Genomic DNA, 69,608 nt, shown 5'->3' with positions numbered 1-69,608 from the left:
ACTTCCCTAAACAGGGCTGCCTTCAGATGTCTTCCTGGGGAAAATTGCAGCAGCTGTTACCCTTTTTGCATGAAGAATGTCTGTGTGTGTGTTTTAAGTAGAACTTAAAAGATTTGATAGCGTCTTTATGCAAACTAATGGTGCCCATGGCTTCTTCTGCATGCGACTTAAGTGGTAGCTTTGGATTGGAAGCAGGTCTGAAAGGGCACTCTCGTCAAAATGACATTTGCTGCCGTCTTTGGGGAGAGTGGCTGACTGCAAACCCGCAGCTTTAACAGCAATATATTAATAATGGACTGTTGCCATAAACTTCCCTCCCAAATCTGCAACTTTCATTATGGGTGGAGATTGTGGAATTGGAACCGGCAATGCAATTCTTACTTTCTAAAATCTAAATTCATTCCCCCGCCCTCACAAACACAAAATAAGATCTGAAGCACAGAGAGTAAGAACGTCCGTCCCCGCTTTTCTTCTTTTTCATTTTTGGTTGGGCACCTCGATCTCAAACGCCGCCGCTCTTTTAGTGTATTTTCTCCGTTGTGTCCTAGGGGAGGCAGAAAAAGAAACCCGCGAAAAGGAACTTGGAAGTTCTGCCTCATCATTAAACTGCCATTCTGCACTTTTGCTATGTCTACAAACGATTCCAGCTGTTAAGAACGAAGGCTCGCCCTCTCTCTCCCTCTCTCTTTCTGCGCACGCGCGATTTCCATCGGGAAAAGAGATCGTGTGAAGCCTGCGCGTGGGTGGTGGGAGAGGTGGTGGTGCTGAAGTCGCGGGGTTGCTCTGTCATCCGCTCCGCTCCTCTTTTCTTTCCCATTCAGTTTTGGTATTGGGAGAACCAGAGACAGACTGGCCTAAATCAGGGGTGTCACATTGTTATTTCAAAGTACCTTAAAGTTTGAGCCGGGGTTATGCCATTCCCATACTGTGTTTTTGCCTCAGATCTGATGTTGGCTATTGTATCTATGTGTGTATGTATGTTGGATGTAGATACAATAGCCAACATGATCAGAACTGAGGCGAAAACACAGTATGGGAATTGCAGGGGGATCTTATGATTATTACTAGTATCTATATTATTATGATTATTATATTTGTATACTGTACTGCCCTTCATCTGGGACCAGCCTCCATTGTAGGCATGAATCCACAGCCTTAGCCCTGCCAGGTTTGGGGGTAGCAGGTTGTCTCCCACCCTAATTCAGTATTTTCCTGAAACCCCAACTTCTTGTAGGGACTCACACCTATCACTCCTTCCTTTCCATTTGCTTTGGTGCCCAGCATGTCTACACACCCCACTTTACTAATAGAGGGAGTGATGCTCCTGTGAATTAATGCTTTCGTCAGCCTTAAATTGCATCTCCCAGTTTCATAACATTATAATTACATCAAATTATATTACTCACATTGCACTTTAAGATTTCAGAGTCCCTAATAAATACTTCTGCTTTTTAAGAGATAAAATTAGCTTTGCTAATCTTGACATGTTTTATTTGCACCCTTGAGGGCAATTTCTCTCTTTCTCGCTTTATGTGTGGCATATTGTGGAAGGTCTTTTAAATATAAATCAGTTTCCTTTCTCATAGTGTAGTGCACCTTCTTGGTCCCTTCCAATGGGAATTGCACAGATACCGCTTTCAGTGAATTGTGTCAAAAGGCTGCAGACCTCACAGAACATACACAGAAGTAGATTTAACTCATCTACAATTATCCAGAACTATGAGCACCCATGTCGAATTAAAATAATACTGTACTCAGCCACTCAATAACTGCTTTGGTATCAAAGCAGTTGACGGGTGGCGCTGTGGGTTAAACCACAGAGCCTAGGACTTGCCGATCAGAAGGTTGGCAGTTCGAATCCCTGTGATGGGGTGAGCTCCTGTTGCTCAGTCCCAGTTCCTGCCAACCTAGCAGTTCGAAAGCATGCCATTGCAAATAGATAAATAGGTACTGCTCCAGTGGGAAGGTAAACGGCATTTCTGTGCGCTGCTCTGGTTCGCCAGAAGCGGCTTAGTCATGCTGGCCACATGACCCGGAAGCTGTACGCCGGCTCCCTCGGCCAATAAAGCAAGATGAGCGCCGCAACCCCAGAGTTTTCTGCGATTGGACCTAATGGTCAGGGGTCCCTTTACCTTTATAATATGCTTATCTGTTTTAAAAATAAGGGCGCAATCGGAAAAGAAGCAGAAGATGTGAGTTGAAGTCCCAGCAGGAGGAAATAACATGCCCCTGCTCACCATTGGCATGCAGGCCAAAGAGAATCCAGAGCTAGTGTGAAGTGGTGCCATTGTAGGGGTTGTGGTTGTATTCCAGACTATGAGATACTTCCAGAGTATGAGATACGGTGTAAGTGTTCTTCTGTCCTGTGCTGCCCATGTCTGACCTATAACTCCACCTCGTTTTCCCATTTTACCAGTGCACTTTTGACAGTGCAGCACTCCAGTGTTAGGGACACGAGTGACGCTGTGGTCTAAACCACTGAGCCTCTTGGGCTTGCCAATCAGAAGGTCGGCAGTTCAAATCCCCATGTTGGGGTGAGCTCCAATTGCTCTGTCCCAGCTCCTGCCAACCTAGCAGTTTGAAAGCACACCAGTGCAAGTAGACAAATAGGTACTGCTGCAGCAGGAAGCTAAACGGTGTTTCCATGCGCTCTGGCTTCCATCTCGGTGTTCCGTTGCGCCAAAAGCAGTTTAGTCATGCTGGCCACATGACCCAGAAAACTGTCTGGAAAAACGCTGGCTCCCTCAGCCTGAGAGCGAGATGAGCGCCGCAACCTCATATTCGCCTTTGACTGGACTTAACCGTCCAGGGGTTCTTTACCTTTACCTTTTACTCCAGTGTTGCATTTGAGCTGTTGCACTGGTGTATCTGCCAGTGTGAAAGCACAGGAGGGGCTTCCACCATAGCCCATAATCCACAGCCCCACAGCCCATATACTGTATCTTCGTTACAGGATTGTGTTCATAATTTATTTTGTACCTTTCTTGCATCTAGGCCAGGGGTAGGCAAACTAAGGCCCGGGGGACAGATGCGGCCCAATCGCCTTCTCATTCCGGCCTGTGGATGGTCCAGGAATCAGTGTGTTTTTACATGAGTAGAATGTGTGCTTTTATTTAAAATGTATCTCTGGGTTATTTGTGGGGCATAGGAATTCGTTCATTTTTTCTCTCCAAACTATAGTTTGGCCCACCACATGGTCTGAGGGATGGTGGACTGGCTCACGGCTGAAAAGGTTTGCTGAACCCTGATCTAGGCATTAATTGAGTCCATATTATCCATATTCAAATATGGGGGTATTGGTTTTGTTTTTTTAGTAATATGAAATGTACTTTGTGTTTTTATGTTGTGTTTTTATGTTGTAAACTGCCCTGTAACATTCGAACAAAGGGTGGTACAACAACAACAACAACAACAATTCAAAATTACAGTGGATGCACAGGTTGTGAACGTGATCCATGCAGGATGCACGTTCGCAAAATGCAGCATTCACAACCCGCAGCGGTGCATCTGCGCACGCATGGGTTGCAATTCGGCGCTTCTGCAAATGCGTAACCACCGAAACTGGGAAGTAACCCATTCCGGTACTTCTGGGTTTCGGCGGTCCATAACCCCAAAAAAATGCAATATGAAGTGCCTGTAACCTGAGGTATGCCTGTATTTAGAAATACAATGTCCACTGTTTTCTAGTATGTTAAGTCACCCCCTGCAATGCCCACCATACAATAAAAACTTAGATGTTTTTTCTTGATGACATAATAGTAATCAGCAACTGATAATAGCCCATATACTGAAAGCTGCCACTCTGTTCACAATTCTAATAAGACATACATAAGGACAGTAATTCAAACAGAAAAATGTCTCTTTCCTGTGCTGCAAACCATACTGACAATATTCACAAATTCCAAAGAAAATTACGATTAGGGAATTGATAAGTAAGAGTTCCTGGTGTCGTTTGCAGAAACAGCCTTAAAAATAAACAGTGGTGGTACAGAAAGGTTTCTAATTAATGGCTCAGTGGGCCATAAAGCTGTGTTTCCTTTTCTCCCAAATTGCCATTCCTCCTTCTCCTGGATCGTATCACTGTGCAAACTTAGCAAGCCCCAAATCATTGTGAGGAGGAATAGCATTTCCAAGTTTTAAAACTATTTTTAAAACCTGTCCAGGTTCTACCCTCCTCCCTTGCAGCTGTATAAACTTCCCTAGCCAAAAATAACATGATGTTTGATTAATTGAGATGTCCGCGTGTAATAAAATCAAGGGGTATTCCTGTATCTGGGCTATATAAAACCTAGTTCTTATCTTCCATCTAGTCCTTTCTTCTCAGAAACCTTTCAACTTTATTCATCGCTGACCCTCCACCAAGATGACACCAGCAATGTGGGACTGTGTTGGGTTTAATTAGTAGTAGAACAGCAGCCAGCAACTAAAGAACCCAACAGCAACAATGCTTAAGGTGTAGGAATAAATGGGTCTGAGTATTCTTAGCCTACCTCCAAGTAAATTCGTACTGGTACTCTACTGAAAATGTCTCCATATACTCCAACTTTTCTCCAAAATAGGGACTGACTATCTATTTATCATCTATCTATCTATCATCTATCTATCTATCTATCTATCTATCTATCTATCTATCTATCATCTATCATCTATCTATCTATCTATCTATCTATCTATCTATCTATCTATCTATCTATCATCTATCTATCTATCTATCTATCTATCATCTATCTATCTATCTATCATCTATCTATCTATCTATCTATCTATCTATCTATCTATCTATCTATCATCTATCTATCTATCAATCATCTATCTATATATCATCTATCTATCATCTATCTATCTATCATCTATCTATCTATCTATCTATCTATCTATCTATCTATCTATCATCTATCTATCATCTATCTATCTATCTATCTATCTATCTATCTATCTATCTATCTATCTATCATCTATCTATATCTATCTATATCATCTATCCAAATTAAACTTAAAAAACTTCTCTAGAGAAGGCTGCTGTCAGATGTCTAAAGGTTGTATAGTTACTTATCTCCTTGGTTCGGGGGTTGCATAACTCTAGACACCCCAACATTTCTCAGATGAAAATAGGGGAAAGAGAGACATTCCAGGATCAAATAAGAAACTGGGGTGGTGTCTGTCAATCCAGGAGTGTCCCTGAAAAATAAGGACACTTGGAGGGTCTGGTCTCCTACTCATATATTTTGGTTTATTAATTTAACAGAAATATCTTTTGGTCATGTCACAACTTTTTAGCACTCCTCATTTCAGGAAAGTTGAAAAATTCAACATGTCTTAATTAATTATGTCTCCATGCATATATACAGGATGCACAAAAATAATGAATTATAATAGGAAAATGGCAAGGTGGACCTGACTCTCATAGGATACTGAACCTGTGGCCCATATTGGTTTGCATCTCTTGTCCAATTAGCACAAGGATTTACCTTTGCTCAGTGGGACTTCTCCCCCCCCCCCATGCATCCCCTAATCTGTCCTGGGGTTTACTCCAAACCCCTGGAGCAGATATGGTGAGAGTGCAAGTTCTGTGTGTATGGAAAGTTATGTTGTGCAAAGACAAATCTTTGTGCTAATGGAGCAAGGGCATTGTTGGACTACAACTCTTGGCACCCTAACCACTGCCCATGCTGGCTGGGGCTGGTGGGACTTGGAGTAGAACATCTAGAGGGCCACCAGCTCCCCCAGCCTGTCATAAATAAGTGGCAAGGTTTGCACAGGAACAGCCCTCGTCCTGACTCATCTGCGGTCTTGCTGCTTATAAACACGTCTGCAGTTTATTAGCACAATCCAAAGAATATTCAACCAGCCTTAATTGCACCTTGTTCACAGACCCAAGATGTGCCTATGGAGGCTTCCCTACCAATGTAAAAGGCAGCTTCAGATAAATGGCTTCCCTGATGAGGTTTTCCTTCCAGAAGCATGGGAAGAAAGGGTTAACCCTCTCTTCACTTCCTGCAATCCCAGTAGTGATCAGTCCCCCCAGTGGCTGATATGTGCATTTTTAAAAAGTGCACATGAAATGCAAAGGTGCATTTAGTGTCTCTTCTAGTTTGGTCATCATTACTATGTTGTGTGTAAGTATTTCCAAAGAGGCTGCTCAGGAGGCCATTGCAAAGAGCAAGCTCAGAACCTTAAATGCTAAATTATTCCACCGCACTCATTATACATTCCACACTGGGTGTTAGTCTACGTTTTAATACCTGAGATTACTCAACATTACCTATCTTTTCTGATTACTGTACTCATATATTCCTACCTCATTATGCAGCAAAGACTCAGCAATTTCATTGAAACGTGTTTCCATACAATGTGCTAAGAATCATGGCGATATCGTGATCTCAGAACTGAACTGAGATCTCCCCCAAATAACAATTACGAGCCCAATATTAAGCACACTTACGTGGAGGTTCAGCCAGTCCAAACCATACGCTTTCTGCTTTCAGCCCCTCCCTCTCTTCCTCCAATACTCCATTTTACTTCAAATGGGAGGGGGTTTCAGGGTGGTCCGAGCCTCCTCTTACTTTCAGATAATATGTGGTGAGCTAGTCCCACCCCTTGCCGCAGCCATGCCCAGCACTTTTGACACATTTGGAAATGGGCTGTATGCATGTGCAGCTTCTTCTCACATATGCTGAATGCATGGATAGTGGCAACGTGCCTTCCAGATGCAGTGGCTCATGCAACAAACAACTCTCCCCTCCAATCTGAACCCCCTAAGTTTGCTTAGGACCACAGGTCTTGGCAGTAAATCAAACCCCAAAGGGTTACAGTCCTATGCTTGCTTGAGAATGGCTTCCATTTAACTGAATGAGACTACAGGACTAAGCTCTTGCTTGGGAGTAAGTTTCATTGAAGCTAATGAGACCTGTCTCCAAATAAAAATGGTTTGTGCTGGTAAGCTCTTTCAAGCCGATTAGTTTGCCGCGTTCATTTGCAAAGATTCCCCCCTTACGAAAAAGCAAAACACTTGCAAGGGTCCCTTCCAACTCTACAATTCTCTGATTCTGTTCTGAGGCTGAAATAGAAGTAACGAATTATGCATGTTTTTAGAGCCTTTCGTTACAAGTTTCTACAGCTTCCCTAGAAAATAACAGTTGTTGGGAAAGGATAGAATCTCTAAAGTGAAAACCAGTAATGTATGTCAGAGAAATGTAGGCTAGGATACAGTACCCTGACACCCCATTTTCTATCTGTGAAGAGTTCTTCCTATCTATCTATCTATCTATCTATCTATCTATCTATCTATCTATCATCTATCTATCTATCTATCTATCTATATCTCTATCTATCATCTATCTATCTATCTATCTATCTATCTATCTATCTATCTATCTATCAATACACACACACACACAATCCTGACCTGCAGTTTGAAATGGTACTGTACAGCTGAGGAAAAGTTTTAGCACATGATCTTGAGAAAGGACCTCAGCTGTGAGTGATCAAATTAACACTCTATTCACACCTTCAGAACATGTTTGAACATGTAAAGAGGAGAGGTCATAAAAAACATAAGAACATGGCTGCTGGATCTTCAAAGGCCTATCTAGTCTAGCATTCTGGTCCCATGGTGGCCAACCAGATGCCCATAGGATACCCGCAAACGGCATCACAGCAACTGCACTCCCCCACTTATGTTCTTGTCTAAACTGGAAATAATATTGTGACATCCGGACTAGCAGGCATTGACAAAAGGTGCAGGATCTTGTATAGTCACTCCACACCCCCCCAGCGTTCAGTGGAAGGTGTGATGGAGCTATTTCTGTGTACATCACTATGATTCCACGTACATAATCCGGAACCCTGATTGAGCCAAGTTCTCAGATCAAATGAATTACTCAAATACAACAACTACCTGTAACTAAAAATGTAGTAAAGCTACATGAAAAACACACACTCCTCTCACAAACAAGCCTATTAAACCAGCATAAAGTTAACACCAAATCAAAGCAGGAGATTCAGTAAAAGTGGTTGGGTCAACCCAATCAGATGGGCGGCATATAAATAATAATTAATTATAATATTATTATTATCAGGGAAGTCCTTGTCTAAACAGGTGTGTAACGAAGAGCCAGCAAAATGCCAATATCAGTGGGGCTTCTCATATTTCAGCAGGGAAAGCGTTCCACAATACTGGCTCTCACCAGTGAAAAAGCCCACCTCTGCGTTATCACAAGCAGATCAGGTCTTGACAAAACTAACCAGGTCCTATCTGAAGAAGTGTGCATGCACACGAAATCTCATACCAAGAAATAACTTAGTTGGTCTTTAAGGTGCTACTGGAAGGATTTTTTTTTGTTTTGACTATGGCAGACCAACACGGCTACCTATCTGTAACAGGTCCCATTTGTTCTTAATGCACTTACCGGGCAGTGGAAATTCTTGTTGCAAGTTGGTTGCCATTACTAGCTACTTTCATCCTCGGATCGGCTAATTTGATTTGCTGCCATTGGCTGCTGGTGGTGTAAATCAGGATGATGATGATATGATATGATAATGATGGAATGGTATGCATGGGGAGGATTGGTCATAAGTCTCTATAGATTCCTTCCTTAATCTGAGTTATAGCCTGTGGGATTGAGTGCTTTGGTTTGGTTTTTTTGACCCTGGTAAATTTTGTTTCCTCCCATCTCCTACCAGGATCCTGGAGGAGGGTCAGTTCACAATACTGTTTGGGAGCTACCACGCAGGAATTAATGTATATTCTATTCCCAGGAGTGTATGTGCATGCAGAAAGAGAAAGGATGAGAGCACACAATAATCTGACACACCAGAGAGCTATTTCATTGAGAGCATTAAACCTCCAATAATGGAGTCCACAAACCTATCTGAGGGGCAGCTATTATAAATCTGCTCTTACTTTACGGATCAGTTAGGAGACTGAGGAGTCAATCAATCATTCTTCAATGGCAAACGGTCAGGTTACTAACACCCTGCTTTGGAGGTTATTACAGAATGGATGAATACAGGAAACAGAAGATGCAAACGAGGCTTCAGTATTTTGTACTAATGAGGGGATTCTCAATTATTCTTAGCATTCAGCTTAAACGTGTTACAAGTTTGCAAGCATGTCCCTGTTTTCTATTTGTAAAAGGTTGGAGAGCAACAACCTCTCCATTTTAATGTGTTTTGCAGTGCCTTTGTCAGGGCTTTCACAACATCGGGAGTATAATTAATTATCACCAGTTAATACGAGATATGAACTGCCAATTAGCACATGTGCCTGATCATAGACGAGAAATGCGTAGGAGGAACCTCAGGCATTTTTGGCATGTTTCACTCGTGCTTCCTTCTTATCTATCTTAGAATATACCCTACAGATATAAATTACATGAAACCACATCAGTACTTACGAGGCAGTGAGCTCTGGCTGATTGATAATGGGATTATTACTCCTGTACTTAAAACATGACACTTGAATTCATGTAATCACTTCATCCCCACAGACTGAAATAATTCTCATTCTCACCATGAGGATGAGCCAGCTTTCTCTATGGGCTCATGCCAGTTCCTAGAAGTGATAAAACATAATTATGTCATAGGATATTCACGCAGAGCACCGAACTGCAGCAGTAAATCAAGGACTGCATTCACAATTGCAGGTTTGACTTGAAATCCTGTGTACTGAAAGTTAACTCAGTTCTCCAAGTGTCAATCCTTATGTAGCCAAAGGGACACACCATCCATGCACCAGAAGGAGGTATCAACAGGATTGGGGAACCACAAGATGTGCAGATATACAGGGAGAAATTCCCTAGGGGAGGAAAGAATTCCGAAACCGTCCAATGAGAACTGAGCATGCTCAGCAGAGATGGAATGCTGACTGACAGTTGGGGATGGGAGATGGGGAAAGGGTATCTTGTATGTAACAAAAATTTGATAAGAAGCTGAAGAAAGAAATACACACAGGTAGCTCAAATCCCAACAAAAACATTTCATTCTGCAACACGCTGTGGAAGGTCCCACTTCTATTTTATGTACTGTATTTTTTGCTCTATAAGACTCACTTTTTCCCTCCTAAAAAGTAAGGGGAAATGTGTGTGCGTCTTATGGAGCGAATGCAGGCTGCGCAGCTGTCCCAGAAGCCAGAACAGCAAGAGGGATTGCTGCTTTCACTGCGCAGCAATCCCTCTTGCTGTTCTGGCTTCTGAGATTCAGAATATTTTTTTTCTTGTTTTCCTCCTCCATAAACTAGGTGTGTCTTGTGGTCTGGTGTGTCTTATAGAGCGAAAAATACGGTAATTACACCTGCTGTGTTGTAGCTTTGGGTCTGCCTTAGAGGTTGGTATTTTTCTGCTTCAATTTTAATCTTATTTGTATCTGTTTCTTCTACATAGCTAGCCCTCCAAAAGCCTCAGAAATAAAGGGAGAATTAAATTAAGAGATTGTATTAAAGGTAAAGGTAAAGGTACCCCTGCCCGTACGGGCCAGTCGTGTCCGACTCTAGGGTTGTGCGCCCATTTCACTTAAGAGGCCGGGGGCCAGCGCTGTCCGGAGACACTTCCGGGTCACGTGGCCAGCGTGACGAAGCTGCTCTGGCGAGCCAGCACCAGCGCAGCACACGGAAACGCTGTTTACCTTCCCGCTATAAAGCGGCACCTATTTATCTACTTGCACTTAGGGGTGCTTTCAAACTGCTAGGTGGGCAGGAGCTGGGACCGAAAGACAGGAGCTCACCCCGCTGCGGGGATTCGAACTGCCGACCATGTGATCGGCAAGCCCTAGGCGCTGAGGTTTTACCCACAGCACCGCCTGCTGTATTAACTGGTGGGTAAATGAATACCCTACCTACAAGTAAGTTTCAGTGCATTGTTTGCAGCCGTAGTTACATACCTAACCTAAAACGGTATAAAGACTCACTTACACAATGTTCTTTTGATTTTACAAGACTCAGACCAGGTCCCATGGTTTAAAACGGAGGATGATAGAGCTCAAGACTTTATGTGTTCACTCCATAATCAGAAAATGGACAATATAGATTGTGACTAATACAGTGGTACCTCAGTTTAAGAACAGTCCTGTTTATGAACGATTTGGTTTATGAACTCCGCAAAACCGGAAGTAGTGTCCCGGTTTGTGAACTTTACCTCGGTCTAAGAACAGAATCCAAACAATGGAAGGGCACCGACGGCGGGAGGCCTCATTAGGGAAAGTGCACCTCGGTTTAAGAACAGTTTTGGTTTAAGAATGGACTTCCGGAACGGATTAAGTTCGTAAACCGAGGTACCACTGTATAGTGTAAAAAAGCAGTGGGAGCGCATTGGCAAGCTTTAACGGGTTACAGGGGGGGAAATGTTCAGAAAACATCAGTATCTTATTTAGGTTGAAATTTCCAGCTATTACCCAAACAGAGAAGACACACTTGGACACCTACAGTATTTAATATGTGATGTGAGTGTTCCATGTGAAGAGCCACTCTGTGCATGCGCAGAGGCTTCATCTGAATGCTTCTTCCCCTTCAAAAGAGATGGGGAATATTGTGGGAATCAGTGTAAGCCCACACAGACACACTTTACACATTATGTACAGACTACACCACATGCTACAAGACTTTTATGGTGTGTGTGTGTGTGTGTGTGTGTAATGAACAAGTCAAATTCCTCAACCAACAAAGCTCAATTCTATAAGTTTATCAAATTCTGTAAATCAGAATAAATTATGCAGATGGCATACACAATACAAATGCTGTTTGACAAGAATTTTAATCGTTGCAAAATGACACAATAGGAGAAGGGGAAGGGGAATTAATGGGAGAGTGGGTGGCAGTGGAAAAAGGGGCAGGGAAGTTGGCGTGGGGGTTATAAGGATAGGTATTCCTATCGCTGGCTACTGGATACATTTTCAAGTCATTTTAGTCTCTGAGTCTTTAACACATGAAGGCTTTCTCTTTCAAAATGTATCTACGTGACCATGAGATCTAGGAAACAGCTACTTAATACAATAGCAACTAAACTGATTTTCTGAAGCATCTGATGGATGCACAGTGGTCCAGTGGAAATAAAGGTTATGCTTGAGCCTTGATTCAAAGTGCCATTTATAATCCTGATTCTAACTCCAGATTGGACTTGGGCAAGACCCTCTCATCTTTATTTTCTAAATGCAAATGTTATGAGCATATCTCACAGGACTGGGGGGGCGGGGAGAGAATGAAGGGTGTTAAGTGTTGTGAATTCTGTAAATGTGCCAAATCCTGTAATTCTCTGCTTAATCACAGCAGTGCAGAAAACTAATGTCTCTGCCAGATCACATCTTCCTACAGAAAAACACTTCCAACATGGTTGTAGTTTTAGATGTTACAAGAAAGGCCATCTACACACCTTAGGCTGGTATATGAAAGCTGCTGTTACATATGCCTAGTTAATAATATTACAGTATTTATTGAATTGCAGTAAAATTATGTAAATTGCATTTACAGACGTCATCTCCGGTTCAATTGGTGCATATATGGGAAGTTTATGGGATGGTGAAATGCAGCTATAAGGAACCAGCTGGGAGACAAATATGATGACTCACTGCTGGTCTGAGATAGACTGGGGCTGATAAATTAAATTTTGATGACCGATAGTGAGAAAAGCAGCTTTTGAATGCCACTACAGTATTATTCAGCAAGGAGGCAAATGCACCAACAGTGTGGTCAAAGGGAGCCCTGGGAAGAAGAGGAAACCCTATAGACTTGTGCCTCTCTGGTAAAATTTGGGTTTTAATATTTGCACAAGTAATTAAAAATGCAACTACTTCGGATAGAAATGAGGGAAGGGGAGAAGAAAAGAGAGGTTTTATATTATATAGCAAATGTAGATTTCTCATGAGACTTGGCTGGAACACCGCCTACTCATGGATGATTAATGATAGCTTGCAATCCCATTCTGAGTTTGAAACTCATGAGTAATGAAAACATCAAAGTCCTAGGTTAGTGGTTTTAAAGCTCTTCATTTGAGGATGGGGGGAAATAGAATTTTCTGTTTCAGTTGGGCTTATTTATCAGCAGTTGTATTTCAATTCAATGCCCTCTTACCCACTTTCTGCCCTAATTCAGGCACTCCTATAAAGCATCAACATGCCTGGTATTTGGAAATGTATAAAACGAGGACAGTGTTTTGGGTATGGAGACAGGAAACGTTCCTTAACAACAACTGTCTTCTTAACCATGAAACTTATTTGGTGGTCTTGGGAAAACAGCTATTTCCCAGTCCAACCCACTTCACAGAGCTAAGTGGCCAGAAAATTTGTATATTATCAGAATGGGAGATCGCTTCAGGAAACCTACATACAATAGGCATCTTGTTTTATTTATATTAATTTTTATTTATTAAATTTACTTAATGTGCCACCCATTTTATTTTTAATTCAAAGTGCCTGCTACAATCTGATTTCCAACCCTTCTGCTTCTAAGCATATAAAAGGTAAAGGGACCCCTGACCATTAGGTCCAGTCGCAAACGATTCTGGGGTTGCAGCACTCATCTCGCTTTATTGGCCGAGGGAGCCGGCATATAGCTTCCAGGTCATGTGGCCAGCATGACTAAGCCGCTTCTGGCGAACCAGAGCAGCACACAGAAACGCCTTTTACCTTCCCGCCAGAGCAGTACCTATTTATCTACTTGCACTTTGACGTGCTTTCGAACTAGTAGGTTGGCAGGAGCAGGGACCTAGCAATGGGAGCTCACCCCGTCGTGGGGATTCGAACCGTTGACCTTCTGATTGGCAAGCCCTAGGCTCTGTGGTTTAGACCTCAGCACCACCATAGAAAAGGGATAAAAACCTGAATGTGGCAAAAACAGATGTTGCCTAAACTGCGATGACCTTATCACCAACTGAGCCCAGATTCCGTGCTAAGAAAAGTAGAATTCTGTAACCTATATAAATTATGCAAGGTAAGAATACTGTATCAATATAACAAACTATTCAATGTTTAACAACTTGGGACCTATGAGATTGCTTTACCCCACATGTGCCCACTTGATCGCTTCGATTGGTGGAATGGAACTAGCACTGTAATAGGTGCCACATAATACCTGGCCGGTTTGCATTTGTAAGAATTTAGTTATTTGGTGTGGCAGCGCCTAAACTTTGGAACTTCCTGCCTATTGAGATCAAGCAGGTGCCTTCCCTTTACTCTTTCCAGCCCCTGCTTAAAACCTTATTGTTTAGAAAAGCCTGCCCAGATGCTGAGAAAGTCAAAGTAATTTTAATTGGCTTTAGAATTTTAAATTTCGTATGTTTTAAAGTATGGTTGTGTATTTTTCTTGCTTTTACTGTTTTATTTTCTGTAAACTGCTTTGAGTTTTGTCTTTTTACAATCAAGAGGTGTACAAATTTTACGAAATGAGTGAAGTGTGTGTGGTGTCTTAGGCTGGCAAGGCAAAAGATGCAATTGAAATGGAAGAAGTTATAAAATTATTTTAGGGCATAATCCCGAGCTCTGAACGGCGGGGCTGAGCAGTTTAGGATCTGGTAGATCTCTGGAGATACAGTGGCACTAATCCCCATCCTGGTTCAGCTGAAACCAGTAAATGTTATGCTGGTCTACTCTCAGAAAAAGGGAAGTAGTGGGGGCATTGCACTGGATCCTAACCCCATGGTCAATCTCTGGATCTGACATACTTCATGCCAGTTTAATACAAAGCAGCATAATTTAGGCTGGTGCCCTGTATGGTTCTGCCACACCCCCCATTTAACAGATTGCCATAGTGATAAACTATTTTCCTGGCCCACCTGCCACCTTGCAGCCAGAGACTTGAATTGCTGCCTCAATGGTCCTTCAGCACCCAACTCCCGCTTTGCATACTGTATTAATTTGTTTTAATTTGCCTGCTTCCTATGACTCTATGGGACTTGTCTTTAGATGGCCTTACTTCACTTACACCAAGGGTGCAAAGCCAGACGTGTTGAGGGTTTTTTTTGGGGGGGGAAGGGTTTCATGGGCACTGCCAGGGGGGGCAGTGCCCCTCCTTAAATCCTCAAAAATTATTGAAAAGCATTAAAAAGGTTCTCCCCCCACAACAAAAGCCCACTGCTTGTAATGTCCTCTTTTGGGGGGGATTTTTACCTGTGATCTCCCCCCAAAAACTCAGCAACGTTTTGCTTCCCCCCAACAAAAATCCTGGGAGTGGGGTTCACCCTTGTTTACACTGGTGGGCAAGGCCATGAGCTTATTCCCCAGCAGAAGGAGGGGAACACCCCCAACTCAGCTGGCCCGGCTTTCCACATGTTGCAGCCAGTCCTGCCGTGACAGCGCCCCTAGCTCCACCGAACACAGGAGCATGGTGAGAAAGGCAGAAGTGAGGCAGGTCTGCTTGAATGAACTCCTAGAGGATTGCCTAATGCTCTTTGCCTTTGTTCAGGTGAAGGCATCCATAGGAAATAACCACAGGGATCATCCGTCTAAGCCACTGCCTCCTCTAAGCCACCGCCTGGAGGCAGGAAAGTGGAGCTCAGCATCTTGACAGATGACTCTCTGTAGCCACTCCTTGCAAGTTTCCGGTTATGGAGATTTCCTTTGAAAGAGCCTGCTATTTTCATAGGGACAGCAGAACACAAGGAGAGATTGAGAGGTGGGATTAAGGAGAGAGAACCTGCTCCCACTTCCTGGTTTTCTGTGAAAATGAAATGGACCATATGGGACCTGGAGCCTGCAGGTTGTTTCTCCCTCTAATCCAAAACATGTTTAAAGCAATTGAGTGGAAGAACAGGAATTCTCCAGTGAGAAGAAGCTGGCTGGGCTGTTTCAGAAGACTCAAGGCATTTCCACAAGCGATGCTTGTGAATGGCCTTTGGAGGCCATTTCTGCAGCTGACATTTCAATTCTTTTTTCCTGCTGAATTTGTAATTCAGATGAAATATATGCACTGGGCAGAATCTGTGCATTTGATTACAGCTACCTTCCATTTTCTGTCCTGCCTCATTGGTTTTATTATCTATTACATTTCTTTACTCTTCCCTAAAGTGAAGACCGAAAGGTTGGCTACAAATCAATAAAATGACATTCATAATGATATTCGCAAGTGGTGCATTCTAGATTAAAAAGCATCTGTGCAACCTGATCCTGTGTTTACACAAATGTAAGCCCCCTTCCTTCCAAGTGTGCTTCACACAATTTTGTGTGTATGATTGTGCCTGTCACTTGCAAAAACATCACTTGTGAACACTGTGACATGCAAAACAAAGCCTGAGAGATAATACATATTCAATTAGATGTACATACTTTAGTTTTTGTAGCCTTTTCATTTGATTTACAAACCCATCGGAAAATGCAACCAATCCATTTTATTAATTGAAACATCATGAAAAGTCATAATGTGCTTCTATTGGAGGGTGTGTGCGTGTAATTCTTCAAGATATTGCAAATAAGTAATTGGCAACAGTTTACTGTTTCCCCCAGAAAGGGTAAACCTGGATTAAATGGAGTAAAAATATGGGCTGGCTTTTTTATGCTCATGCCATGTGAATGCAGCCCCTCCACCCACCCAAACTGCATGCATGAGGAGGACCAACCCACAATAAACTCCTGTCTGGAAGCACCAATGGGTAGCTTAACCGGAAAACCTGGACCCATGTGGGGGGCGGTGGCAGAACCAAGTTGTCTGCGATGCGAATGGTCAGTTAAGTATTTTTATTTATTTACTTGATGGCGGGGGGGGGGCAGCTGCACAGCCATGCCCATGCAGTTGGACCTGCTGAATTTTGCAGTGGCTGCAGTTCTACTACACAGTGATGAAGTCACTCTCGCTGGGAAACATGCTGGGAAATATTTCCAGAAGGGTAAGAGTTGTGTCTAATCCGGTGCATCAAAAAGTGTCGTGTCTTGTGGCTCCTTAAGAGATTCACGTTTATTCTGCATAGGGCTCAAAGTTATTTTAAAAGGCTCTGAGTATCCAGAGGTATATATCGGGGTGTTTCTGGGTGAAACTGGCCCTTGCTGGGGGTGCAAAAATCACCTATCAGACTATGCAGTGTGTGACATCTGTGTGTTGTGGTGATGTGATGCCGCTGTCACAGCAAGATCAAATGCAAGAGAAGCTACCAATCTTCCCCACACCATGACTCAAGGGTGTGGTTTTTTTGGGGGGGGGGGCGTGCCAATACATATTGCGAAGGACACAAGGGACCCTGGGTACATCTCTGTGGGTATCAAGGCTGCCTGTTAGCCCCTGTTAGACATGTAGACCCTGCAACCCAACACTGGCATTCTGCATATGCTCAAAGGTGCCGGTGTCACTATTACCCCACAGCTGGAAAAAGTGGTGCTGAGTCTGAACACAGATAAATCCCAGGTCTGAAGTTATTATTCACATCGCCATTTGAACCAGGCATCTATAGATCATCCCAGACTTCTTTAACTCACTGGAGCTTGGCCTGTGGTAATAATTTGTATAACACCATTCACTGTGTGTTTTTGTTTTGTTTTGAGGCTGTAGCGCAGTACAGTGGTACCTCGGGTTACATACGCTTCAGGTTACATACGCTTCAGGTTACAGACTCCGCTAACCCAGAAATAGTGCTTCAGGTTAAGAACTTTGCTTCATGATGAGAACAAAAATCGTGCTCCAGCGGCGCGGAGGCAGCAGGAGGCCCCATTAGCTAAAGTGGTGCTTCAGGTTAAGGACAGTTTCAGGTTAAGAACGGACCTCCGGAACGAATTAAGTACTTAACCCGAGGTACCACTGTACTTGAGAAGGTCGTCGGTTCATCCCCAACATCTCCAGAAGGGGCTAGGAGGAGTCTCTCTCTTAAACCCGGCAGAATGAGAGCAGACCACAGGGAGCTGCTATGATCTGGTGGCAGAACTCAGCCTAAGACAGCTCCCGTCTCCCCAGGGTGGGCTTGCGGCGCCCCTGTGACGAGGAGCCATTTCCCGACGGCTGCTTCCACGGGCGTGGCGACCGGAAAAGCCCTTCCCCGCGGAGCCGAGCACGTGGCGGCGCCTCCAGGGCGCCTCGCCACGTGCGGGGGGGCGGGACTAGTCCTCTCGCGGCTCCGCCCCGCCCCAGTTCCTCGCTCCCTCGCAAGGGCCCGGGGCGGCTGGATGCTGCAGGAGAAGCGGGAGACCGCGGGGCGGTATCTGGTATCCTATAGACTCATTTCAGCGGCGCGCCCGGTTAGCAAGGGAGCGCTCCTGCAGAGCAGTCGCACATACACACAGAGCAACCCCCTTGGCCAGAGCCCCGCTGAATTCGGCGAAACTTGTACCGTTGTAAACGTGCGCGGGATCGCATTCCGCTTTACCTCTCAGGAGTTTGCTCCGCGCGCCGATTGCGCTTTTGCCTTTGCCCCCGATCCTAAGGCGCGTCTACTGCCCACCCTTCTTACTGTGCACGGCGAGCCTTACTTACTCCCAGGTAAGCGTGCCCTGCTCAACCTTGACTTGGGAGTAGGAAACGCGCACATAAAGCGTGCACACCTCTGACTATATAAGCCCAGGCTGCGCAGCAGGCTCGCCGCGCGGGGGATCGACTTGCAAACGAAATCGGCACAGAACCGGGCTGGCTGGAGAGGTTTTCCTCGCTCGCTCTTCCCCTCCTCTCCGGAAGGACGCCCCGCGCTAGTGGATGACCCAGTACCTAAGCCCGGGATCCCCGCCTTAAAACAAAACACGCTTTGACCCAGCGCCGTGCGCGCTGCACCCCCCTTATCTCCTTCCCCACCCCCGGTTTTAATCCCTGCGCCCAGGAGCCCCTGGATCCGCGCGCGGCTGGGAAGTTCTCCGCCGCTTTCAAGCTGCAACGCCGCCGAGCCTGGCGTGCCGCAGACCAGCAAAAAGCCCGAGCGAGGGAGCGACTGGCTGGCTGGGTTTTCGCGCGAGGCGCTTCGGTGGCACTGAGCTGCCTGGGATGGAAAGGGAGCGCCGCCGCCGCCGCCGCTCTAATGCAGCAGGTAGCGTTGCGCGCTAGGACCTGGGCGGAATCCGTGTCCGCCCGCAAACTGGACTACCTTAAACCCAGCCCAATGCCTCTTCCTGCGCCACTTTTCCCTGCGCGCTTGGATGGAAGAGGCACAGTCGAGAGCCGCAGCTCGGCACTGGAGGACAGCGGCAGCGCGGCACCGGGAGCCCTGCGGAAGCGGCACCTGTTCCCAGGCGAGGCAGCCGAGAGAGAGCAGCCGTGGGACACGTTGTTCGGCGCGGATCGCCAGCCCAGCTGAGCCCAGAGAGGCACCCGCGGTGCCTCCTCCGGAGAATTCGGGATAATAGGATCTGGACGGCAAAAGTTTTCTTTTATTTGGATTTTTTTAATTATAAAAAAAATCTCTTCCCCCCCCCTTCCGGGCGGTGGAGAGGGGGATTCGTCTCAGCCAGCCAACGTGAGATCTCCCACCCACCCTGCTCTTCTTTTTCTTCTTCTTCTCCCGCTTTTCTCCTTGCAGGAGTCCATGCTGATGTATGCAGCCAGTTATAGAGTAAAAACAGCGCATGCCTTCCTGGAGTCAGAATCCATAAAAAATCCTGGCGTCGCCCGTGCATCTTAAATATATCTGCCTATATAACAATAATCGGTGCGTGCAGCTCCCACTAGAAAAAAGCCTCTGGCGGCGAAGTTGCTATGGTCGTGCTGCTCCTAAGCCCCATGGAGAAACTACGGATTTTTAGCCTCATTACGGTCGGATGGGCAGAAGACCCCACCGCTTGCTAAGAGCTGGAGGAATATAGATGATCCCTCGCCCTGGACCCCTCCAGACCCGTCTGATGTGTTTATAAATATGTCCGTGTGCGGCGCTTTCTTAAGACTAACAGCGGCTTGACCTTGAACCTGGGACAAGTCGAAGCAGCAGATCACTTTCAAAAAATATATATATCCTACTTATTATTATTGATGGATTAAAGCAAAGGACATTCTTCCCCTCCATGTAACTACAAGTGGGAGGGGAGAGTGGAGTGGGAGCACGTCCTCCCCCCCACCCACCCACAAAAAAGGGGGGGAAGAAAAAGATCTCTGCCTTGGGTTTTTGAGCACCGGCACTACAGTTTTGCTTCAAAAACGAGCTCGCCTTCCTCCCCCCTTCCTCCTCCCTCCCCCTCGCTCCTGATGGCTCCCTTAGGTGAAGTTGGGAACTATTTCGGCGTCCAGGATGCGGTACCCTTTGGGAACGTCCCCGTCTTGCCGGCTGATAGCCCCGTGTTGTTAAGCGACCACCTGGGCCAGGCGGAAGCGGGTGGGCTGCCCCGGGGCCCTGCGGTGACGGACCTGGATCACTTAAAAGGGATCCTGAGGCGGAGGCAGCTCTACTGCAGGACTGGATTTCATTTAGAGATTTTCCCCAATGGTACGATCCAAGGAACCAGGCAAGACCACAGCAGATTTGGTAGGTATGGGCGATTTAACCTTCTGGTGGCCGTGGGGCTGACAAGGACAGAAGTTGGGTCTTTTCTTTTTTTAAAAAAAATCAACCACAACCAAATAAAATAATAATATTAATTTTTTTGGTCGGGAGGAAATGGGATGGAAAGTCGATGATGAGGATTATTGTTGTTGTTGAAACAGCTCGGAAGAGGAAATGCCTCCGGGATTTGCAGATGGCATGCAAACGGGACACCCCTGCAAGCGTGCAAGTAAGAGTTTTTTCACCAAAGAGCCACAAGTCTGGGGAATAATAATAATAATAATAATAATAGTAATAATAAATAATATTTTTAAAAGAAATGTCGCTCCTCTAGGTTTGTGGCTAAGGGGCAATAGAGGTGAGCAGAAGGTGTCCTGTTATAAATAAGGTTAATAGAGCCCGTTCTCCCGATGAGTCAGTAATGTGCTTCCCAGTCGCTTTTTTTTCTTAACAGCGAAGGATCGCGGCTTCCCAGGGCGAAGGGAGCGCCTCGTACTCTTCCCCCACCTCAAGACCCCCCCCCGCCAAAGGATCCCGCCCCTTTATCCTACCCCCATCACCGTGAGGGATCCCTCTACAGTGAGCGGCTCTTGCTGAGAGAGCTCTCTGCGAATAGCCCCCGCTGCTGTGGGTGCCTGCATCATAAGCCCAGATCTCTCGGTCATTAACGAAGGCATTCCCTCGCCTCTGTCCCTCTGCTGTGCGCCCACATGCTTGAGCGCAGGTACCCAATGGGAGCTCCCAATGGGAGCTTCCTTTCAGAGTTATGGGGGGGGGAGGTGTGTGTTAGAATCGCAGAACCCTAGAGTTGGAAGGGGCCCCGGGGGGCATCTAGTCCAACCCCCTGCAATGCAGGAATCTTTTGCCCAACGTGGGTCTCGAACCCACGACCCTGAGATTTAAGAGTCTCGTGTTCTGCCGATTTCATTCCCAAGGGCTCCTATTTGTGACTCAGCAGTATAGAGGGGCGTCGGAGGACTTCACGTGGTACTTCCGATGCTGTGGCCACATTCAAGTGGGCCTTCTCAGAGTAGCTTCAAAATGCCACTGAGTTCTTACAACGGGCTGGCGCTGGCCTGATTTATTTTTATTTTTTAAACTTGGAATTTTTTGAAGGGGGTTTGGGTGGTAAAATAATGCCACTGGGGGGGGGGGGTAAAGCCGGCTCCAGCGGCTGTTGGAGGGAGTTAACTTGTGAGTGAATCCACCTGACAGCACTTAAAACCAGGTCGTAAAAACAAAGAAAAAAACAAAAGAAAAAGAAAAAGTCCCGTGGTGCTTCTCCCCCCTTCCTTCCCCACCGCCATGCTTTAATGCCAGATGTTGAACAAGCTCTAAACTGTGTTCCTTTTATTGCTTTCGAGAGCTGGGGAGATAATGCCGGGGCTCGCGAGGAAGGGATGCGCTTCAAAGGGGTCATTGGAGATTCGAACTGGTCGTTACATGCAAAGTCATCCGGTGTCACCCTTCGTTCTCCAGAGGCTAAGGGGGGTCCCAAGCGGGTGCTAGCTAGTCCTACTCAGGTTGCAATGAATGGCCCTCATATGCATGAAGTTCAGTAGGTCTACTCTCGGTAGGGCTAGTATTGCCTGCAGCCCTGAAACAGCATCTTTCCCCCCCAGTTCTCTGCGTTGCAACATATGCAGCACACGTTCCCTTTTCAGGCCTGGGCGCAGTTTCTCATGCACCTGAAAATGAGAATAGTTCTTGAATGCAGTTGAAGGGAAAGGAAGGCGAAAGTCTGCGAAGAATCCCAGCGCTAGGCATGTAAACTTGAGGCTTACGGGCGCAAAGCAGCAGAGATCTCCTCGGCAGCTCTCAAATGGGGAAAGAAAGTTGAGGGATTATGCAGAAGTTGGCTTTGCGCTTCTGTAGATATGCGTCTCTGCAGACGCACGCCCCTTTTGCTCCGGGGTGGTTCTGCACGCCAGCAGCAGCAGAGGCGAGATCTGGTGCAGGGATGTGCATGCGCGCTCAAGGACGGGGCTGCAGTCTTTACGGTACGCTGGCTGGTGCGAGATCAAAAAGCAGGAAGCTCTGGTGCGTTAAGAGGCGAGATTTGCACGCTGTGCTGGAGCCCAGCGGCAGCCCGCGGGCTCACGCCGCTAGCAGGTGTACGGCGGCCGAGCTGGCGCTCCTGCTACCGCGCGCATTGGCCTTGGCAGCAGCAGGAGGGCACTGCAGGGTCCTACACCCCGCCGCTTCCTCTCCTCCCAGCCGCTCGCCTGAGCTGGGCCATCGCACCAGCTGCTGCTGCTGCTCTGCAGAGCTGCAGAAGCCCCGCGTTAGGGGGAGGCGGCTCATTTTACATGCGAAAAGGTGGATTTCCCGATACGGTGCGCCGAGAAGAGATGCAGTGCAGTAACAACTATGTCCTTGTAGTTAATTAAGATTCCTTAATATTCTCATTATCTGTTGGAAGATTGTTGCTCTCTAAATAAAGGTGATTCTAAATAATAATAATAATAATAATAATAATAATAATATCACCACCACCACAGGCAGCTACTGATTTAAGGGGTGGAGAATGGAGGGGTCATTGTCTAGGTCTGCAGTCAGTAACCTGGGTGCCTTCCAGGTATTTTGGGCTACAATTCTCATCAGCCTCGGCTCCCATCAGCCCCCAGTCGGTAGTACAAAATACCTGGAGGGCACCAGGTTGGCAAACGCTGGTCTAGGGTGGCCAAGTGCAAAAAAGAACAGAGTGCCTGTACTTGGTAATAGTTTGTGGGTTTTTAAAATTATTATTAATAAAAAAGGCATTTTGGTAGGGTGCAGCTTATTGTGCTGGGATGGTGAAATGGCTCCTGCTTCACCTGTGCAACAGAAGTTCAGAGGAATATGTCCTCATTTGTGTCTGGTTGCCCCATATAGAACTGTTCTGCCACTTACTTGGAAAGGCTATGTGTAGTGGACAACTCAAAAACCTCCGTGATCTCATGGCACTTAATGTGGTGGGATCCTTACACCATCTGTTCAGCTGCAGCTCTCCCTGCGAGGGGATGACTATTGGATCTAGGACCGAATGGAAAGGGGAGGCAAGATAGTTTAGATATTGTGAGAATTCTGTTCTGTAGCTAAAGTTGCAAACCTCCCGTACGTGCCCTGTACTTGGGCACTGATTTCGCTGGGAGCTAACTTCTGGGTAACTCTGCATAGGCTCAAGCTGCTGGGCCCCACAACCGGCTTTTATGTCAAGCTGTTCCAAGGGACTCTTGGTTTCAGGCATGCATTATTCCGTTAACAGAATGCTGAATGCAGTGAGGATAAAAACTTCTGCTTACCTCCATAGGGACATCAAGAGGTCAGGCCACACAATCATGGATGGCCATGATGGCTGTGTTCTGTCTCCACTATGCAAGACAGTTTGCCCCTGTATACCAACCAGTTCAGCACAAGTAGGGAGAGTGCTGCAGCCCCTGCTTGTGGGTTTTATGTAGGCATCTACTGGCCACCTTGAAAGCAGGATGCTAGACCAAGTTTGCGATTGGCCTGATCCAGGTTCCTAAACTACAACATTTCCCCGTATGTCACATGCAGAAAGCAAATAAGACGCAAATGGATCAAACAACCCAGCCAAATCCACATTCCATAAAATAAATTAGCCTTTGGAATCTTCCGAACAGGTTTCATTGCAGACCTTGAGAAACCAAGGTCAGAGAAGTCCTTTCCATAATAAGCTTGGCCAACCCATTGAAGGACTGAACACCTGGGGCCCTTGTACTATCCTGGAACCATTTCAGCTGGTTTAAGTTCTGTACAGAATGCAAAATGCCTGCTTACAGTATATATAAAAGGTGGAGAGAGCGCTCCAAAAAGGATTGGCTTTTCATGATGGTAGTGGGTTCATTGGGAGCAGGCAGGGCAGAAAGGTGACCCCAAAATATACTGCAGCCTACCCGATCCTAAAAAAATTTGACTTGACATTAGTCCAAGTCTAGTACATTTCAGTGTACTTCCTATTGGATTACTTTTTATCTTGAGAAGTAATTCCTGTTGAACTACTTGTATCTTGGCATCAACATAAGATGGTAAAACTCTAAAGTAATTATGTTCTAGTTTGCCCTAGAGAATGCTGGGAATTACAGTTATGTTGTGTGCCAAGAGAAGTATGGGCACATCTTGGCTCCCTCACCATTGCAGCATCTTTACAATTCCCAGGTTTGGTTTTTTTATTATTATTCAAGTTGTCAGTTATTTTTAAACCAAAATTTGTAATGCATGTGTCCATGTGTCCTTGCATTCCTATGCGTTTCCAGAACCAGCTCCAGGGACTTGTATTTCGGGAGTTGCCCAAAGGCCCCAGCTAATATAGCTGCCCAACACCAGTGCATTTCCGCAACTCAAGGCTACTCAGAAAGTAAGCTCCATTGAGCTAAAGGTCACTGACTCCCAAGTCAGCAGCTGCAGGATTGCAACCCTCGTTTCCAATCCGAATTTAGCTGGGTAGCTTTTGGTTCCAGAATAAGAGGAGGCTTCTCCATGCATTTGAGTATTTGTGGGTGGGCGGGGTTTTAAAAGTCATGCTCGGAAATAGGACCCAGGGACCCAGTTTCCTGCTTTGGCTATGCACCCCGCCCCCCACTTCTCAGAAGAAATCTTAGACGGGAAGCCTATTTTAGACACGTGCCAGGGACATGTCATAAATCAAGCTGCACCAGCTCAGGGACCCGTGATACTTTTACCATTTTAACGTCTTCCTTTAAATGCAAGCTCTTTTACGAGATCCAGTGTGGAACGCGATCCCCGCGGGATCAAAGCGGATGCTATCTCTCGGGGGAATGTCGGAATTTATTGGGGATTTTTTTTGGTGGTATTTTTTTTTTTTTTGCGTGTGCCTTTGGTGTAGGTAGGCCATTGACGGTGCAATACTGGTAAACTTAAGGAATTTTGTACCGGGGATGGGGGAAGGTAGCGTAGCTCTTGCGTAAGCACAACCACTGCATGAGAGGGAGAAAAATCCCACCCTTCCAGAGAGAGAGAGAGCTCTGCTAAGGAGTCACGCTAGTCAACCCTCGTCCGGGCTCCGGCCAGATCAGCTCCCAGCAGAGAAGCAACCGGCAGCACCGGACGATCGCGCCCCCGCCCTCCGGCTAGGTGGTTTCGCACGCACTCGCGCTCCGCTCAGCAGTAGCAGCAGCGTTAGTTTTCGCCCGGGGGGAGCGTGGGCGGGGCTTTCGCACGTGCTTATGCGCGTCACGGGCCCTCTATAAACGATCGCTTTCCCATTATTTTTCAAAAGAACGGTGCATAGATCCCCGGCGGAGCGCGGGCGTCTCCGCTCCCCAGGTGTCGTCACGCGCCGGCAGCTGCGTGTCCTCGAGCGACATGCTGCTGCTGCAGCAGAGGGTCCTTGCAGCGCCCGCTTGCAGTGCACCTGACGAGTCTCGGGGCTGCAATCCCGAGGCACGCTGAGCTGCGGAGCAAGCCCTGCTTTCCAGTTCATTTATATATCTATCCATTGCATAGGATCCGGCTGCTGCAGCGTCATACTCTCCCCCCCGCCCCCCTTTACTTCCCGGGCTGCTGTAAAAAATCCTGTTCTGCTGCTGCTGCAGAGAATGACTCGGATAAGCAAGAGGAGCGGGACCTGCAGTACTAAAGCAGCTTCTTCGGGCGCATCCTGCAGAGAAAGGAGAGCGGACCCCCCCCCCTTTCCTTTGTCCAGCACCTCCTGTTCCCCCACTTGGCCGAGGCCTCTGGAAAACGCAAGGGGTAAAATGTAGCAGCCTTAGGACCCGGGAGGGTAAAGGCAGGCAAGCCCCTCCCTCTGGGGAATGACCCCGCTTCATTGCACAATGTCATTGCAATCTTTAAAACCGATTTCTGCCTTCTCCTTTCTCACCGCCCCCCAACGCCCTTCTGCTTAGTGGGTAGGAGTGAAAATGCAGCTTGCACTCTTCTTGTGTTGGTGCTCCCCCCCAGTAGTTGGGGCAACCCAGGCAGAGGGGTGGGGTACAAATAATAAGACTGCTGTTAAACTTTTAGCCTGCTCTACCTTGCAAGGTGTTTGGGAGTAGCTGGCACAATTCCTTTTCTAAGGACTTGTGAAGTCAGTTAAACGGTGAGGCCCAAGGTCACCCAGTCAGCTTTGTAGCTGAGGGAAGAGTATTTGAATCCAGGTCTCCTAGTCCAGGAATACCAGTCACTGCACAATGCCATCAGAGGCTTTCTTTGATTAGCACTCGGTTCTTTACACCAGGGTTGGAGAAACCTGCAGCCCTCCAGATGGTGTAGGACTACAACTCCCATCAGCCCCTGTCAGCATGGGCAGTGGCCAGGGATTATGGCGGCAGTAGTCCAGCAACATTTGAAGGGCTACAAGTCCCCTACCCCTGCTGTACATGGTTTTCAGTATTCAACATTTATAGAGCGCTTGCTTTTCAGAGCTCTTCTTTAGCACAGCCAACCTTACAAGGTAGGTCATTGATTCCCAGTTTTACAGGTGGCGTGTCCACTTATAAAATTGGCAAGCTGGAACATGTGCAGAAGAGGGTGGCCAAGATGATAAAGGGTCTAGAAACCAAGCCCTGTGAGGAACGGTTGAGGGAGATGGTTGTGTTTAGCTGGGAGAAGAGGGGACTCAGAGGAGATACGATATCCATCCTCAAAGGTCTGAAGGCTGTCACATGGAGGACGAAGCAAGCTTGTTTTCTGCTCTGGAGGGTAGGACCCAAACCAAACCAAAGTTACAAGAAATGAGATTCCGACTAAACATCAGCAAGAACTTTCTGACGGAGATGTTTGACAGTGGAATAGACTCCAAGGAGGGGTGGTGGACTTTCCTTCCTTGGAGGTTTATAAGCAGAGGTCATGCATGATCCAGTTCAGATTCCTACATGGCTGAAGGTTGGACTAGATAACTGTGGGGGTACCCTCCAACTCTACAATCTATAGTTCAGTCTAACATTTTAGCCTCTAAGCTTTAAACTCATTGTGGCAAAATGCTGCTAAGCCAGACCGTTTCCTCTCCCAAGTTTTTTTAGTGTAGCCTTACACCAAGGAACTTCGAATGGAACTTAGTATGTCTGAAAGGACAAAGGGAAATGTCTACTCTACCTATTTTGCTTTAACAAACTAGATGAACAGATGTTTCTGGAATCCGATCAGCTCTGGCCAATATGGCCTGTGGCAAGGGATGATGGGAGTTGTATTCCAATAGGCTCCTGAGGGCCACAGGTCCCTCCACCCCTGCTCTAGAGGGACCCTGTATGCAGATGGAGCAGACTCAGTAAGGAGCTGGTTTAGCCCTTAAGCGCAGTGCTTTGCTTCCACTCAACTGATGGCTGCCGTTCTGCTGCCTCCTCTGGGGAAAGCACTGCATACAAGGGCACTGATGCAGCAAAAGCAGAATCTACCCTCCGCCTCTGGTGCTGAGTCCGTACTAGGTGCTGGGTGCATGTCCAATATGCGAAGTGTTGGAAGTTCCACAGGGTGACCTTGGGCAAGGCATATCCTCTTACACCAGGCTTCCTCAAACTCGGTCCTCTGGATGTTTTGAGACTACAATTTCCATCAACCTTGACCACTGGTCCTGCTAGCTAGGGATCATGGGAGTTGTAAGCCAAAAACATCTGGAGGGCCGAGTTTGAGGAAGCCTGTCTTTACACTAACCTACCTCCTAGAGTTGTTGTGAGGATAAAAGGGGTGGTGAGCAGCGTGTAATGTCGCCTTGATCTCTCTGGAGGAATGCGGCCATATCTGCCCCATTCAAACTGTCCCTGTATATATATTTATATATGCACACACTTCTGCTTGCTCTGAGGATAACCAAAACTTGGCACTTGTGTGTGCTTTCTGTAGCGCTACAATTTTCTTTAATAAAAGGCGCCAGCTAACTTTCATAGCCTCGTGCTGTTCTGGAATAGGAGCCAGCCCTTTGGAAAGAGGGGGCGATTGGCAATTATATATCCTAAAAGCTTCAGGGAGAGTTTGCCTTACCTGCTCCCCCAGGTAAAAATCCCTGGACGGGAGATGCAAAAGCCCTCACCTGCACAATGTCCTTTTCCTGCAGTCTGTGACCTTCCATGCGTAGCTTGTGACTCCAGCTCCGTTTGCACGTAGGTGATGATGCAGCAGCGACAGCCTCCTTGCAAAGGCTGGGGGGGGGGGAAGCTGAGTCCTGCTGCTGCAGATGAATTGCAGTAGCTGTTTCATAGATGGTGGGCAGGCACTCTTCATTTAAGTCTTTAGAAAGTGCCTCCTGTGGCTGGTAAGGCAAAATAGGACCACAGCCATCGCTGGCAGGATATTTTTGTTCTAGCAAGCTGGGGATGCCCAGTTATGATTTTTCTAAATTTGGGCAGCATAGGTTGGCCGTTGAACAAATACTTTTTTGAGTCTGTGCACAAACTAATAAATTTTATTATGGCATAAGATTTGGTGGACTAATGCCCACTGCGTCATATGCATGTGTTAAGAGCTTGTGTTTTATTCTGTTTTTATTGTGTGCACCACTTTGATGATTTTATGTTGTGAAGCGGTCCATAAATTTTAATTGCCACCACCACCATCAGTAGGGGTGGAAGGGGCCCATGACTTGTAACTTCAGTCCTTTTTACTCCTTTCTGAACTGAGCTTGCTAGAGTACTCATTAGTTTGTGATTTCTGTAATTTGAAGTTAGAATGCTTTTGAATTTCAGCTTATCTGGGCTTATGGCAAGGTGTCAACAGGGCCGATGATCTTCTAATTTTGCTTATTAAGTGCATGTGCATATGCAAAGTGAGGCCTAATGGATTTAATAGTATATATCCAGGATGCAAATTCTGTCCCTTTGTTCTACATCAACTCAGGCTTCTTGCTGCTTTTACTATTTTTTATTCTATTCAATTTTTTCTATTTATGCTATTTCTATAGCAATAGGATTTTGTTTTTTTAAAAAATAATGGCAACAGATGACCTTTCAACCTGATCAGAACCCAGGGCCCAATATTCCCTTGCACTTATTGCACCCCCTAGAAAATCAGCATGAGGCTCAAAGTTAACTTACAACAGCATTCTAACATTCAAAGGTGTGTGCGGATGTTAATTGGACAATGGAGGCTTGTATTGAGGTGTTATAACTCATCCCATTCTCCAAACCTATGTCAACTAACAAAATAAAAACAGCATACCAATGTATTATATTGAAACCAAAAATACTATTCATGTGCATTGGGTTGGAAATGATTTCCCCTGCTTTCAGTCGGGCTTATTCCTTATAAGCGTGTTTCGGACTGCAACCTAACTCAGACTTGCATCCCAGCTTCATGTTAAGCCCATTGAACTCAGTGGGACTGCCATTTGCTTCCTAATAAGTTACTTTGCAGCCTTTAAAAATACCAAAAGCAACTCCTCTCCAATGTCTGCTGGCTTCACTTTGAGCCCGTTGCCAAAGCCAGCCCAAACAGGAAGAGCTTCTAAGAGATACTTTAGCGCATCTCTAAAGGACCAGCCACCAAGAACACCTTGGTTTGAAGCAGGCTCGATAGTATTGCTAAGAAGGCTCCCTTGAACTAAGGACTTGCAGTGGGATGCAGATTGCAATGTCTATCTGCCAAGAAATCCCTCTATGCTCGTGGCTAACCTCCCCCATGCATGGATGTGTGTGTTGTGGTCACATGTGTTTTCTCTCTCTGCTTGGCTTGTAGAAGAATCAGTCTGGATGGCACAGTAGCTATAGCTCCAAGGCAGCAGGTTGGATCCAGCAAAGTTATATCCAATTAAGCAAGTCAATGTTAGTTACGTAATTTCAGTGAGCTTCTTTTAGTGCAAATGGAGCCAGTGATAACGGCTCTATACCAGTGTTGGTTGGTTTCTCTCTCCATCGGGCTTTTCACTTCCATCACAGGTGATGTGGGTGGCGCTGTGGTCTAAACCACCGAGCCTCTTGGGCTTGCCGATCTGAAGGTCGGCGGTTCGAATCCCCACCATGGGGTGAGCTCCCATTGCTCTGTCCCAGCTCCTGCCAACCTAGCAGTTCGAAAGCATGCCAGTGCAAGGAGATAAATAGGTACCACTGTGGCAGGAAGGTAAATGGCGTCTCCGTGCGCTCTGGTTTCCGTCATGGTGTTCTGTTGCTCCAAAAGCAGTTTAGTCATGCTGGCCACATGACCCGGAAAGCTGTCTATGGACAAACGCCGGCTCACTCAGCCTGAAAGCGAGATGAGCGCCACACCCCATAGTCGCCTTTGACTGGACTTAACCGTCCAGGGGTCCTTCACCTTTACCTTTTACTCCAGTGTTGCATTTGAACAGTTGCACTGGTGTATCTACCAGTGTGAAAGCACAGGAGGGGCTTCCACCATAACCATATTTGTAAATATCTTCTCAAGGCCATTAGTCCGAGCAAATGCCCTGAAAGTAGGTCTCCAGCCCCTTATGCCACCCCAAGACTACAAAAAACAAAACTTGAAGGTTCATTCCCCCCCCCCCCCCAACTAGTCACTGCAGGAACTGTCAAGAGAGAAATAGGTAATATTGACAAAAAATAGTTCCCCCCCCAAATAATACAAAATTAGGAATTTGGCAAAAGGAAACACTCCCCACCCCAACAGTGCATGGTTAAACTATGGAATTTTCTTCTCCTGTAATGATGGCCACTGACTTTCATGTCTTCAAAAGGGGATTAGACATATTTGTGGGGCATAAGGCCAGGGCATTTTCCCCCCAGTTGGAACTCAGTTCTGGCACCTCTCAGGTGGGTGCCATTGCTATTTTAAGAGAACGAGGGAGGTGTTTGTGGTGAATCCTCACAAAGCTACAGTTACCAGAATCCTTCACAAACTGCAGTTTCCAGGCTTCTTTGGGGGAAGCCATGACCGTTAAAGTCATATCTTAGTGCTTTAAATGCATGATGTGGGTGCGAGTTGCTAGAGCAGAGAGGGCTCATGCCTTCATGCCCCACTGTAGGCTTCCCAGAAGTATTTTATTGACTAGATAAGCCTTTAATCTGGTCCAGCAGAGGTCTTCTTAGGTGCATTTTGCAAGCTTTTTAATTCTCAGTATGTATCCAGTCCCATAAACATTGCTGCCTCTTATACTCAGCCTAAATAAAATATGTTGCTTTTTTATTCAGTGCATTCATACACCACCTTTCCAAGGAGCTCGAGGTGTAGTACATGGTTCTCCCCCCTCTCCCTTTAATCCCCACAACGACCCTATGAGGTAGGTTAGGCTGGGAGGCAATACCTGGACAAAGGTCACATCCAGCGAGTTTCATGGCTGAGTGGGGATTTGAACTCTGGTTTCCCAGGTCCTACATACATTTTTGTGCAGCTCTGCACATAACATCTCTCAGTAAGTTATTCGTTTCCTATTCCTCGCTGGAGCTCATCTGAGACTGAGCCGGCTGAGATGTTTTGTTAGTTCTGTCCTGAGCCGCCGGCAGCTCTTGCAGCTCACAGTGGGCCTTGTGGCTCCAGGAGGTATGGAAACACCCGGGAATGGCTGCTGAGTCAGCACTTAGCATCACTAAGTGGATTTGATAGTTTTGGTACTTGGGTACTCCCTTAGGAGCTTGCTCCAGGTGAGTGGGCAAGTGGCAAACTGCAATTCTGCCCTTGTTTCCCCCTAAACACTGGTAATCTGCAGCCATAGAAGGTGTGCACACAACAAATTTAAAGCATGTGATGTTCCCCTAAGAAATATTGGGAACTGTAGTTTACCCCTCAGAGTGCTGCAGTTCCCAGCACCCTTAACAAATCACAGTTCCCAGGATTATTTTGGGCTGCTTTTAAGTGTGATTTAACTGTTTTGTGTGTGTGTGTGTGTGTGTGTGTGTGTGTGTGTGAATGTAACCATTGTCGTGTCACCTGCAGAAGCATTTTCTTTCTTTGCTGAGTGTGCAGCTGTTTCACTGGGATTTAAACTACAGCTGTTCCTTTCCCTCCTCCCCTCCCTTCTGATCAGGGGCTGTTCCATATTGCCTTGTATTGAGTGACAGCCCATGGAAGACGCCGCCTGTGAAAAAGGAATTTTGTCTCTGATTGAAGGGGCTCTGCTTGAGAATTGTTTTCTTGGCTCCCTTTGAAATATCCCGGGGAAATTGAAGCCCGTTAAACTCCAGATTGCAACTGGTCAGATGCAAACCCTTGAAGGGGTCCAGCAGTGAATGGCCAGTGTGAGTACTGGTGTATCTTGCGTGTCTGGTTAGATAACATTGGCAGCCTAATGACCCATTCCTGAATCTCTTGCCACCTGATGTATGGGAAATGACAGTTCAGCAACCTGATTGCAATATTTCTTGCAGCAGCATACAAGGCCTAAAGATTGTACAACAATCCAGTGCAGTGTTGCAAACCATGATATGGCTGTATGCACCCCAGTATCTGAGCAAAATGAGAGATTTCGGGGTGCCAGCACATACTATGGCTGGAGTTTTCCTAGAATGAAGGTCACCAGAGACTGTGGTGTCTTTTATTTACATCTATTTACGTAGAGCCTAGGACTTGCTGATCAGAAGGTTGGCGGTTCGAATCCTTGTGACGGGGTGAGCTCCCGTTGCTCGGTCCCCGCTCCTGCCAACCTAGCAGTTTGAAAGCACCTCAAAGTGCAAGTAGATAAATAGGTACCGGTCTGGTGGAACGGTAAACGGCATTTCCGTGTGCTGCTCTGGTTCGCCAGAAGTGGCTTAGTCATGCTGGCCACATGACCCAGGAGCTGTATGCCGGCTCTCTTGGCCAATAAAGTGAGATGAGCACCACAACCCCAGTCGGACACAACTGGACCTAATGGTCAGGGGTCCCCTTTACCTATTTATGTAGAAAAGTACATACCACCCTCTCATAAAATATCAGAGCAGGGTACAGTGGTACCTCGGGTTACATACGCTTCAGGTTACATATGCTTCAGGTTACATACTCCGCTAACCCAGAAATAGTACCTGGGGTTAAGAACTTTGCTTCAGGATGAAAACAGAAATCGTGCTCTGGCAGTGCGGCGGCAGCAGGAGGCCCCATTAGCTAAAGTGGTGCTTCAGGTTAAGAACAGTTTCAGGTTAAGAACGGACCTCTGGAACGAATTAAGTACTTAACCCGAGGTACCACTGTACAGCGATATACAACCACAAAAAGCAGTATGCTTATATATATATAAACATTGGAAAGAACTTTCTTACACTAAGAGCTGTTCAACACTGGAACAGTTTCCCTCAGAAGGTGGTGGACTCTCCTTCTTTGGAGGTTTTTAAAGCAGAGGTTGGATGAGCTCTGCTGTCCATGGATGACTTCATTGAGATTTCTGCATTGCAAGGGGTTGGACTAGATGACCCTTGGGTCCCTTCCAACTCTGCGATTCGATGATATCACACACACACACAGGCTGAGCATATTATGGAAGAGCTCCAACAGTTTTTTGGCGCGTGGTGGGGATGGTAAAGCCAGAGTGTTGAATTCAGCACAGAGAACAAGACAAGGCCCCTTTATCTTTTCTGGGAGCATCTTCATAGAATTTCAGAACTGTACAGGTTCCTGAGGGTCATTTGTCAAGCTTTCGGTAATGCAGGGATAAGTAAGTATGGCAGCTGCTAGTTTGTATGGCAGCCTTTACCCTTGGGTCCTGCAAAGAGTTGCTTAGCAGACTTGGCTAGAGCCATTGCCAAAGAGGCTTGTTTGACCGCTTAAGCAGTCTCTCTGTCTACAGAATGCCATCTTCCAGATATAAAGCCACAGGCTGGGAGTGGCTCCAAAGACGACATACAAACCAGCCCTGCCAATCCTATAACAACATTACCCTGGAGCTGTAACTATCAGGGTCACATTCAGCAGTGCGTACTAGTTCGGGTTTTAAAGCAATCGGGGGGAAATGAACGAAATCCTGCAAAGTGCAATGGGTTGGCCAGTTGGCTAGTGGATAGCATGTTAGGAATGTCATTGTGTATGGCGTATGCCTTGTCACTTTGGCTCTAGTGGCAAAGTTATGTTTGATCTTTGCAAATGAAACATTATCCTGGATTGCATGTTTACAAGCCTTTGAGTGTTAAAGGGTTTGGAGAGGCAGGATACAGACCTTAGCAATCTGTGAAGTTAGCATATGATTCAGCCCTTAGACCAGAGGTTTTCAGCCTTTTTGAGTCCATGGCTCCCTTGACCAACAACTTTCTTTCTGCAGCACCCCTGTGGGGCTCAGGAACCTAGTTATGTCACCCCTTGCCTACAAAGTTGGCAGCTCCTCACCCTTTTTCAAACACCTTCCCTTGTGAAGTGTTTCCTCAGACTCTTCTCCTCATCCCTCTCCTTGGGAGTCCTCTGGGTAGCTCCATCTTTTGCCCCTGGTCTCTGAGCTGTACTCCCTGCCCCAAAGAGACGTGCTTCCTTGCACTGCCCCACAGGGGCCTGGGGAGCACCCCCTGGCCAGCCTCAGAGGCACCATTCGCCAGGGGAGCTTGTAGCCAGGGCTGCTGCAACAAACAGCTGTGCAAGCCTTTGGGAGGCAGAGACACAAGAAGGCATCAGAGGAGAGAAGGAAGGAAGGAAGGAAGGAAGGGAGGGAGGGAGGGAGGGAGGGAAGAAAGAAAGAAAGAAAGAAAGAAAGAAAGAAAGAAAGAAAGAAAGAAAGAAAGAGGGACAGATGTCAGTGTTGCCTGTGGCATCCCTGGCCATCATTCAAGGCTCCTGAGGGTGCCACAGTACACTGGTTGAAAACCACAGCCTTAGACTATATGTGGCACTATTAATTGAATGAGCACATTATTTATGTCCTGGAAACATTCAAAAGTGCCTTGAATTAAACAATACATCCGCTGACTTGGCAAAACTCATATTATGGACAGTGGGCACGATCCAGAGTGATTTGCGCTTTGATTTATGTAGGGTTCAGATGTGTCTCTGGATAGTTTTCCCTAAGGGAGTGTGCCGAGCAAAGAGTAATTAAACTGAAGCATTTCCTATTGCAATATGTAAACTCTGACTTCTCAAGAACAGAGACACAACCGACTTGAAAAAATCAGCTACAGGGCTAGCAGCGTTTTACTTTCAGGTGGTCAGCAGTGTGTGACCCGGCCATCTGAAATTGGAGTAGCAATTTCACTCCCAATTTACTTTTACACCAGAATGAAAGATACCAGGTTTATAAACCCAGAGCCTACAATATTGGACAATAGGCACATAACCTAAGAATTGGCCTCTCTTAAAATTGCTTGGTGATTATATGTACACAGGGGTAACTTGATAGTTTGGTGAAAGTTTTACAGTTTTACAAGATTTGGAGCCCTGATTATGTAGCTCTGAACATGGTGAAAGCTTTGCAACGGGCTGTTTGTATCAGATACTGTACTAGAAGTATTGCACCTAGCAGATAAATGCTGATTTTTTTGTTCTGTTTTATTACTTCGTAAGAATGCAAACAATTTAAAATGGACAGATTGCCTTTTACTAAGCTGGAGTTACCAATGCAGTGATGAGAAAAATATACAGCAATAATCAATAGTGTTCTCTTAGACTAGCAAGTGGGTCACAAAGCCTGTGCAGGCTTTGGACTTTATAAACAAGCTCAAAATAATTATTGCTTGCAATCCTTAACTGGTATGATGAATATCTCTTACAACTTTTTGTTTAGTTGGCTTGTTATAATGCTGTCTTGACACTTGTTGCAATAAATCAGTGAATTTTTGACTTGCGGGCCACCATATTAAAAAGTTTGGGAACCACTGCCTTAGAGAAAGGTACAACAGTACTCATCTTTGCAATCTTGGTTACAAAACTATCTTGGCTTCTACCTGTTGTTGATAGATCTATGCTGCTGAGGCTGCTATTGCTATTGCTCCTTTGTGAAAGATGCAAAATGAATTGCTCCATAATCTGTGTAACAGCTTTTCTGTTGGTCACTCCCCCCCCCCCCCACGTTTGTCTTCCTCATATATTTGCTTTCATTGGAATACCCTTTCAGATTTCTGCCTGTTACCATTTCATCTTTCTCCTTTGGCTTTCCATTTTTACAACCACACTCTTTCTCTGTTCTTCTCTAACTCATCTTTTGCCTTGTTTTTAAAATAGATTTTGACCTGGTGGCCTCGGGCCTTTGTACAACATCCTATCAAGTTTTAGTGGAGCTTTAAACATTTCAATAATAAATAAATAAACAAACATAAATGTAATGTGATGTGCAATAATTGTTTGGGTAACATTTTTAGAGGAGGGTTTAAAGGAGGCCAGACCCACTGGTTCACAGATATTCCTGGTAGGACCATGGCCTGAACAAAAACTGGCATTGGGTGAATCTGTCTGAGAAACAGCCATTTTTTCTGTCCCATTCTTTCTTTCCAACTTCTGAGTTTCTCTTCCACCTTTAGGGAAAGGGCTGTAGCTCAGTGACAGAGCATCTGATTTGAGTGCAGAAAAGTTGCAGGTTCAATTCCTGGTATTTTTAGGGCTGGGAGTGTCCCCAGTCTGGAACCTTGGACAGCCACTGTCTGTCAGTTTGATGTTACTAAGTTAGATGGGCCAATGATCTTGACTCAATATAAAGCAAGTTCCTATGTCCGTTCCTGAAGGTAAGGATAGAGCAGCAGCAGAGAGAAACTGGTGGAATTCTGGTTATTTTGGCCTCTTAACTTTCATCCGCCAAAGTCAACATGGACAGTGGTTGGAGATTATGTGAGTTGGAGCCCAACATCTGGAGGGTCACAGGTTCCCCATGTTTGCCATACCATGTGAGCAGCGTTTGAAATTTGCCAGGTGCATTTTGCACCTGGCTATTGACCACTTGTGACCAAGTGAAGTTGCCCAGGTGCTGGGATGGCGTCTGATGTCTCCGCCATCTGGAGGTGCAGGCCTGGGGAACCTTGGATCTTGCCTGTTTTCACACACTGGAACATCTGACCCCAAAATTGCAACTATACATTCCATTTTTGGGTGACTGTAATCTTGGTTTAAGGAGCCATTTGGCACCTAGCTTATATATGTGAGTTTCTAACAATGCATGTGAGATATCTTGACCTTTGATTACACTTGGAAGAATAGTGTATTTTTTTAGAGATTTGTTTGGCAAGACACACTCCTTAGCAATGTTGTCAATCTATATACAACCAGGTTTCGCTGTGTCATCTCTCTCTCTCTGAGATATGACACAGTAAAACCTGGTTGCCGTTGGTTGCCCATCTGCAAAATCCTTTCATAAGAACATAAGAATGGTTCTGCTGAATCCAGAATCCTGTTTTGCATAGTAGAGGCCTATGAGAAGCTCATAAACAGGCCGTGAACACAAAGACACTTGCTGTTGACTGACATGGTTTAATTATGACAACACCTGTAAGCTACTTTGAATCATTTCCATGAATAAAGTGACTAATAAATAACAACAACATGCTTGTAACTGCTGATGTGGACAAATCCTTGCTTTTGGGAGGGGAAAGGAATTGTGTAATATAGGCAATCTGTTCAGTGGAGATGTGGACAAACATGAACTATTAGGGGGGAAAGGTTAATGGTGTAATATGCAAAATCAGATCAGTTGCTATGAGGCAAGTTGACAATTGGTTTGGTAGAAATGGAAAGGTTGCCAAGAGTCTTGCGGAAGGGCTGGAGGGGCTGTTTGCTGCAGGGGGCAGGATTGGGAACATGGGCTGAAGGGGGGTCAGTTGGCTGTCTATTAAGCAGTGAAGGAGGAAGAAGGGGAAATATGGAGAAAGAGAGGTGGGCTGTGACTTCAAGGAGACTGTGATAGGTCAATTTAGCAGCAGAGGAGTTGGAGGGAAGGTAGAGAGGGAGGCATGGGTTGAGGGGAATGCTCAGAGAAGACTTGGGCCAGATTTGGCTATTGTGGGAAGTGAAGGAGACAAGGGTTTGGGAATTTAAGAACTGGATGGCAAATATTGGTTACAGACAAACTTTGGACTGTAGGTATCTAATTTATTTGGGGTGGGGAGTGGGTAGTCTTCATTATTTATAGGTAAATAGGAGATACTGATACCGCGATACTGATATAAAGCCCAACTAGACAATCAGCCAAATCCTAATGGCCTGTTTTATTCCAGGAAAAGGCACTTTTGTTGGTAGGTAATCTGAGGAAGAAGCGGGGAGGGAGTGAGGTGATGCTTATGCATTCGCCGCCCTTTGTTCCCCTGTTCCAAATTGTCCCATCTGCTGCTTCCATCCCCATGTTTCCCTTTTCACACACATAAATAAATGAGGAATTGGACACTTTGCAAGGTTGGGTTGCTAGTAAGTGTGTGGCAGGTGTAATTTGAAGCATAACCATGGATCAAATCCTCTATTCCTACTGCTTCTCCTCCAGATCGACTCATTCTGGGGTGGCTTTTCCTGAAGCAAAAGGGCGGAAGGAACATTGGGACTTGAGCTGTGTACGTGCTGCACCTTTAAAGCACATTTGAAGCACATTTGAAGAATTCTGGGCACTGTAGTTTACCCCTCACAGATACCATTCCCAGCAACTACTGTGCCCAGAATTCTTTGAGGAGAAAAATGTGTTTTGAATGTACTTTAAAGTTATAGCATGTACCTTTATTGTCCGTCGAACCTTAATCACTAAATTAAGGCTCCGCACCAGTTGTGGTAACATAGTAGGTTTATTAAGTTATTAAGGAAGTTTTCTACCGTTCTCTGGCAAGGCTCTTACTACAGGCCTGCAAGAGGATTTCTCCTAGTCTGAGGGAGGGCTGGCTTCAAGGGTCAGCATGGTTGGACACCTGCTGAGAGTTGCTAGGAAATGCCTATTCACAGCTACAGTTACCTCACAGCTACCTCACAGCAACAGTTATCAGAGTGGCTTAACAGTCAACCCCTCTTCCCAGGGAACTCTGGGAATTTTAGTTCTGTGAAGTGAATAAGGGTCTCCTAACAATTCTCAGTACAAACTACAGTTCCCAGGATTCTTTGGGGGGAAGCCATGGTGTGATACTGCTTTAATCTATACTGCAGATGGGGCAAGCAAAAGTGAGGCAGAGCAGCAGCAGTTGGCATTGAGTGGGCATTGAGGGTTGTTCAATCCCCCTATAGCTGGCACTGGTTGTACTTAACAGGACAAAGCAGTTTAATTACAGTTCCTGAACATAATGCAGGTTTCCACACGTGTGTGTGTGTGTGTATGTAACACATATTTAGACCAGAGATGGGGAACCTGGTAGCCTGGTAAGGAACGTGCCCCTTAGACTGAAGAAAGGTTCCTCTCGCCTGATTTTAGACCTGAAGTTGTGTTTTGTAAGCTCCGCGTTCAGTCTTCAACAGATTCTGAACAATCTTTCGCAGCCGATCACATAAATACCTTTTAAAAAACAACAAGCAGCCTGTAAATAACTCTACAAACCTTTCTGCATGCCCCAGCATGCCAGAGGGTTGCTGGAACATTGGGTCTGGTCAGGTACTTGATTGGAAGGACTTAAGAAAAATCTCTTTGAACGAGTAGCCCTCTTTGAAAGGCTGAGCTTTTCATTTGGCACTCCTCTTTCGTCTGTATTGCATAATTTCGGGAGAAAGCTCAGCACTGTTGCCTTTTATATGCTGCGGATGTCTGTATCTCTAATAATCACTCATCTGTTGGCATTTTTCTTTCTGGTGGAAAACATCTGCCATCTTTGTAATGCCACTGAGTCAATTTCAAAGTTGACTCCGCAAGTGCTAAATTTGTGAATGGAAATGGTATGGACATTTTTTGTGCGTTGTGTTTTGCAGGTATCCTGGAATTTATCAGTATAGCAGTGGGCCTGGTCAGCATTCGAGGGGTCGACAGTGGACTTTATCTGGGAATGAATGAGAAAGGAGAACTATATGGCTCGGTAAGTTCCTTGTGGTTTTGAAAAATCTTGGCCTCTGTTTTCTTTAAATGTGCTGTTATGGTTACTGTGGTCGTTAAATGGCTATCTGTAGCGCACAGAAAATCATGTGCTTGTAAAACAATGCATTGTGCAAATTTCTGGTCAAAGGTACTAGAATCTAGTTAAGAAGGATAAATAAGACGCTGTTTCTTAGTTTGACAGATTGATCCTGTGTTTTCATTAAATAAACATGAAAGGTGGGATGTACTTGCATTGTCACAACCTGTAGTTTTGTGCTGGTGTGGTAAGCTCACCTAGGATGTTAAGCTGGCACAACACTTTGGATGATACTACTGCTCTCTGCGAATGGCCGCTGTTAACAGATGCGCTCCTGTGCTGTTTTGCAATACTCTTACATGGTATAGTAATCAGCAGAACCAGGCCATGATGGGAGGGTGGGGGTATGTAGTTTGGAAAGGTACATTTCCAAGGCATTCTAGCCACTATGGAACGTTCTGTGGCAGGGGTAGCCAATGTGGTGCCCTCCAGTGTTTTGTACTACAGCTCCCATCATCTGCAGCAATGGTCAGGAATGATGGAGGGTGTAGTCCAAAACATCTGCAGGACGCTGTTGGCTACCTCAAATCTATGGCTACGTTATATTTCTAGAGCCTTGCTTCTGTTCACGCATTTTATATGCCAGACTATCAGAAAGAATGAGAAATTCCACTTATTTCATCATGTCAAGGTGCATGTTTGCTTAGCTATACAGAATATCTTGAAGTTCTCAAAGCTTGAAGTTATGTCCAGTGTAATAGCTACCTAAGTTGCACAGGAAGGTTTACGCCCATCTATGAAGCCATGGGAAGATATTATAGGATGGTTCTCTTTTGCTCTGTGTTTTTTTAAATAGTCAATTCTATACTGAGGAAGAAGCAGTAGAGTCCATCTGAGGTGAAGGGAACAGAGCACTGGCACCTGCAACTGACTATTAGTATGGATTCTTTCTATTAGTTAGGTCAGGTACGAAAAGCTGGAGTTAGGCCTCCATTACCCCTCAGCTGAGATGGCCCAGTATGTTTTCCTTCCTGAGGCAGGACAGCAAATGGCACCCACTAGTTTGTAGTACCCAAGCCTGGTCAAGTTAACTTGGTTCCTCGGCCATCCTGCAAGTCCCTTTCTTCCTCACTTGCAGGAAAGATACAACAGCAATAAATTTCACTAACCCTTCCCTTCCCTTTCATGGCACCCAAAATTAGCTGCCTGAGGTGGCTGCTCCACTCTGCCTAATGGTGGGCTTGTCTTTCTCCGGGACAAAAGGATAGCTTCTCTGGCTTCAGTCAGAGGATTTTTGGCTCTGCTACCCACAACCTTAGCCTGGCTTGGACACCCCCTTTTTTTTAACCCTCACTTTCATTCCTACTTCAGGGTGACATTTAAGAATAGTCATGCATGTCAGCCTACGTAATTCATAAAGACAGAAAGCTGAGGGGGCCACCAAATGCAGGAATGAAAAGAGGAGACCTCACATACACAAAGGTTGGTTGGCTAAACACGTTTTGAGAAGGGGAAGGGATAAGGAGTCTGAGTTGCCTTCATCCACAAAACGATGGATGCAGCCCTACAAGCCTCAAAAGGCACTTCGAGGCAGCTGCATACGTAAAGAGTCAAAGGATGCTGCATGGAGCCAAAGGATGATCATGAGTTGTACTGGCTGAGCAAGTGTGCTGTATCTTACCACAAAGTCTGAAGGGAAGCTCTGGAAAGCTAACGAGAAGAATTTTGTTGATGCTGTTTTGTGAAGACAGGCAGGATCATACATGGAGAAAAATAGGAACAATAAAACTGAACACATGCTACCTTAGACCAGATAAGATGGCTGGGCTGTCAGGCTCACTACTGTCCGCTCTTATTGATCATGATTGCCCAAGTCTTTGGGTAGGATTCTTTCCAAGCAGTGCTGTCTTTGATCCCCCAAGCTAGAGATTCAGAAGGTTGCACCTGGGCCCTTTTTGGGACCAGTCAGCACGGGGAGCAGGCACGAATGTCAAGGTGGCCATGAAGGTCGCCAAATTGTTGTCGCCAACCAGATATCAGCCTTTCCTTTTCTGTCAGTGACTTGGCCTTCTCCATCTCATGTTCCATTGATATATTGCTGGCCAGCATCTTGTGCTCAGAAAGGGTTGTGTCCTAATTCAGTGGCATCATTGGAACTGATGGCACTGGAATAAAAACATAAAATAAATGCAGAGGATAAAGCCTAGCTTTGTGAGAATTTGTGTGGGTTGTAAAATAGTGGTTCAGGGCGGAGGGGAGATGGGGAATACACAGTACTGATGGATACCATTTGTGTTATATACAGGGCTTGTTTTGGTAAAAAAAAATTAAATAAATGAGGTGCCGGTACTCTTGATAAAAGTGCCGCGGGTGCCATCACAAAATGGCTGCCATGGGCAACAAAAAGAGGTGTTGGTACTCCGTTCCAGTGAGTACTGTCACGAAAGAAGCACAGGTTATATATCACAAATGGTTAAAGATGCAGGACAGAACAAGGAGGGTCTGTCGTTTACGGTGGAATAAGAGAAAGTGAAAGTTATAATACATTAAACAAGAGCAAGAAGATTCAGTTATGTACCTATTGCACCACAGAAAGTTGTATTACAATGTGATGATATCCAGATCTACAGTATACAGTAACTGCTGACAGGAGTAGAAAGTTAAAAAAAAAAAGGCTCTCTGTAATTTTATTAGTCAAAGAAACCATTAACACTACCTTAATTAAACCCTAATTAAACCTTTAATACTTTTTAAAACTAAAAAGCAGATATTTAAGTGTTCTACAAAGGAAGGCACGAAACTGCCTTTTTATACTAACAAAATAGATTTGAAAAGTCGTTAATTTTGTATATGAGCTGGCATTCATCCTTCCTGTGTTAATTTTTGCAATTGATGCTTCTGAGAGCTTTAATGTCATACTGAACTACGGAAGCTTTCTTTTATATAAACTGAAAATTTAACGTACAAGGAGCTAATGAAGTACTTGGCAGCTTTATGTCTGGGGCATAAGCTGTGCTTTTGTGCAATTCCCACTTCCGCTGGCGGGGCTTGCGTAGGAGAAATTCCTGGTGGATTGAACCCCTAGGCTAGCGGAGTTGGCTTTGAAAACTGTACACAGAAGATGGGTCTTGCCGTCAGACTGCAACGTGATGAAAAGTGGCTGTGATCTAATTCCATTAGTTCCAATGAAACATAGCATCTAATATTCATGATCCTTTAGGGCCTTGTTGACACTGGCAAAATTAGTACCCATATTTCAGCAGCTGCCAACAGTAGCGCAAATACTGTTGTGGCCTGGAACCATTTCATTTTCCCCTATCCTTCTGGGTCTTGAGGCATGTGCCAACAAATAAGTGCTCAGGATATTGGGTTGTGCCAACCAGTTGAGGAGCTTGTGCAAAGATGGCATTGGAGGATGCCAAAAGCTAAAGAATTGTTACTGGATGCTGACATTGCAGTACTAATGTTTGCTAAGTGATAGGCATTCCCCATTTTTTCAGCTTTTGGGGGCAGGGTGTTGTTGTTTTTTGCTGCATTATAAACCACATATGCTGCAGGCAATTTCCAGAGGCGTTGTCAGGTTAGAATTCAAAGTGCCAACAGACTCTGCTGCTGCAACAGAATAATCTCTTTCAAAGTTGTCAATCATGTATGTCAAGGGTAGCCAAAATGGTGCCCTCCAGGTTTGTTGGACTACAACTCCCATCAGCCCCAGCAAGTATGGCATAATGGTCAGAGTTGATGGGAGTTGAAGCCCAAGAGTATTTTGAGAACAAGTGTTGGTTCCCCCTCATATAATCTATAGAGAAATCTAAATACAGAGGCTGTTCCTTTGTTTGTTCATTAAATTTGTATATGCCCTTCATCCATAGCTCTAAGGGCGACTTACAACATAATATTACAATGTAGAAAACACAAAATACATAATAAAAATAAAATAAAAGGCAACCCAATGACCCCACCCGCCACCCAACACATTTTAAAATGTCATAGGGTATTAATCAGCCAAAGGCCTGGATAAAGAGGAACGCTATATGTATAATGAAGGTGCCAGGCGAGCCTCCCTGGGGAGAGCATTCCACAAACGGGGAGCTACTGCAGAAAAGGCCTGTTCTTGTGTTACCACCCTCTGGACCTCTCATGGAGGAGGCACATGAAGAGGGCCTCAGAGGATGATCTCAGGGTCCATGTTGTCCTTGTTACTGTTATTAATAATAACAGTACCAGGCTAGAAGGGGCCCTAGGCTACAGTATCTGGTTCCAGGTTTGATGTGGGCCTGGGAGAGATGCCTTCATGAATTATTCAGTGTTGCAACATGGCATAGACACACATCCCTGGTGATGTGATCCAACTTGGCTCCCCCCACACACTGCCCTGATAGGCTGACTGGGCAGTGGCAGGAGCAGGGATCCTAGTGGTCAGGGGCGGACTGTCCAACAGCTGCAGGCTGCCCAATGGCAGGATGTCCCAGCTGTGGCATCAGCAGGAGTTCTGGGCTCAGTTGGCTGGACTTGTGGGTACTGCCTTTCTAATTATGCTAGTGGGTTTACACTCAACGTATGTACTGGGTTATGGAAAAGTCTAGTTGCACCAGGAAGTGATCTGATCATGGCACTTCTTTTGTTCCACTGGAACTTAGTGTCAGATCACCCACGTCCATAGAGGTAAACACCAGATCTAAGAAGATATGTCCTCAACTATGAGTAGGGCCAGATTTATTCAGGGACAATACCATCTGTGTACAAGGCACTTCACAGAGTAACCCAAGCCAAGCAAAAGTACCTGTGCTGACCATAAGAAAAATTCAAGTATCCACATTAGGGCAATTCTTTTATCCCACTACATGCCAAAAAGAAAATAGGTGATTTCCCCTACCCTTATGTGGTGGGAATGTGATTGTCAGAAAATATTGGAAGAAACCAAGTTAAAAAGGTCTTAAGTTATGGAAATCATCTTCAACCACTATTCATTTTATTTAATTATGTGGAAAGCTTGGTGGGACCAGAACATAAATAATTAGTTTCTTATATGTTAAGTGCATATGTGAGGACATTGCTCTTTAAGTCATGGAGGTCAGTGAACATCCATTAAAGAATGGATGAAGAAACTTTGGGAGATTGCTGCTGTCACCAGATTAATCCACTACCTGAGATTTAGAAAACAACAAAGTTATTATAGCTTTCAGACACAATGAAAGGGCCTTGCATCAGTTAATATTGCACTTAGAACGATCCAAATAGTGTTAGATTAAATTAGTAACTTTGTGTTTTCAGAAGGACAATATTGTTCCTTCATAATAGCATGTTGTTGTACTCTTTTTAAACTGAAATATGATGGGTTATATAATGGGTTATAAATGTTGATATGTTTTATTGGAAAAACAAATTCTTGGAATATGAAATCTTTTATTAGGACAACTGAAATGTTACAGAATATTGTGCAAGACTTCGTGTTCTCTGGAACTCTGCATTAGGGTAGATGGTAAACAGGGGGTGGGGGTGGGGGAATTGGCTGAGGTTGGAGCCATGCATGGAGTCTGCATATAGCCATGGTCTTTTGAAGGATTGTGGGAAGATGTAGTGGATGTTCAAGCAATGGCAGGTCTTTGTCTCAAGGAGCTTATGATGTAAATTCCAATCATGGAGGGATACAACTGAGAGAGAAAAGCAAGGGAAAGGCATGGTTAATAAGGGAGAAGTGTGAGTAGTTGTGTGCTTAGTTTTTCTTTCGGTCGTGTATGGGGACTTTTCAGGAGCATAGTAGGGCTTTGCATGATTTTATCAGGAGACAGAGCTGTGCTTTGTCTTTTCAAAACTAGACACAAATGCTATGTAGTACATATTCTGAATCTAATATTGACATTGGAAGGAAATTACCCACTGGTACCAAAGCAAATAGGGGACGCGGGTGGCGCTGTGGGTTAAACCACAGAGCCTAGGGCTTGCGATCAGAAGGTCAGCGGTTCAAATCCCCGCGACGGGGTGAGCTCCCGTTGCTCGGTCCCTGCTCCTGCCAACCTAGCAGTTTGAAAGCACGTCAAAGTGCAAGTAGATAAATAGGTACCGCTCCAGCGGGAAGGTAAATGGCGTTTCCGTGCACTGCTCTGGTTCGCCAGAAGCAGCTTAGTCATGCTGGCCACATGACCTGGAAGCTGTACGCCGGCTCCCTCGGCCTATAAAGCGAGATGAGCGCCGCAACCCCAGAGTCAGACATGACTGGACCTAAGGGTCAGACGTCCCTTTACCTTTACCTTACCAAAGCAAATGCTACACTAGAAGAAGTTGTTGGTTGGCATCTGTCTATCTTGGGAGGCAGTCAAACCATTGGAAAGTTACTGCGCTTGCTGTGGCTGTAGAGACCAAAGTGGGAGAGACAAGTTTTGTTGCAGTTGGGGCAGATAAACGGGTCCGGTTATGCTGCTGCAGATGCGCAATGGTGTTTCTTCTCTCTGCACTCCTCGCAGTGGCCATCCCTTCTCTGGTCACTGCTGTGGATACACAGCCTTACTGATTGTCTCCAGGCACTGTGATAGTCTGCAAGGGATTCTCACACGGTGGAGTTAATGATGCCAGCCTTCATGTGATGTTTGCAGACATCTTTGTAACTCAGCGTTGATCTGCCAATGGGTTCCTGGAGCCAGCTCCCTGTAGAGCCCCTCCTTGGGGATCCTGCCATCTTCCATTCTGTGGACATGACCAGGGCAGCGTAGACTGTCACTGAGACAGGAGTGCGAACATGCTCAAAATCTTCCTGATACAGGATGTGTGCAAGGGGTTGAGGCATCGCTTCTGGTGGGTGTAAGTTGCCCACATCTCACTACCATAAAGCAGTGTGCGCAGGTGACATGGCCCACCTCTCGGCCTCACTGATGTGGTTCAAAGCAAAGGAAAGCATTTGGCACCAGCTTGGCTGCAGGTGTAGTCAGAAGGAAGCATACAAGATGCCTTCCAACCACCTTAGGGACTCCACTCCCGATTAGCCTAGGGTTAACTCCTTAGCTTTTCCTTTTCCAGAAGATGTCGTACAAGGCAGCAAGGACTGATTGGTGCCCAGGATTTGCTTCCAAAGCCTTTCTCGCAAGTGAGTTTATCTGCAAGGCAGCGGAGGTTTAGGAACAGAGTTTCCTTCTCCTAGACGGGCTTCCTTCCCAAGTTGACAAGCCCCACCTGCCCTTCATTTCCCTCATGCAGAAACTTGACCATTGGATGTGCTATTAGTCTTGTCCACCAGAGCCTGTTTTGGCGTCTACTCAGAGCTGTAGCAGGTAAGGAAAGGGCTGAATTCGTCACACATGCCTGCTCTGATCCTCTCAATTGTCAGGCATGCCCTACCCAAGGCGGTTGCAATTTGCATGTCTTTACTCTCTCTCCCTGCAAAGATGCATTTAACAATGCACCTCTTTCAGCCTTACTTTTGAAGCTGGAGCTTGCAGGTAGGCGGGTGATTATTAGGTGCCTAATACTTACACCTGACTTGGTCGATTTAGGGGCCTCATAAGGTTTGCCACCCACAGAGGTTGATATTGCACAGTTCTACTCTCTTTTGCCCAGGATGAAGCTTCTGGGACCCAACTAAAAATAATCTTAGGTGCTGTTTTCAGGGTCACAGGATTCCCAGCTCAACTCTTACATTCTTTGACAGGACAGAAGGGCTAAGCTAGGAGTAGCCAATATGGTGCCTTCTAGATGCTGTTGGACTACGGTTCCCATCTCCTATGTCCCGTGGTCAAGGGTGATGGGAATTGTAGTCCAACAACATCTGGGAGGCACCACATTGGCTACCCTTGAGCTAAGTCAAAAGATTAACGGAAATTTTTGATTAGTGATTTGTCATTGATTCTTATTGCACCTCTGCTTGAGTTCTATGTATTTGTAGGAACCAAGAAAAATAAAACCTGGAGTATTTGTGAGGCAACCTTTGCATTTTGTGTGCAGTCCATCTTATGTGTTCAGGTCATGTTGATTCTTCTTGGTATAATGCATATTTTGCAATGTGATCCCTCTTCCCTAAAGAATTTGTGTCAGACCACAGAATAGTGACCTTGAATCTAACACAATGAGGTGCATGAAGCAAGGTATAATATGATCAATAAATGAATATTATTATGAGAAGGAATAGTGTCTGGAAAACTCTTCGGCTTTAGTAGGCTACAGTGTGAAAATAGATAGGAAGGAAGGAAATGATAACCTTGTAGATAACTACTGGCTAAATCATTTATGTTCTCAAAGGAGATAAAATGGTATCCTTGTATTAGGGATGGGTAAATCTTGCCAATTTTGACTTTTCTCTATTTCCAGTCCTTAAGTTCAGTTCATTCCTTATCCATTCCTTATTTTTATTTTTTTTTAAAAATCCTGCAGGAAAATTCAAATGATTCTCCTAATATATGCAATTTTTGTATGCAATTTTGCCCAATTTAAGCATTTCTGCAAGCAATGTACCCTAATATCATTTATTTTTGTATGTTATTTTGTATGTTCTGCACACCTGCCCAATATATGCTTTCTTTTGGTGCACAGGTGGGTTTTTTTTTTTAGTAATTTGCCTTGCAAGATTGGCAAGAGGGCAAAGTTTGAAGATAGTTCCATTCCAGTTTGCTGTTACTTTGAAAGTAGATATTAAAATGCAAATAAAATGGTCTCCCAGCCCTATCTTGTATATTACATGAGATAGCAATGTTCCGGGGTTTGAAGCTGGCTTGTTTCCCTACAATCTGGGTGACTAATAACTGTTTGTCCAGGTTTTAAGGAATAACTGCAGTTAGTTAAAAATGGAAGCGAAAACTTCTGATTTGCTTCTGGTTGCCTTAGAGGAGAGGGGAGCTCATGAGGCTCATTTGCATAGTGGGGTAATCAATATGGCACCTTCCAGATGTTGGTGGACTCAACTCCCATCAGCCTCAACCAACAAGGCTTATAGTCAGGACTGATGAGAATTGTAGTCAAACCACATCTGGAAGTAACCGCATTGATTATCCCTAAGTGAAACCACCTCTTAGGATTATGTCTGAATGAGACCTTTTTGTGCATGGGTGAATGTTGTTGGGGACAAGATACAAAGCAGAAGCAGGATACAAACTACAGTTGAGAAGTATGAAAACTTGTCTTTACACCACTTTTGAATAATATAGCCTTGGGTGTGTTTTTCATTGATCACATTATACCTACCAGTTACAGATAGGTAGCCGTGTTGGTCTGCCATAGTCAAAACAAAAAAAAATTCCTTCCAGTAGCACCTTAAAGACCAACTAAGTTAGTTCTTGGTATGAGCTTTCATGTGCATGCACACTTCTTCAGATACACTTCTTCAGATTATACCTACCGTGAGCCTGTAAAATCTGAGAGGGAGCACCCAGAATAGACATGCAGTTTGGGCAGAAGTCTCACAGTATCTCGTTAACAGTCTTGTCCTATGCATTTTTACTCAAAAATAACTCTGACTGTATCCAATGGGGCAAACGTGTGTAGGTTTTCAACCTGAGGCTGAAAACAAGGACTTGCTGCGTAGGTGATTATTTTAGGGTTAAATATTGTGATGCGTTCTGTTGGAGCATCCTTTTTTTGTTTGCTGTTGACTTTGAGAAAAAGAGAGGTCTGTCCTACTGAATCACTAGCCCCAAGTTGCCTTTGTAAGGCTTTGTACCATGTGCTCAACAGGTTTCACTTGTTTAGTTTATTATGAAATGTCAAGATCACAGCACACAGTGGCATAACACAGAAGTGATGACAAGGTCTTGCCAGTATTGGCTCTGTTACAAGCATCTTATAACTCTGCCTTTTATGGCTTCAGCAGTATCACAATAGCTTAAAACTTTCCCTGCTAAATAAATCAGTGTTTGTTTACAGAGTGCATTGGAGATAACATGGTCTGGGGGTGGATTATCCTTTTGACTTAATATCTATTGGGGTTTCTTGCAATGTCTGAGGACCAGATGCCATGCTAGCAAGTCAAATAAATGAGCAAGAGGCTCGTTTTATTTACCAGATTTTGACCAGTTTTACTTGCTAATTTCTGTATACCAATTTTCCCAAATTTTGGTCTCCAGTAGTTTTTGGACTACAATTACCATCATCCCTGACCGCTGGTCCTACTGAATATACACATTTTTAGAAAAGGATTTCTCCAACTAAAATGCAAATATGTATGTTATTTTCACTAATATACCCTAGTATATGCATATTTGCACATGTCTTGTGGCTGTACAACTGCATTGCAAAAATCATAGAAGTATGAATTTCAAAATATGGCTGTGTTTTGGCTCATGTATTATTTTGGAAAGTACAGATTAGAATCAAATGCAAGCTGAATCAAATTTCTCCCTCATCCCTAGATGTGAAAGGTTTTTTACGTAGCATCCTTGAACTCTGGACATCTTGATTTCCACAGTGAACTCTTAAGATGGTCTTTTTCAGGTTATTGTTTTTGTCTATCTGCTTCCAAAGGGTAAGCGAGGGAGTGCAAATGATCTACTTGAGTAGATTGTGACGATGCTTGAGCCAAGAGTTGTAAACATAAAAGTGGTAGTGACACCTGGAAATATGCAAAGTAAGATGGACATCTCTTAAGTCCATCTCTCTCTCTCTCTCTCTCTCTCTCTCTCTCTCTCTCTCTCTCTCTATATATATATATATATATATATATATATAAAACCTTGTTTTTAATGTTTGTTTTATTTTTTTGTAAATCACTTTGAGGTTCTATTTACAATCAAGCACTATATAAATTTTGTAAAATGAATAAAATAAGCCCAGTTGAAAACTATTGGATTTAGGACCCCAAGTAAAGCACAAATCTTGATGATTTCATTGTGACTTAGGTGTGCTGACTTTTCCTTGAATATATCGCTGCAGAGGCTCTTCACATATGCATAATCAGGTCAAACTGAGGATTCCAGTATCTCCCATAAATCAGGATTATAATCTTTGGAGCCTTTCAGAGGCATGTATACATATTAATTGCAGAGCCTTTGAGCAGGTCAAGCAAATGGTCTGAAGGCGAGTTAGCATCAATTGGCTGAGCCCTTACTAGTGGGTACACCAAAAGCAAAGCCGCCTCTCCTTCCTTTCTTGTGGTCCTTCCTCGGGGGGCACAGAGCACATACTAAAGGCCTGAACCTCAGTACTTTGGGACCAGGTCTCTTGCAAGCCAAAGAGCTGAAACTGGGACAAATGCTCCCCAAATTCTGTGACTTATGCAATAGCTCTGGTGTATTCATAGGCAGAGCAGTCTGCAGAAGTTGGGGGTGGGGGAGAGAATCGAACGGCCAAATCCAAAACCCTGGTAGCTCATGATAGCAGTTCAAATAGCATGTGTGTAGGTTGCGTATTTTTTTATGGGTGGACTTTGCTCTTGGTCAGCTTTTTAAAACAGGGATTTCCCCTCCCACTGATCCCGATGAGAGGGGAATTAAGTATGCCAATTGGGGGCATGTTAGAGGAATAGGAGGGCTTTTGATCCAGTGAATCCAAAGTTCCCCATGATCTGTCCCTAGAATGCCTCCTTTTTGCCCTCTCTGCCCCAGGGCCTTTGATGGCAAAGGAGGGGGCAAACCAGGGAGATTTCTGCAGTTCCGAGGAAGATGGCGTCATGGACAGAACTCCTGTGCTCATGGGTCTCCCTCTCTCTCTTTCAGAAAGAGGGACCATGCTATCTCATGGCTCTTGGATGCCTTCCTAAGGACCACAGGATTACAGACTTACATTATATTCAATAAATATTGGGTTTTTGCTGAAGCGCTTATTCCCCATTTTTATTTGAGGGGGAAAATGTTATGGAAGTAATTTTAGCCATTTTAATAAGGCATAACAGGGTTGAGTAAAACCAAGTCTCTTTCTCCCTTCCCCTCCTTCCTTCCTTTACAGCCTTACAAAAATAGTAAAGTAACTCCACAAATATACGTTTGCGATTCAAAGCTTGAGTGCTGGATATTTTTGCTCTCAGGAAAGGTCCACATGACATCAAGCAAAGATGGCTGCCTGTTATCTGACCTCCTCACTCATCAGATCAGTTGAAATTTTAATAAATATGTAATTATCTATTAAGTATTTGACATAAAGTGTCATCAAAATTGAAATTAACTGTGTGGATAAAGCCTTAACCAATTACAAATGGATTCCTGTGTGGGAGATGCATGCACCAATTGTCCAGTGTTAGATGTACTTTATTTGAAAGGTGAAACAGTTGCTTTCAGCCTATTTTTGAGGCAAAGCTGTATGGAAGGATTTTTTATTTTATTTAAAAAAGTATTCTAGAAATGTCTGTTAAAGTAAATCACGCATCAAATAAACTCCTCTATAACTTATATTAAGTATTAGGTTAACAATGTAAGTATTCTTCTAAAGTGACCTCAGATTGGGTAGGGTGGGGCAAAAATGTAGGGAAAATTGTGAAGGATAACAGAGCTAAAAACATTATATTTTATATAAAGGATCATTGTCAGCCAGAAAGTTTTCATGGTCTTCCTTGATATTTGGGGCATTTTTTCCTGAAATGACTGGAATAAAATCATGCTGTGGCTCCCATGATGGTTTTGAGTTAAATGTTCCCATCATCCCCAGCCAACGGGGCTAGTGGTCAAGGAGGATGGGAGTTGGAATGCATCACTCAAAGGGGAAACAAGAACGGACCCTGCGCAGTGTGGTGTAGAGCATTGTACTAGGACTTGTGAGACCAGGGTCCAAATCCCCAGTCGGCCATGAAGCTCATTGAGTGACCTTGGGCCAGCCAATGCCTCTCAGCCTGACCTACCTAACAGGCTTGGTGTGGGGATTAAAGGAGGAAGGGGAGAACCATGTACACCCCCTTGAGCTCCTTGGCAAAGGAGATGGGATTTAAATGCAATAAATAATTGTGTTTTTTAGGGGGGTAGTGTATAAAAAACAAGTGCTGAGTTAGAAAGAACATAAACAGCTGTCTTTTATTTCTGGGTGGGCAGGTTACTCTCCGATCACACAGTTACTGTCTCTCAGCCTGACCTGCTTCACAGGGTTTTAAGGCGAGGATGCAATGGGGAGGGAGAGAACCATATACACTACCTTGTGAGCTCCTGGAAGGAAAGGTGGGGTACAAATGTCTCTCTGTGTGTGATAATTTATATGCATCAATGCAAGCACAGAGATAATTACTATTATTTAAACAGAAATACATATCTTCTTCCTCTTCTTTGGCAATCACTCATAGCTGAGCAAGATTGTCTTCCATAAACAATGTTTTAACAGTGGGTCTGTAAGTGACTGTGGAGGCCAATTCTGGATCCACACATCCTTCCCCAGTGGGGACATAGGTTTCTGGGAATTGACCACGGTGAGGGTTTGCCAAGCGTGCCTTCCACTTAGCATGTTTCTCCCTTGCGTCCTGAGTTTGAGCATCTTCAAAGCCCAAGTCACCTTTGGTAAAGGCTGTTCTCCAACTGGAGTGCTCCCAAGCCAGTGCTTCTCAGTTGTCAGTGTTTATACTACATTTTAAAAGATTTGCCTTCAGAGAGTCTTTAAACCTCTTTTGTTGACCACCAGCTTTGTGCTTTCCATTTTTAAGTTCGGAATAGAATAGTTGCTTTGGAAGATGATAATCATGCTTCCGCACAACATGACCAGTCCAACAAAGTTGATGTTGAAGAATCATTGCTTCAACACTGGTGATCTTTGCTTCTTCCAGTACACTGTATTTGGTCTGCCTTTTCTTCCCAAGGATACATCTCACCCTATTGGGAGAGACTGTGACCATGTGATCTGTGTCTGACATGCTCAGTCTGCTCTCTAGGTGTTAACTGTTGATGAGCCACTTCAAGGCCCTTCTTACACTCCCTTCTTATGACTCTTTAATTATCTTAAAAATAGACTTGGACTGAACAGACTTTGAAACAAGATGCTTTCACACAGAGGGCTGCCCTCTTGTAGCCCATTAGAGGAGGACCCATGGTCACTCTTTCGGTGGCACAGTTAAGTTGTAATATGTCTACTCAAATTCCTGGTTGGCTCATGTGTATGAATGGGGCTGGGCAAATGAGCTTGGGATTTTTTGGTTGATGTCTGGATGATTTGCAGTAGATTGGCAAGGGTCCAATTACATCTGCAGAGCATCCTGTTGGTAAGGCTGTCCTAGGAGACATCCCCCCAAAGATAGCTGGTGGTGACATACATGTGGTAATAATCCTCCCTCCCCTGATTCAAAACCATTTGAAAGAAGTATCTCCTAATGAAAGGTCTCCAAACGGAGGAGACACTGATCATTTATATACGGTATCAATTTACTCTTTTAATTATGTAAGGTAAAGGTAAAGGGACCCCTGACCGTTAGGTCCAGTCGTGACTGACTCTGGGGTTGCGGCGCTCATCTCGCTTTACTGGCCAAGGGAGCCGACGTTTGTCCGCAGACAGCTTCTGGGTCATGTGGCCAGCATGACTAAGCCGCTTCTGGCAAACCAGAGCAGCGCACGGAAACGCCATTTACCTTCCCACCGGAGCGGTACCTATTTATCTACTTGCACTTTGACATGCTTTCGAACTGCTAGGTTGGCAGGAGCAGGGACCGAGCAACGGGAGCTCACCCTGTCATGGGGATTTGAACCGCCGACCTTCTGATCGGCAAGTCCTAGGCTCTGTGGTTTAACCCACAGCGCCACCCGCGTCCCACTTTAATTATGTAGTTGGAACTAAATCAGCAACTATTTTACTGGAAGTGCGTTTTATAATACGGAGCCTGAGGAGTAAAGTAAATTGCAAACTTTTGCACATTTGGAATTGTTACATTTCTCTTCGTACCTTTTAAAATTATTTGCTCCATAGGGGCGGAGTTTACAAAATTTTCATCCAAAGTATTCCATGTCATGTCACCCTTCCCTTCAGTTTACTAATGCGTGGCAACACCATAATGGAGAAGACTGAAGGTTTCGATGTTGTAATTGCTGTTTTGTTCCAGCTGTGAAAATTCAAAAATGGAAAAGGGTTTGTAGTAGTTTGAACACAATCATAATTGATTTAAAGCTTCTAGAATGGCCCTTTTTACAAGATGGCTCCCTCCCCCCCGATGGTGTTGGACTACCCCTCCCACCACCCCTGACCATTATGGGATTGTTGTTGTTGTGGGGGTGGCATAACAACATCTACGGGTCTAAAGTTGGGAGCAGCTGTTAGGGAGAAAAAGAGAACTGTTCTTAAGAGATGTATCTTGGTTTCAAATTAACCTTATATGGGTATTTATGATTCAGGAAAGCAAAGAAAGACATTTAAGAGGATCTCTCTTTTTAAAACCCGAGAAGTTCAGCAGCGCACATCATGTGATGCTTGCAGATAGCAGAAAAAACTTCATTTGAATGAGTTTTACGCCTCCCCTCCCAACACACAGAGCCCAGCATCCACCGACTACTTCTTCTCAGCATCTGCTTTTGCAATTGAAAGAATATAAAGTAATTTTTAAAATTGCTCCAAGAAATGTGTAGACTGCAAGAGCTGTATTTACAGACTATTCAACAAATATAAAGAAGACATTGATTACAAAGCTGCCGGCATTCTTCTCTCTCAATAAGATATGGGAGGCTGTTAGAACACATTCAGCTTCTACCTATTGTTGTGTCAGCTTCTGTGGGCAAATCCTCTGGTACTGCTGTCTTCAGATTTTAGGTTGGAACCAATGTAATGGTGGTCATGGGTAAAGAACATTTCATCACACCACCACCCCTGAGCCACCTATGCATTTGGTTTTTTTATATAGCTTTTAATACCCCGCCCTTCATGGAAACACACATGGTTGCATATGACAATGGATACATTAATTACTATTAATGAGTCTGTGGGAGGCAGTGGAAGACAGGAGTGCCTGGCGTGCTCTAGTCCATGGGGTCACGAAGAATCGGACACGACTAAACGACTAAACAACAACGACAACAATATTGTTATTGTTATTAATATTGCTATATTTAAATTTTCCATTTCAGTTCTTTGAGGAAGCAAAGGTGGATTATATTTGTGCAGGTCGTGAGGAATGGAGGATTGGAGAAGGAATATTTTTAGATGTCTTATTTGCTAAATGAAAAAAACTCAGCACTAATCCATTAATGAGCACAACAGTGACTAAAACTAAAAAGAGAAAGGATGCAACAGATTATGATGCAGAATTTAAAACAGCAATAACCATTTTTTTAAAAAAAAATCAACTGTATCGGTATATTTAAGTACATAGTAAAAAAACAGATAGTTTAAAAATGTAATAAAAATGTCTTCGTCTGCAGCCAAAAAAGATTGGCTCTAGATGAAGCTCTCTGGGGAGTTTCACAGATGAGGTGCCATCACTGAAAAGGCCCTCTCTCTGGTTGCTGTCAGCTTTGTCTCATGAGATTGGGGCTCCTAAAAAAGAGATTCTGTAGTAGTGTTTGAAAAGGGACAAAATAACAACAACAACAACAACAACTTTATTATTTATTTGCCACCCATCTGACTGGTTTGTCCCAGCCACTCTGGGTGACTTCCAGCAAAATATAAAAAGCACAATAAAACTGTGAAAACCCAGTCAGATGGGTGAGATATAAATGATACATTATTATTATTATTATTATTATTATTATTATTATTATTATTATTCCCAAATGGCAACCCTTGGTTTTTCTAGATGGCATTTGGCAATAAGTAATTAAATATGTTGCTAATTCCTTCTCTCTCTCTCTCTCTCCCTCCCTCCCTCCCTCCCTGTTTCTGTCCACAGGAGAAGCTAACCCAGGAGTGTGTATTCAGAGAACAATTTGAAGAGAACTGGTATAACACATACTCATCAAATCTGTATAAGCATGTGGACACTGGAAGACGATATTACGTCGCATTAAATAAAGACGGGTCTCCGAGAGAAGCGACTAGGACTAAGCGCCATCAAAAATTCACACATTTTTTACCTAGACCGGTGGATCCAGAGAAAGTCCCTGAACTATATAAGGATATTTTAAGCCAAAGTTGACAAAGACGTTTTCTTCACTTGTGAGCCCTTAAAACGAAAGTAACCACTATAAAAGGTTTCATGCGGTGGGTTCTTAATTGATTAGCTGTGTCATCGCATCAGCTCCACTGTTGCCAAACTTTGTCGCATGCATAATGTATGATGGAGGCTTGGATGGAACATGCTGATTTTGTTCTGCACTTAAAGGGGTTTTGTCTTCCTGGAGGAGTGCCTATTTCCCACTCGCTTGGTTTATTATGAGAGGAAGGAAGGAAGGAAGAGTGAGAATGTGTGAGAGCGGAAAAAAGAAAGGAAAGAGGATGAAAGAGAGAAGCTGGAGCAAGAAGGAAGGGGGAGGGGGAAAGGCCTGATGCATGCTGGGAAATAGACACGCTTTTAAATTTTTTGATCCATTGTACTTCATCCTATATCAGCATAGCTGCCATACTTTGACTCATCAGGAATTTTGGCTGGTGGCCTGCTCAAGTGTACGCTGCATTTATAAAAAAAGAAAACAAAAAAAAAAGAAGGCATGGAGGGTTCGGTCTTACTTAAACAAACAAACAAACAAACAAAGAAAAAGAGACTTACTATTTTTTTTTTTGTTTGACTGCTCAAGTGGGAGCCACCCCTCGCTGAATTTAAAAGCAAAGACCTCCTAGGTGAAAAAAACGAGAAAAGATAAAGAAAATAAAAATAAAAAATAAAAAAGTAGTAAAAAAAAATACGTAAAAAAGTTTAAATTTATTTATAGAAATTCCAAAGGCAACATTTTATTTATTTTATATATTTATTTATTATATAGAGTTTATTTTTAATGAAATATGTACAGGCCAGATAGGCAGTTTGGAAGCTTTAGGCTCTGTGAAACATTTCGACAGTGAAGGCCGCTTTTGAACCTGTGATAAAACTCATGCAAGTCAAACGTAAAAGGTGCATGGAGGCAAAGAGAAATCTAGCGACCCTAATGTACTGAAGGCGACAATCTCCTTTGTGCCCATATTATTGTAAAAGTATGCACAACCACTCATGACACAGAGAGCTCACTCTTCTGACTGCTTGTTTCATAGCTTAAACTCTCCCCCCTCCCCTCCCCAAGGATTAAAGATAAAAATGGGTCTTCAAAACTTTAATTCTGTGTCTGTAATATTTCCTCTTTGGTAAGTCGACTTATTCCATCTTTGTAAGCTTCACAGTTGTGAAAAGAAGAAAGAGAAAAGAAAATAAGGGTTGGTATATACTCTACTTGTTAAAACCTACTGCAGATAATACCAAAGCTAAATGATAAATATGCTCTTTTTATTTAAGCAGAATGCCAGAAACATCCTAATATTGACATTTTGTACTAATTAAGGTTTTCACAACTAGTACAAGAGGCCCGGGGCAAGGTTCACTCTTGTAAACTTGTTTAATTGTGCACTTGACTATCTACTCTGAAATTACACAAGTTCCATAGGGGTTATGACTGTAACATCTTTTATGGGGGAAAAAATTGCTTTCAGTGTGAACTGTCATAATACATATTAACACCCTTCTTAAAGTAAGACTCTTGCAAATGAAACTAATAAATCTCTATTGAGAATTGCAATGAGGGGGAAAGTACTATACTCGTTTTATTTCAAGTTATCTTCCATATGTTCCAGGCTCTGCTCCATATACTGTATGCCGTTAGGACTGTGTAACGTAATAAGTGCAAACACACCTTTCGTTAGGGGTTGCAATTTTGGAACTTGCCCATAGAAAAGAGCCCCTGGGAATAGCTGAGTCAGAAGCACTGTCAAGAGTTGCAGCCCAATGCACTATGTTTGTGTACCATTGTGCAGAGTTCCTGTACAAGGTTTCAGCTCAGCCTGGTTTGGGTTGTTGCCTGGATTCTATTTAGTTTGGAAAGTTGTGCATCCACCTCCGTATGAATGATGCATATTTCCTTGGGTTGCAGTGATGCTTAAAACAACTGAAGCACGTCTAAGCACTTCTGATGCCACTTGTTTTGGTTGATACTGCATGTCATTCTGGGACCGTGCAAGTTTTACTTGAGTTTTCCGGTGCAAGTATTAGCAAGTAGTTTCAAGGCTCTGGTTGCCTCCAAGGAGCTTGTACTCGGAGTAGACTCATTGAAATGAGTAGTCATTTTCGTTACTTTCAACTGGTGTGCTCTGAATATGGCTGTCACTAGAGACAAGCCTAAATTTTCCCCCTAGCTGGAGTAAGAAGGGACTTTAATGCACAGAGGGTTGTATCAACTAAGTCATGCACAGAACAGACCCATAGACTTAGCAACAACTAACTCAAGCCCCTTGATTTCAGTGGGTCTACTTTGAGCATGCCTCCGTTGGAGACAAACTAAAGATATTAAGTACTGCTTATGAACAAATTGGAGATAACTATCAATATGTTCAGAATGAATTCAGCATTCCTTCACTCGGTTGCAAGCTGTACAAGATGAGTTTACATGTTCAGTTTTGGGGCGTGGGGAGCACATTACATTCCACATGGGGCTACAAATGAAAATTATATCCCCATGTACAGTTCTTACCCCTCTCTCGCCACTCTTTGTATCTCTTTGATACAAAGTCAGTCTTCCCCTTATTATTATGCCATCTATCTGTACGTTTCCACACGCTTGTGGAATATCAACCTGTGTTCTGGACAAGGGCTGAGGAATTATGATGTCAACACAGGTGTGTTTAATCATTATGGGAGAGGTGGAGAACTCAACATGGGGCTGGGATTTTCAGAGGCAGCCTTGAGTCAAGTGTAATGTGTAGTTCTGCCCTTTTGGCTAGCCGGTCCATCCTATCCAATCTTGGGTAATTTTTTGATGCAACTATCCATGATACACTGAAGAGATCTGTTCCACATATCTGATAGCTAAAATTTATTATGTGAGCACCACAATGTGTGCAGTCACTTTCTCTGAATGGGATCAGAATAAGAAAACTATTCTTTCATTTAAAATGAAAATCTTAATGCCTATTGCTTCTTGGCCCATAGTACAATCAGACTCAAGACTTTACCAATGTATAGTAAACCGTTGAATATTAGCTTTGGGCCAAATCTTTCAAAGTAAATAAATGACAGCTAGGTTAATTCCAAGGGATGTTGGACATCTAATTGTCAGAGCATTTCTGCTTACATTCAACACATATTGACTTAATTGATCAGGACTTTGTTTCTGTTTAAGAATTTGATACAGTTCTTCTCTTATAGATCAAAACCCACTTTATGACGACCCTTTTTCTTTTTGCTGCCTGCCTGGGATTTTGAAAATGGGAAGACTGTTAAGCAGTTGAAAAGCCACCATACTGGGCTGTGTATTAGTTGGGTGGATCACAAATGGTGCAGGCCTGCTATAAGACCACTTTAACTGGACTAATTCCACCAGAATCCTCAATAGGACTATCATTGTAAATTACTTTGAAATTGTGTTTTTAATAACCAGAACCAGAAAATGATTATCCTTCGAATAAACGAGTTAAAGGACATACAGCATGTTCAGCATCTAACAGTAAAAGATATATATACATGTTGCATAAAGGTGGATTCAAGTAGCAATAAGTATCTGATTTTGCACTAAGTCCACAAAAATGTTAAGGACACCCATAATAGCTAAGGTCAAACTTGCCATGAACTTACAAGAATAATAAGGTCATACTTTTTAGCCTTAATGTGGAATTTGCTGGTATTTTTTATCATAGACAGATCATTAATATTACTTAACATGTTTTTTATTTAATTTATTTTTTGTATTTTTTAAAGAAAGGACTAAAAGTAAGCAAGAAAAATGTTATGACTTTATGGCAGTTGATGCAATAAACTGTAATCAATTTATTCAAATAACCCATAGTGCTGTGTATATACCTATTGGATTTTTGTATATACGGAGTTATGATATACATTATCTTGGTCCAACACATGGTAGCAGGTTACCCAGCCTTTTCTATTAGCATATAACGGCAGTCGAATGAAAGCTTGGTTGGTCACTTCTAAGTCCTCCATGGAATAATTCCAAAATAGAACTGGGGAAAAACATGCTCCCTTTATAAAACAAGATGAACAGTGTGCAATTAAATTTCATGGAGTCCTCAAATGCAGCAGTAATATGGAGGCTTGGGACCTCATTCCCTTCCTGAATACACAGACATTCACCTTTGCATCAAAGCTGGTTTGCCTGTCCGCAAAACATCAAATATGGATCCTGTTCCATCAGTTTCCTGATTTCACTAATACAGTGGTACCTTGGTTGTCGAACTTAATCCGTTCCGGGAGTCCGTTCGACTCCCTGAACTGTTTGAAAACCAAGGCGCGGCTTCCGATTGGCTGCAGGAGATTCCTGCACTCAAATTGGAAGCCGCGTTGGGCGTTGGGCTTCCCAAAAACGTTCGCAAACCGGAACACATACTTCTGGGTTTGCGGCGTCCGGGAGCCGATTTGTTTGGCCACTAAGCCGTTCAGGAACCAAGGTACCACTGTATAGATGGTTGGCTTACTTCTCATAGATAGCAAATAACCAAGGCCACACCTTCTACTGTTGCAGTTTGATGCCTTGGAAATAAGTATAGTGAGTGGGGGAACACGGGAAACTTTTATTACCGCTATTCCAGTGCTGTGGAAAAAAAAAGGCTTCGTATATTCTAGCGCTCTCCATCTCTGACACCTCTTTAAAATTCACACGGCAACTTGGTGTTAATATACTTGACAACGTGTAACTGTGCATATGAATGGAAATATGTGTGTTGGATAAATGTATTGTTATAGAATTTTGAAAGTGAGTATTCTTTCATAAGGGACACGTGTGGCGCAGTGGTCCAAACCACAGAGCCTAGGGCTTGCCGGCTGGAAGGTTCGAATCCCCGCGACGGGGTGAGCTCCCATTAGTTCATCCCTGCTACTGCCAACCTAGCAGTTTGAAAGAATGACAAGTACAAGTAGATAAACAGGTACCACTCTGGCGGGAAGGTAAACGGTGTTTCCGTGCGCTGCTCTGGTTCACCAGAAGTGGCTTAGTCATGCTGACCACATGACCTGGAAGCTGTACGCCGGCTCCCTCGGCCAATAAAGCGAAATGAGCGCCGCAACCCCAGAGTCGGTCACGACTGGACCTAATGGTCAGGGGTCCCTTTATCTTTACCTATTCTTTCATATAGCTCCCCCAGTTCCATTCGAGATCTATTGACTTCATAATCATACAGGAGCATAGGCACAGCCCAGTGTAACTTCCTATACAGAACAGGCAAAGCTAACTTCTCCCTGCTATTACTGTTAATGTGTCAAGTCTGTTCACATTATGGTAGTGCCTATGCTGTATGGAGCCTGTGGGAGATGGAGAGGGCACCATTGTTAGGGCCATCGGATATTCTCATTGCTGAACATTTCAAACATCATTTGAACATTTAGGCACAGATTGTTATACTTTTCTCTGCGAGATGGAGGAGGAGGAGTCCTTTTGTACTTGGAGTTGTCTTCCTACAAAGGGTAAATTTATGCCCCACAATCAAACCATTTTCTGTCCTTTTTAATGAGTAGATTGCACATTCAGATTGCAGCCTGTGAATCTGTCCTAATTAAAGTCTGTTTCTCAGCCATCAAATTATTATTTTCAGCATCTCTGTGTGGTATAAATGTGGACAGTAGCATTTAACACAATGTTCTGGTGGACATCCTCTGAAGAATGAGATATTCTTGGCATACGAGGATGCTGCTGTTTGCGAGGAGAGAAGATTTGGGACAAAATGATCTCCAGACAACTAAAACCTTCACAGGACTACACTGGAGGAACCAGTCCTAGTTCAGTAATGGTGGTGGCGGCAGCATTCAGTCTTACATAGTCTTGCTGTGTGGGATATCTATACTCATATCTCTGCAAATTAATTTAGGGTATACATGCACTCCAGTTATGGTTAAGAGGAGTGGACATATTTCAAAGTATCAAATAAAATAAATGGGATGGTTCAACAAACGGCAGTGCATTGCTCCAAGAAGGACGGTGTCTATGATTATATGTCCCAAGTATTATCCTTTCAGAAGGATGATAGAAAGTCTTCTCAACATCTGAAGCACCCTTTTTCAGCCTAAGGATCACTTTCCACCCTGAGCAGCCTTCCTGGGCCCACCTGCCAGTGATGGTTGGGGCCAGAGGCAATAAATGTGACTCTTTTCCTTTGTGTAGTAAACTACATTCCAGATATGTAAAAGTAGGAGGTTCAAGGACACATCCTGGGCAGGTTGAAGCCTGAGGGAGGGTGTGACTTGGAGAGATTCTTCAAGGACCAGGGCATGAGTCTGAGAGATTCCTCAAGGACCAGGGCATGAGTCTTCCCACCTCTGTTCAAAAACTAAATATAATTATGGACTCACACAAGGGCAGGGGCAAGAGGGGGCACATTGTAATGCCATATACTTGCTACAGAAGCTCTACTTGTAGTTGTATCCTGCATTGTTGAAGAACTAGTTTGGTTGGTAGAGCATGAGGCTCTTAATCAGGCATAGGCAAACTGGCCCTCCAGATGTTTTAGGACTACAACTCCTATCATCCCTGACCACTGGTCCCGTTAGCTAAGGTTGATGGGAGTTGTAGTCCCAAAACATCTGGAGGGCTGAGTTTGCCTATGTCTGCTCTAATAATAATAATAATAATAATAATAATAATAATAATAATAATTTATTATTTGTACCCCGCCCATCTGGCTGGGTTTCCCCAGCCACTCTGGGCGGCTTCCAACAAAGATGAAAAATACACTAAAATGTCACATATTAAAAACTTCCCTGAACAGGGCTGCCTTCAGATGTCTTCTGAATGTCAGGTAGTTGTTTATCGCTTTGACATCTGATGGGAGGGCGTTCCACAGAGCGGGCACCACTACCGAGAAGGCCCTCTGCCTGGTTCCCTGTAACTTGGCCTCTCGCAGTGAGGGAACCGCCAGAAGGCCCTCGGAGCTGGACCTCAGTGTCCGGGCAGAATGATGGGGGAGGAGACGCTCCTTCAGATATACTGGACCGAGGCCGTTTAGGGCTTTAAAGGTCAGCACCAACACTTTGAATTGTGCTCGGAAACGTACTGGGAGCCAATGTAGGTCTTTCAAGACCGGTGTTATATGGTCTTGGCGGCTGCTCCCAGTCACCAGTCTAGCTGGCGCGTTCTGGATTAGTTGTAGTTTCCGGGTCACCTTCAAAGGTAGCCCCACGTAGAGCGCATTGCCGTAGTCCAAGCGGGAGATAACCAGAGCATGCACGACTCTGGTGAGACAGTCTGCAGGCAGATAGGGTCTCAGCCTACGTACCTGATGGAGCTGGTAAACAGCTGCCCTGGATACAGATTTGACCTGTGCCTCCATGGACAGCTGTGAGTCCAAAATGACTCCCAGGCTGCGCACCTGGTCCTTCAGGGGCACAGTTACCCCATTCAGGACCAGGGAATCCTCCACACCTGCCCGCCTCCTGTCCCCCAAAAACAGTACTTCTGTCTTGTCAGGATTCAACCTCAATATGTTAGCCGCCATCCATCCTCCAACCGCCTCCAGACACTCACACAGGACCTTCACCGCCTTCACTGGTTCTGATTTAAAAGAGAGATAGAGCTGGGTATCATCCGCATACTATGAACACCCAGCCCAAACCTCCTGATGATCTCTCCCAGCGGCTGCATGTAAATGTTGAAAAGCATGGGGGAGAGGACAGAACCCTGAGGCACCCCACAAGTGAGAGCCCAGGGGTCTGAACACTCATCCCCCACCACCACTTTCTGAACACGGCCCAGGAGGAAGGAGCGGAACCACTGTATGACAGTGCCCCCAGCTCCCAGCCCCTCAAGACGGTCCAGAAGGATGTTATGGTCAATGGTATCAAAGGCCACTGAGAAATCCAGCAGAACTAGGAAACAGCTCTCGCCTTTGTCCCTAGCCCGCCGGAGATCATCAACCAGTGCGACCAAGGCAGTTTCAGTCCCATGATGAGGCCTGAATCCCAACTGGAATCTCAGAGTCATGAGTTTGAGCCCCGTGTTGGGAAAAATATTCCTGCATTGCAGGCTGTTGGACTCAATGGTCCTAGTTGTCCCTTCCAGATCTACAGTTCTGTGATTCTACTTTGGTGATCCCTTCCCCCAACAAGGCACAGCTCATTTGTTGTGCTGTAAACTGATCAACCTTAAGAAGCTCAAAGTGTCACCGGATAAAGAATGGGATGTTGCTGTGCTTTCAAAATACTATGTGTAGAGCAATACCCTGCGTACGCAGTCAGAATTATCTGCCAGTGAGTTCAATGGGGCTTACTCTTAGGTAAGAGAACATAAAAGTGCAGTCTTACTTATTTTGTTACATCAATTTCTCTTCCATTTCCTCCCGTAAGTTTGGGACTAAATACATTTTTTTAAATAAAAAAAAATGGGGCTGGGGGAACCAATAAAATTTAGCTGATAACAAAGTTTTGATGCACTTAAAAGCTCTACCCTAGTCACTGAAAGCAATTCTTTGAGGGAAAAACTCAATATTAAGATGAGGAGGAAGAATTATTCTATGTCAGCATAAAATCTAGAATAGGGGCAGATTCTAGATTAAGGTTTTCTTCTTGCTTCCTCTTCCGTTCAGAAAGTTTCATACTGCAATCCTATATGCGCTTACCTGGGCTGAGTGGGAGATAGTCCCATTGAATTCAAAGCACCTTGCTTTTGAGTAGACATGCATAGGATTGCACTGGAGTTAATTCCCACTGACTTCTGTCTATAGAAAAGCCTAACAAGTTTACAAGATCCATTTCCTAATATGGAACAACGTTCACTAAATAAGGCATTTTGTTCTAAATTTGGTATATATGCAGATGGCATACTTTTTAACAGTGCATAGCTGACCATATAAAATTCTTTGTATCACCTGCAATGCCATTGCAGCAAATACATTTTCTCTCCCTCAGCTGCTTTCAAGCAAAGTCACCTTGATTCATTTAGTCTTTTCTTGGGAGACAAATAGTTGCATATGGAATGTTAATTAATCTCCACTTAGGAGGGTAGCAGACTTGACTTAAATTTACCCATTAAGAAGAACAGCAAAGAATTTCTGAAGAACATTCTATAACCTTTATAGAAGTGTGACAAAATTTTACTGGGGCTTAAGTCTCAGACTTTATATATGACTATTTTATTGTGTGTGTGTCATTGAATAGTTTTAGTTTATTAAATTTCTAGGCTTTGTCCAGAAGGCTCACAGTAGTTTACAATACAGAAATCCAATACAATACTGTACAATACAATTCTGTACAATGCAGAAATCCAAGTAGGTAAAGGTAAATGACCCCTGGATGGTTAAGTCCAGTCGAATTTGACTGTGGGGTGTGGTGCTCATCTCTGCTTTCAGGCTGAGGGAGCCAGCGTTTGCACGCAGACAGTTTTTCCAGGTCATGTGGCCAGCATGACTAAACTGCTTCTGGCATACAGAACACCACGACAACTGCCAGAGTGCATGGAAACGCTGTTTACCTTCCCGCTGCAGCAGTATCTATTACCTACTAGCATTGGTATGCTTTTGAACTGCTAGGTTGGCAGGAGCTGGGACAAAGCAATGGGAGGTCACCCTGTCGTGCAGATTCGAACTGCCAACCTTATGATTGGCAAGCTCAAGAGGCTCAGTGGTTAAGACCACAGCGCCACCCACGTACTTTACCTTACCTTTATCCCAGTATCATTATAAGACATACAGTACTTATTGACATAATGCTCCAGTGGACCATTTGGGGGAAAATATAATGTCAGAGTTGCAACAAACAATATATCACCCAAGGCCAGTGAAGTTAACTCTTTATTCAAGGAAACAAACCACAGCTCAGGTACCCACATCAACAACAGTGAGGCATGTCTGGCCAGGCCATGGGAGTGGCATGGTTGCAGCACTATGGACAGCTCCTAGAGAGCAACTTACTCCACTGAAGGCTAAGGGTGCCTTCAGACTGCCCTTTATGTTGTGAGAGTGACTGAAGCATGCGCACCAGAAAATTAGGTTTGCACAATTATAGTCCACTAGTGCAACAAATCCACTGAATAATTTAGCATCACCTGCAAATTTGGTCACCTCACTCCTCACCCTCAACTCTAGATCATTTATGATCAAGTGAAAAGGCACAAGTCCCAGTACCAATCCTTGAGGGACTTTCTAAACCTCCCCAACTGCAGAACTGTCCGTTTATTCCCATTGTCTGCTTCCTGCTACTTAACCAATTCCCGATCCACAAGAGGACTTTCCCCTCTTATTCCATGACTGCTAAGCTTACTTGGGAGTCTTTGGCGAGGTACCTTGCTGAGAGCTTTTTGAAAGTCCAAGTCCACACTATGTCAGCTGGATCATCTCTATCTATGTGCTTGCTGACATTCTCAAAGAACTCAAATAGGTTCGTAAGACAGGGCTTGTCCTTGCAGAAGCCAATCTGGCTCTGCTTCAGCAAGGCTTGTTCTTCTATATGCTTGGTTGTGTTATCTTTAACAACACTTTCCAACTGTTTCTCCAGGTCAGACATTAAGCTGTCTGGCCTGTAACTACCAGGATCCCCTCCCTTTTAAAAATTACATTGTTTCCCCCCACCAGCTTGACTCTCCTTGGGATGTGACAATGCTGGTGTAGGAAGGAATCACCCCATTTGCCCAGACTGGGAGATTGCTGTATCCAGATGTTACCAGAATGGCATGGGACTCAGCCTTCCAGAAGCACCCCCACCTCCACGGCTCCAAAGTCACAGTTTTGCAGCCCTGCTATGTCAGAGACAGCATGAAGAGTAGCGGAAAATAACTCAAAGCTTATTAATTTTAAAAAGAATTGTCTCCCAGTGGCCAGATATTTTCTGAATGTGTATAGAGGCTGGATTGACGTTGCACCCTCTGGCCACACCCCCTGTGCACATCTGAGGTACTGACTGAAGCAGCCTTTGTGCATAAAAGTTGTCCTCTATGTAGGCTACTTTGACACAATCGGGGTACCACAAATATGCAGGGTCTTCAACTGCATGTACAGTTCCAACAGGTGTGTCAACTTGTATGTACATAGGGATTATGTCATGCATGCCCAGGGGGAATTTGCTTTTACTCTTGCTTCCCTGTTCCATACATGCTCTGAGAATGTCTGAACAGTGTTTCTGTGGCCAATAGGAACATGACAGTAAGAGAACACTATCATATTTTATTTTATTTTATTTTTGCAATGGGAGGAGAAGAAAGGTTGCCATACCAATATTTCATCAAGGATACTGAAGAGCTTATGACTGAGCCTATAAGTAGGAAAAGTACAGAATTCAAAATTGTCTCTCTAGGACTAGGTCACCTCTGATGTTTTGTGGGGTTGCAAATGACGCATGCAGCTAAGGGCTGGTTTTGAACGCAGCAGTATTGGAGTTCTCTCTCCAAAACGTTATATTGAAAGAGCTGATTCACAGATCATACGGATGGACCTTGAGTCTTGTCTAATGTGGCAAGTTTTTCTGTTGGTTAAACAAATAAATAAATGGTGCTGCAGTGAGTCAGCAAAAGTGCAGGAAAATCCTGCGGTAGCATTTGTCAGTATTCAGGGGAAAGGATTTCCCATTCTTATGTAAGCGACTCTTGTGCCAACTCTGCTACCTGCGTGCAGATTCCAAAACAAATCAAATGAACTGTAATTCTGTGTCACGTACATGGAGTTAAACAACAACAACAAACCTGCCACTTTCAGATCTTCTTCGATATTTTTTATATCTTCTACAATAAGCCAGACTATTCTAGCCTGTAAGAAATCTAGTTAATATTTTAATGCAGACTGCATGCACGCCATAAATTTAAAGCATCTCTCCCCCCCCCCTGCCCAAGAATCCTATGAACTGAAGTTTACTCCACATGGAGCTAAATTTCCCAGCACCCTTAGCAAACTTCAAATCCCAGGATTATTTGCAGGGGATGTGCTTTCAATCTGTTTTACATGTATGTTATGCACTAAGACTTTCCTGGGGTTTCCATTTCCCTCTGCCTTTCAGGATAGTCTGTTGGATGGGGGGAAAATATCCCCCATTTTCCTGCCCTTATGGAGTAATTTTTACAGGATTCTGATTGACAATGTTCTCAGCTGTACCATTCCAATCTGAGTGAAATCCCGCAAGGCAGTGGGCGAAGGAAAAGCAGAGTCATTGCTATCAAGGATGGGCGAGCAAGCAAGGGGTGAGTCCACAGTGCCTGTGGCTATCACTTAGTGGTAGAGTGCTTGCTTGGCATGCAGAAGGTCCCAGAGTCCAAACCATAGCTATCAACTGTCCCTTATTTGGTGGGAAAGTCCCTTATCCCAGCGCTGTGACTCGCTGCTGTCCCTTATTGATGATGTCCCTTAAATTTTCCGGGTTTCAAAGGAAGCAGCTCTTCTCCCTCCCTCCCTGCCGGCCAGGGAGGAAGGAGGCTCCAACTGTGTTGCTTGGCTGTGTTGCTCACCCAATAAGGAGTCTAAGAACGACTGGGGGGGGTGGAGCTTGCATGCCTTGTGCCGATCAAATCGGCCGCGTTGCCTGGGGACTCGCCTTTGCTCAGCGCTTCCCAGTGGAGAGGTGATGGTGGTTTTACTTGCTGCATCCCCTTTGCCGGGTTGCTGC

At 44.5% G+C, this 69,608-nt stretch overlaps 1 protein-coding gene across 6 annotated transcripts; it reads left to right on the top strand.

Moving 5' to 3' along the window:
• The first annotated feature begins 19,232 nt into the window (after window positions 1-19,232).
• On the top strand, window positions 19,233-60,863 carry FGF9 (fibroblast growth factor 9). 6 transcript variants are annotated; one of them, XM_081909460.1, is made up of 3 exons: window positions 19,233-20,339; window positions 39,963-40,066; window positions 56,799-60,863. In XM_081909460.1, exons 1-3 carry the CDS (start codon window positions 20,063-20,065, stop codon window positions 57,042-57,044), a joined length of 627 nt encoding a protein of 208 aa, XP_081765586.1. In that variant the 5' UTR covers window positions 19,233-20,062; the 3' UTR covers window positions 57,045-60,863. The 6 variants fall into 6 exon arrangements, with proteins under 6 accessions (XP_081765586.1, XP_081765589.1, XP_081765588.1 ...); XM_081909463.1 differs by lacking the exon at window positions 19,233-20,339 and adding an exon at window positions 39,044-39,183; XM_081909462.1 differs by lacking the exon at window positions 19,233-20,339 and adding an exon at window positions 39,107-39,227.
• Window positions 60,864-69,608: the final 8,745 nt, after the last annotated feature.

The sequence above is a fragment of the Podarcis melisellensis genome, assembly GCF_964234715.1.
Source record: "Podarcis melisellensis genome assembly, chromosome: 4".
Lineage (NCBI taxonomy): Eukaryota > Metazoa > Chordata > Lepidosauria > Squamata > Lacertidae > Podarcis > Podarcis melisellensis.
The sequence above is the reverse complement of the archived record's forward strand: the minus strand, read 5'-3'. Positions and strand labels throughout refer to the sequence as shown.

Excerpts from the sequence above, each read along its gene's own strand:
- FGF9 (XM_081909460.1), top strand. The coding sequence starts at position 20,063 with ATGGCTCCCTTAGGTGAAGTTGGGAACTATTTCGGCGTCCAGGATGCG. Across the intron at positions 20,340-39,962 it reads GCAAGACCACAGCAGATTTG|GTATCCTGGAATTTATCAGT; the intron begins GTAGGTATGGGC and ends TGTGTTTTGCAG. Across the intron at positions 40,067-56,798 it reads AAGGAGAACTATATGGCTCG|GAGAAGCTAACCCAGGAGTG; the intron begins GTAAGTTCCTTG and ends TTCTGTCCACAG.